Genomic DNA, 72,089 nt, shown 5'->3' on the forward strand with positions numbered 1-72,089 from the left:
ATACCTGCATCTGGGCCACTTTTGCTGTACCCTGCCAAATCTTATTATTTTAAAATTTAAATGTTTAAAATGTGCAGGTGCACATTGGACTTTGGGTCTCTCTTCTGCAATTAAAGACATAAATCAGTAAAGGTCTTACAAACGTTCTTTAGAATCTACTACACTACTACGTATTTTCCATTTTTAGGTTACTTCAAGATGTAATGAACACCAATTATCTTCAGCAGGTCTGGAACAACAGGGCAGTCTGATATCAGATTGACATCATAGATGATAACAATCTCTCTCCAAATAATGAAACCAACTAATATCACAACAAATTTTAAACATTACTGACTTATTTTCTTCAGAAAGCAGACTCTTACAAGAAAATGTTTGTGAACTTCTTGTTAATTCTTCATACAAAAGATTCCACGTAGTTCTTCATTTGAAGCCAGATACCCACCTAATCACAAAGAAAAAGTACTGAATGCATTCACTGGTATGCTGAGCTGGCTTTTTGCTATTTCAATAAAACATCTTTTGTGGAAGAAAATCTCTTCCAATAGGATTTTCATTGAGATCTTCTAGAACTGGAGAACAGAGTTCACTCTAAAAACTGAGGTATGATCTGTACACACTGTTGGTTCCAAACAGAGTAGAAGATGTGTGCGTGGTAGGAGCCCATGATGGGTGGGAATTGCTTCCTAGACGGGGAAACAGCTGCCAAGCAGATCAGTATACCTTAGCACATTGAACATTTTAAGTGGTGGCTTAATTTAGAGACTTTAATCTGCACACAAACAGCTGAAACACAGGTGAGTTGATTGGCTGAAAGCCATTGTTATTACTCTGCCATACTACAGCTGTTATGGTATGTAAAACAATTTTGGCAGCTCTAAATTGGTTCCCAATGTAAAATGTTACATTACAGGAACTACCGGTAGTGTTGCTCTGTTGACACCATGCTACTTCTTGGCAGTCACTTCAGAGAGATGAAAGAGGGGAGGTAAATTCAATATGTTTTTATTTTTATTTATTTATTTTTAGTCAAGAGGTGCTTAATCCTCCTGGTCAGGGCTGAGGAAAGCTGAAATGGGCATCTGGGAAATTCTGGTGACCTGGCATATTTCATAAGCTCACCTCTGAACTGACCATTGACTGAGTTTTTATGCTGCCCTCAGAGCCATCCTTTGATATACATTCTATGCCTGTCAAATTAATGAGTATTCTAATATTTTATTCCCATCTAATCTCTGCTGCAACTCTTTCTTTTTAACATGCAAAATGACTAATTTTCAGTGATACCTAAGCGTACAAAGATTGTAATGACACATATTTTAACTTATAACTTTATGCTGTAATTTCAAAATCATTGCTTTGCTTGCTATTCTTTCATAGCTCTTGTATTATTTGTACTATTATTGTGAAAGACTGACAATTTTCTGCTGAACATAATTATTAGTTAATGTTCATACACTATATAAGTGAAAACATTTAGTCCTACAGATTCTTATATAAATAAAGTATTTTCATTGCTACAGTAAGTTTTTAAGTTTTAAAATGGGACTTTTATTACATATGTGTGATTCAGTTACAGACTCAATCTGGTAAGAAGGAAGCTGATGGTGGCAAAGGGTAAAGAGTAAAGGTAGCCCCAGAAATTAAAGAAAGAAAATCCCAAACTCTTCAGCTTTGAAGCAAATTGGAAAACATAGCACACGGTACCACATGATGCTCAAGCAGATTGGATGCACCTGTGAGTGATACTGAGAACGATGTGTTTCTCTATTGACCAATGCTCTGCACCATTCCTGTTGAGAACTCTACCTTCAGACTCACACTATTCCTCTTAAACCTGGGATGTTAAACTCATTTGAGAGAGAGGGAGGTTAATTCCATTTTTATATTAGGCACCTGGGCTTTGAAACAGATATGCTTCGTATGCTATTTGTATTGATGCTGAAGTAAGGATAAAATATTTTATTTGTGGCTACAATTAAGTTATTTGCAACAAAGCACCAAGGAAAAGAATTCCTATGGATGACAACCACATTTACATGCCTTTTTATTTTCTTCCCTCGTTTTCCATTTTCCAACTTCTCTACTTCTTTTTTGGACTTATATGCCTCCCCTTTGTTTCTTTGTCATTTTCTCAAAAAATTTTCATCTTCTCCTACTTCCTAATCACTTACCTAACCATGAAAGCCTTGTTTATATTGTCAGTGTAAACGTAGTAGAGAGGGTTCATTTTGTCTAACTTTACATATGTTGGTGTAAATAAATTTATAAGAGTAAGATTTCTGCTTTTTCTACTTTTTCTACAATTTTGAAGACAAATTCCTTTATTGAATCAAATGTTATTGATGCAATGTTATCTTCCTGGTCTAGAGAATTGGAATTTTCTACTCAGAAAATTCCGATTATAATCAATAGATATAATCGGGCACTTTTAGGAAATTGCAGTTCAGTTGCCTGAACATAGGTGCCAGACTGATAGAAATACTGAGACCTGCATCCTTCTGTAGACACAACAGGGAAACTATGCATGAAAACTATGCCTAGACATTTGAATTAGCCCAATTCAATTCGTCAAAAATCCAAAATAAGACAGACACACTGTGCCTCAGGTATCTCCCACAAATGCCTGTGCATGAATTAATTGCCCAGGATACTTTAAGTGTCCATTGAAACCTAAGTCAATCTGTTCAGAACACTATGAGGAGCTAGCCAGCTCACCTTCAAGTAGGCATTTATGCTTGGACAGCCAAATTGCTCCAGAAACTCTCCAGGATGAAATAACTAGCCTGAAGATAACTATAATCTGACTTCAATTTGCTAAATTTAGGCATTTGAAATTGCTCATTTGCAGTACAGAGGGCTTGTCCAGCATTACACTTAACTAAATCTCACCCTTGGCATTAAGTGATTTCAGCCAGGAGAGATAAATCACACCCTACTCCATCGTGAGCAGCAATGAAGTCCAGGGAGATGCATAAAAGGTAAGAATATTCACATCTTTCAAAAAACTGAGTCAGTATTCTCCAAACCAGGAAGATAACATTGCATCAATAACATTTGATCCAATAAAGGAATTTGTCTTCAAAATCATAGAATCATAGAAAAGTCTGGGCTGGAAGGGATCTTAGAGATCATCTGGTTCCAAACTCCCTCCACCAAAAGCAGAGAGGCTGTGCTGTTTCTTTTGAAATGACAACATGTTTGGCAGTATTGTGACCCAGCCAGTGCATCATACACAAGGGCTTCCAAGGTCTAGGTGTGACTGAGCCTTGTCAACAACTAGCACTGTGCACTGTTTTATGATTGTCTAGGTAAGTCTGAAGAAGGTGTTGAATCACTGAAATTTAGAGATGGAAAGAAGTCCAAGGGGTTATCTTGCTCACCTTAAAGTGGGTGAAGTTATCCTTGGATGCTCCTAATTTATGTTTTTCTATTTTGACTTAAAAACCTCTAAAGGGAGGGATAAATGAAACTTCATAGGCAGCTTTGTCACAATAACAAGCTTTTTCCTAATATCCAGACTGATTTTTTTTTAATTAAGACTTTTTGCTCTACTTTTTCCCACAGTAAGGGAGAAGGTATCTTTATAACCATCTTTTATGTGGTAGAGTATGGCTGTCATGTTCTACTTCAGTCTCTTTTTTTTTCTAGACTAAATTAATTCTCTCAACCTTTTCTCACAGGTCATGTCTTCTAAACCTTATCTCATTTTTCATGCTCTCTTCTGGGTTTCTCCCATTTATCTTTCTTAAAGTGTGATGTTCAAAAGCAGACACAGAACTCCATCCTCACCAGGGTAGGCTGGACAGAATTGTGTTCTATATTTTATGTGTGACAACCCTGCTAATCCCCCACAAAATAAGAATACTTGGGGGTAAGAAAATTGTGCCATCAATTTACATTTATTTTTCAACTCATAATAAGCCCCACATTTTTGTCCTACTTCTGCATGGGCAGTCGTTCCTCACTTTATAAGTGCACATAAAATTTTAGATTAAAAAAAAAATGCTTCCAAATCTCCAGACTTCAACTGATTTCAGAAATGAGTGGGCAAACATCCCCACAGGGTGCAAAATTTGCAAGTTTTCATTAAGAAAAAATTTTTTTCCCTTTTCAGTAAGAAGAAGAAAGGACCAAAGATCAAAAGAAAAATTCCACTTACTACAACCTATTTTTCATCATGTAAAATTTTCCAGCATGCTAAGTTACTTTCAGACTTATAATTAGTTCTGGAAATAAAAGGTGGAGCAGAATGGATCATTTGACCAACTTAGGGACAACAAGTTTAAAGAATTGCTGTGGAGCATTCATTGAGAGATAAAAATGGTGTCTTCCACTTCATACTGTTTTTCATTTTTTTGGATATTGATCAAAATACAGCCTGCTATTCCAGAGCTCATCTGGACTGGCAAGTGGAGGATAAGAGCATTGGCTGATAACAGACCATGACCTTAATAATAATAATAAATTAGGTAAAAAGAACAACAATAGGAGGTAGTAATGGGAAAGACAATATTCTAGATCATCTACTTTCATTAAAGAAAATCACTGATGTCTGAATATGGAGTGAAATTTCCAGACACGCCCTTATTTTTCAGAATTCAGCATGTTTAACCATTAAAGAACCCTCTTAAGGTTCATTAGATATCCTGAGTGCACCAAAGTCAATGACATTTTTTCAACTGACTTGAGGAGAGATAAGATTTTACTTCCTGATCCACAGCCTTGAAGCAGCACAAGGTTTATTTCAATTACAGGAACTTTACTAGAATTATAATGGTCCCTGCCTTTCTGTTATGCTGACAGTTTCCTAAACTCTGTGAAATCCTCTCTCTTCCCATTCTTTCTTTCTCCTATCTTCTCCCTCTCAGCATCCTTCCTCCTTCCAACAGCCATCTTCTCAGAATGAAAAAGGTCAGATAGCTTTTGAAAACAAAAGGAAAACCAGGGAAAAGGGAAGGGGGGTTGGGGCGGGGGCGAGATGAGATAATTATTTTCCTGCTTTAACACCACACCCTTAATGTGCAGCATGTAGTCAATAAGTGGATGTCTGGGCTTTGATTTTGAAGCCCCTATCCTCTGAGACATCTAGATCAACTTAAATCAACAAAAGATTCCTTTGAAACAGCAGAATTCTCCTGTCCCAGGATGAAGGAATGAAAAGTCAGGCAGGGACTTCTAAGAAGGAGTAATTTTGTACTGGCATTTTAAAGTTATATTGTGACTCATTTTCCCAAAAGTTGAATACTACAAATTTCTCTCAAGTTGTGGATTTAGCTTGCTTATTTTAAATGCAGAGGACAAAGCTGAAGAGCAGGAGCAAGGACCTTTCCAGGCTTGACTGGCGCCGAATTGGGAAGAGCAGTGGGAAGCACAACACAGATCAGTTATCTCAGAGTTACTCCTCTGTGTTTTTAACCAGAAGGACCAGTCTCATGCCAGTGCTCCAAAGCTACTTCCACTGCCAGAATTAGCAGGTAGGCTGCCTCCTCTCCTGAATAGTCTGCAACACTAGCAGCTATTAAAAGAAATATGGAAATTAGCAGTTAAAGTCAATGAAGTTGATAGCTCCTACTTACCAAGTTGGTGCCTCAGTGATCAGCTCTAACGAGGAAAAGCTGTAGTCAACTCCTTATCAACAGCTTCAGACTTGGCAGAGCTGGATTTTGAAGTGAAACCAAAAATCATGAGAAAAGTGACACATAGTTTAGTGTGACTTTACTTGTACTTTAACCTGAATAGGGCTGAAAATAAGTTGATGATGCAGTCATATTGTGGTCCTCTTACTTCTTTCCCAAAGATGTTTTTTCAGTATAAAACACTGACAGGCTAGAGCCTAATACCAAGCTGCATTTAAAAATTGTTTCCTTGTATGTGTGTTTGTGCATGAGGGTTCACATGAATTTATTGTCATTCCATCATTCACAGTGACAGGCATTGTAACTTGCTGTCATGCCATGGCACCTTACAGTGATGTGAACTTTAATTTTTTATTAAGATAGTAAGTTACAGTCAGATAAAGATAAATGCCTTAGTTTAGTCAGAAATGAAATAAAGGCTGGCATGCCTGCAGTACTACCAGGTTAGCAGGGCTGATAACAGCCTTTTGGGGTAATTCTCCATTGTCACTGATACAGTTTCACTGGTGGAAGAGCTCTTGCCCTCCTGTTACCTTATCTAAAGCTAAGTGGTATTAAGGACATTAAGAATCAAGAAAAAAATGTTCATTATAAAGCAGGAATTCCACCCAGATTAATGCAGATGTTTCAAATTTAGATATCTAGGTCTGCTCTAGTCATATGCATCTGTCTTTTATAATGTCTTTCTGAATAACTACTGAAGAATAATGCATTACAATTACGAATATGCATAATAATTGTAGTGTAGAATGAATTGAGTACATTGCACACTGGAAATGCTTATTTTTCAGTTCAGCATAAAAGGGAATGAACCTATGTTGAATTCAGGCTTAAATGTCTATCTTTTGGAAAGCTTAGTAGGTGAATGCATTTTCATGCGTCTTAATAGAAGAATGCTCATTTTTTAAACCATTTTTTTCCCTCCATACCTCAAACTCTTGGATTCATAGTCCTTTATATTTAACTGTGACTAAGCAGATGATCTAGGGTAGAAAACAGATCCTTAGACCCCAGACACTCTCTAAAGGAAATTTATTTTGTACACAAGAAATTTATTCACTCAGTTTTTATTACATCCCAACTTATTTTTTTTTTCCTGTTTAAAAGCATTTTAGTTTCTCTAAATCCATGGTTCTTTACATTAGAAATACATTAGAAATAGGGTATGTAGCTATTTTTTACAAATGGTCCTAATGAAAAAATTCTAAAAAACTCAGGTTTCTAACTGAAATGCAAACTCAACATTTCAGCATTTCAGACAACAGCACCAGCATAAATACAAGCATGTGAACCAGAGGAAGAAAAAAAAAAAAAAAAGAAAAAAGAAAAAAAAGAAAACCCACTGAAAAACGAACTCCCTTTGCTATAAATCAACCTCAGATTCAATATGAATCATCAAATTTAATATTGCCATGATCAGTATTCATTGAAAATAAATGATGCCAAATATGCTTTAAGAAAAAAGAAATCTGTTTAAATGGTATTAATGGTAAGGCATACTACAGCAAGGTGAACAACACTGATAATATTAAATTAACCCAAGAGGCTCCCTAATCAGGATCCCTATGCAGAAATCTGCTTGCCAACTGTCGTTCTTTTTCCCATTGGTTTAGTTAAGGGTTGAAGTTCTTCTTGAAGTTTCTTTTTTAATCATTAGATCCCGACCTTACAGTTTTCTCTGACTACTTTCCTTCAGGCTGTCTTTGCTCCTGTCAATTTAGGATTTCCAGGGAATTATTCTTCTTTGAAATGCATATTCCAGGCTTGAAATACTGGCATATGTACACTGTAGAGTAATTGTGGAGGCCAAATGTTTAATTACACATGACAGCTGGAGCTGTAGGAGTCCGAGGCATGCTTGAAAACAACTTATGCCCTATGCAGTCTTAACGAAAAGGAACAAAATAATATATATTTAGGTTTTGTGCCACATGGTAGCCGCTGTTCTCTCTCTTTTCACAACTGAGGGTGGTTTGCAAGAAGTTCAGCTGCTTTCACTTCTGTGTACCGTCTCTCTGAATATATACTTTTTTTTTTTTTCTCCTTCATACAGTCTAGGCACAAACTTTTAGACCATGCAATTTTACAAGAAATGTTTGGAATTTTTGTTTCATTTTTTCCTGGGTGACAGAAAAAAGCTTTTCAGGAGGTTTTCTAATACAGTGTTGATACAATTTCATAAAACCACATTTGTAGAAGTGCCAGAATCAATTATAATTTTAATTATAAAAGATATAAGCAGCATTTTTTTTTACCCTTAATACATGTGATTTACTCAGAAATTAAGCAAAAGTAATTACCTGATTTCTAAGGCTTCTGAAAATATTTATTTCAACCAGCATAAGTATTTTCCACATTTGTAGACAGATAGATTTAAAGACACATGAAAACACTTATTGAATTTTGCTTTCAGAAATTTTCTGTTCTTAGTGAAACAGAAGCTAAAAGTTTTTTTCTATTATCAATATAACTGTTCTCAATGTTCAGCTCTTCATTTAACATAAATTGATCTAGTTCCAGTGAAACAATGCCTGTGTTGGTTTAAGGAAGTTGGGGGTTCTGACTCAATATTCGATACATCTTTTTTTATATATACACACATTTTAAATTATTATTACATTGAATGATTATTGTACTTACTGTGCAAAAATGACTAAAATTTGATTTTGAAATTTTGGCAAATAAGATTTTCTTTGCTCATTGTGTGACATGAGCACATCTTCATTAAATTATAACATATTATGAAAGGGATATCCTTTCTGTTTATTTTCTTACTCTATCCCTCCTTTATAGAAGACTGAGGTAAGATTTAATTTAGTGATGCTGGTCTTAGTGTTTGATGGCAAAATAACATGTTCATTTCTATGGTGAGTAAAATGTATCACCAGTGCCCAGCTGAAAAAGATATTTCCTTGCAAGGAGAAGTTAATAAATATCTATAGCACTTAGATGTGCAAACAAGCAAACAAAGAACATTACTATATTTTCCCAATGTCTTTTAAGTAAGAAGAGTAATGAGATTGAATTGAGAAATTGACTTTATAGGGATATTGTTTGGTGGTGTTTGGAATGAACTGTTCTTTATGGTAGGTTAAGAATGAGCAATGTTGTAACCGAGGAAGTGAAAATGAAATTCCCACCAGCAAACAAATGAGCACTTGACTTCATTGCCATGAAGCAGCAAGGAAACCAAACCTCTCTTTAAAATGTGAAGCAGAATTTCAGTTTTAAACTGCTTGATATTTCTTGAACAAAGAAGGCTTTCTTTGAGATGAGCCTGCTTGCTTAAAATGTGAACCGTTAAGCACAACATAAATTGTTTTTTGTTTGTTTGTTTTTTAATTATTTGTTTGTCCTCTGCAGTTCTTGTGCCCTTATTCTGAGAATTCAAAACAAAGACATTTTGTCAAATTATACTAAAATTATTTCAGGTTTTCATGATCTTTGAGTACATCTATGTTTAGAGAATGAGATAGGAGATTTGACTCTGAAATTCCCAACTTGATAAGGAGAAAATTAGAAATACAGCCAACAAACAGTGTCACACACAGTTTGAAAGTCCTAAAATGAGATATATAAAAATCAGATTGTAAAGCCTAAAAGTCAGCTGTGGGAGGGAGGAGACAGGAAAGGATACCAACATAAGCCAGAAAAATCATATTTCAAAAATGGTTGCTCCCAAACCTCTGCAAATGCAGGCACAGAGACATCCATCAGTCAGTAGTTTACATTTAGCAGGCAAAGCCATGGTCAGGCTCACCTGTACCTGCAGAACAGGAGACCTGCGTAGGTGAATATACACACTTGCTTATACTTGTAAATGCCTTGGCTTGTATGGTTTTAAGAATTGCTCAGTGAGCTGAGGTGCATCAAAGAGCACCAAAGTACACCTCAGAACATAACTGTGATGACTGATCTCTTAATGCTCCATACAAGAAGCACTGAAGATGAGTGATCTTACGTCTTGCCCTTTCTGCACCATTTCTATAAGTAAACCCTCCACTACTTATGCCTCAGAAACACCCATTTTACTAAGACTGCCCTTGTCCTACTTGCTGCAGTGTGACTATTTTATTTTGCTTATGTAGGAGGCTGAGTTACATGTTGGAGCTGTGTCTCGTATAGCTGAAAGATTTCAATCAAGATCAAACAAGAGTTTTTGGCATTTTCAGTCTGATGTACTAATACAGTAAGCTCACATAATACAGAATGCATGGTGTCAAACCAGAGTCTTTTCTCTCTTCAGGAAACTTGAAGCTAATTAGATACATTAAAAAGTAATAGTTCTTAGCTAGCTCTTTGTGCTCTTTTAAGTTTCAATAAAAAATAACATGAAGACAAAATGTTTTTATTAAGAAAAGGAAAAAATATCCAAGGCTGAAAACAAGGGAAATGGGAAATGCTACTTTCAAAGTTTGATGGAGGGAAAAATGCCTATATTGTTAGTGTTGAAGGGGAAGGGAAGATGCTGCATGTGATTGATGAACATATTTGTATCAATTGGTCTGATTTTAAATAGATATTTTATTTCACTGCAGTCTTCTAGACTTCATGAATAACACTCATTGCTTTGTAATACCCTTTTTACACTTTTGTAGATAGTTTGAATGCTATTTTAAGTTTCCTATTTTAAGAATCAAGAGGCACTTACAGATGTAAACAAAACTCCTTGGGAAATACATGACTACATAAAGACATTATGAAATGTTTTACTTCTAATAGGTAACATTATCTGGAGTTGGGGAGTGAGCAGCTCTGGACTGGCTTTTAATTTAAACCAGGCATAAGAGTACATGTGTTGACCTATGGGCTTTTCCAAAACCAAATAAGAGCAGAGGAAGTGATGACTAGAAAGTGAGCTCAAACACCTGTACAGGTCACTGTTGGTCCATCATGCTTAACTAATTTTCCCCTGCCCTCTGACCTAGTTTACCACAGTGCCATTGAGATTTATATCTTTCATCCTGAAAACCCTACAGCTGCCTGCAATTAATGAAACAAGCCTTAACTTTCTTATCTGATAAACTGGAGGAACAATTGTTTTATTATTGTATTGACAAATTATCCTATTAACGAGTGGCTACTGTGAAAATCAATTAAAATCTCAGCTGAAATACTTGAATATCACTGGAGAAGATACAAAGGGGAATTAACTACTGAGTCCATTAACTGTTGTACTATACAGTTCATAAATTAGGTGTGACCAGCACAAAATCTGTGATTTGTTTGATAATTAGAACACAAAATTACTGGATGAAATATAGTGTGGCATGATATGGATTTGATTTTTTATTTTATAGAGGCTATGCCTATGTGAGTTACTTGTAATATGTTTGAGATAAATTTCACTAGTTTCTCCTTCTTTCACTTTCTTGCAGATATTTTCATGCATTTTGGATGGAAATGACAGCCTCTCATCCTTCAGACTCTGTGAAAAAGCAGGAGTGGTATTTTGTACAGCCAGGATGGTCTGCCTGACTGTATACTAAACTGGGATCATCTTGTTACAGACTTCCTGCATGAACTGGGATTAAACAAACCTGCCTTTTTCAGAGATGTAAATTTTATTTTAAAAGGGGAGCTGGAAGATCAGACCAATGTCTGAAATAAGGTCATGCGATCGTGCATTACTTGTCTTAAAGGGTTAAAAGTCTGACCTGCAGGCTTGTTGGATTATTAGCAAGAGAGCTTGTCATTGTGTTAGAGTTAGTGGAGATATTTTGCAGAGAGCAACACAAGCTTCTTTTGATGCAAGCAGGGACTTGCTGTTATACCCAGGGAAAAAGATCCAACATCTTTTATTATAAGAAGAAGTAATACCTTTTGAAGCTCTCTGAGTTGATAATCACTTGTACAATGTCTTGGGATTTAGTTCTGCCCTCTTGGCACCCCTCAGAAAGTATAGTTTAAGAAAAAGTAAGTAAAATTTTATGTACTGTATAAAGTATACATTATACTTCAAATAATCTTAAACTACACCTTAAACTGTGCTTTGGGGAAACATAATCAGAAAAGGCAGCACCAGAGAATGAGAGACTTCTAAGGTAAATCTATACTTTTCTCAAGTATATTATACCTAATGGAGTTAAAGACCTCTAAAATCTTTAAGTGAAATCCTTGGAAAGAAAGGCTTTACTTTGTCACTGATCTACTGCACTTGAAGGTTGTGCAGGAAGGCATATATTTGGGTTATTTGGGGGAAGGAGAGAATGGGAGAGAGGTAAGAAAATCTCCTCAGGCAAATTTGGATAGCTGAGTTGTTTTTAAAGCTTGTCTCTCTTGGAGGGTAGCGCGGGTGGCAGAAGCTGGGATTTGCTACTCTATATGGAGCGAAAGAGAGAGTTAGATGCACACATAGATATATTTATTTGCATGTATACATATACACACACATGTACACACATTTTTCTATACATATAAATACACATGCAATGGTCTAAAGAAACATACTGAATAAATTTTGCCCTGTTCTCCTATCTCAATTAAACAACAAAGACTGTTTCCTTACGAAAAAAGGAACAAAGCAGTCCTGGCACTGGAATATCAGAAAATGAAAATGTTGAGAGACTGAAAACAGAAAGAGGAAATTAGAGCTATCGTGCACCAGTGAATCATTATAAGTCTCTCAGCTGCTCTTTGGCAATGGTTGCTGCAGGGAACTCTACATGAACATGCCTCATACACCACCAACAGCTTATGGGGGCTAACACTACAAAGAAAGCAAGGGAGATGGGTGGGTGGAAAAATCTGCTTACTGACAATGCTCACCGTGCATATGACAAACTTCTCCACCTAGAAGTGACAGCAGTCCGCAATGTCACAGGGCCATGGAGTATGGATAGCTGCAAACTATTTTATACTCAAATGTCTGCTATTCACAAGGTATTGTACTGTAATATGTTTTTAGACCTTTTATATACTACAGCTCTTATCATCACTTTATAAGTGTGATTACAACCAGAAACTCCAATTAAAACTGAATGCCACTGTGCTAGGTGGTATGAAAATGAACATAAAGTCCTTTTTCGAAGCTCTTGGAAAATTCTGCAGAGCAGATAGTATTTCTTTTAGGTTAAAGGTAATATGTGTAATTCATAAAAAAAGCAAGTCTTTCCCTTTTTTATCAAATACTTTTCCTAAGACTATTATTTGAAAACTCATATATAAAATCTGTGCTATATTGTAGTGATCTTTTCAGGCAAATGTAATCTGCAATGGCATGGAAAATTGGCAAAGTAATGTGTCCTGAAAATGAAGGAGTGAAAGAAACTTCTGAAGCTAATGCAGGGTAAGAAACATTTGAGCCTAGAGAACAACATGGGCAGAAAGTCAGCTGACATAAATCATGGTAGCTGCAGTCAGTTGCAATAATCCTCCGCATAAGGTCCTTCAGTTTGATCTCAGGAGCTTAGTAAAATCTCCTGACCAAACTAATGCAGTGCAGCTACTGTTAAATATACATATTTCACTGTGGTGCTGAGCCATACAGATTTGTAAAGAGCTGGTGTTATTTTATATGATATAAAGAAATATTGTCCTGTTGCAGAGGATTTTGTATGTTGGCATAGATGTGGAATGAACCTATGGACATTGCTTCTGTAGTTGATCAAGTGCTTGCCTTCCAGCAGCATTTTCTTTTTTTTTTTTATGTGCTTTTTAAGAATTTGTGAGAAAGTGGAAGTTCTTTTTCACAGAGTGAGGTGGAAGCCGTACACATCTTTCTCTGCAAAGTTATTGTTATTATTGACTGGTAGTAATAACAATGAACAGTTGAAATTGTAGAGAGCAGTTTTGTTTCTGTCGACATGTCTGAAGTCATTGGGAATATGCACAAGTCCCCAGTAAAGAACTGATTGGATGGTTACAGTCAGCGTTGCAGTTAGCTTGATATCCAAGTGGACCCCAGTGATGAATCACATTCCTCAGGGGTCAGTGTTGGGACCAACAGTGTTTAACAACTTTGTCAGCAGCACAGACATTGGGACTGAGTGCACCTGCAGCAGACTGGCTGGAGGGAAGGGATGCCATGCAGGTGTGGGGTGGGCCTCTATAAACCCCAACAAATTCAACAAGGCCAAGTGCCAGGTCCTGCACCTGGGGTGGGGCAATCCCAAATAAAATACAGGCCGGGTGAAGAAAGGGTTGAGAGCAGCCCTGAGGAGAAACTTGCGAGGGGTGGTTGATAAGAAGCTTGACAAGGCCCAGCAGTGTGCAGTCCAGAAAGCCAGCTGTGTCCTGGGCTGTATCCAAAACAGTGTGACCAGAACTGCAAGGGACGTGATATCATCCTTCTGCTCTGCTTTCATGACACCCCACCTGGAGCACTGTATCGAGCTCTGGGGGCTTCCAACATAGGAAGAATGTGGATGTGCTCCATCAGGTCTAAGGGGGATTGCCAAGCTGGAGCATCTCTGCCATGAAGACAGGTGGAAAAACCTAGAGTTGTTCATTCTGGAGAACAGAAGGCTCTGGAGAGATCATACAGCAGCATCTCAATGCCTAAAGGGGGCCTACTGGAAAGCCGGAGTGGAACCTTTCAAAAGAACATATAATGATAGGACACAGGGTAATGGCTTTAAACTGAAAGAGTACAGAGTTGGATTAGTTATGAGGAAGAAATTCTTTACCATAAGGATGGTGAAACACTGGAACAGGCTGCCCAGAGAAGTTGTGGTTATTCCATCACCAAAAGTGTTCAAGACAAGCTGGATGGGGCTTGGAGCAGCCAGGTCCAGTGAAAGGTGTCCTATGCCTTTGGCAGGTGGTTTGGAAGGAGATGATCTTTAAGGTCCTTTCCAACTCAAACTGTACTATAGTTGTGTAATTCTATGCTTATTTCTCTGATTTGAATGGACTGGCTAAGAACTTTTCATAATATCTTTGGAGGAAATGAACATTTTATTTTGCTGGTCCCTCTGCTTATTCTAAATGTGTTCCTCCATGGCTCTCCTTGTGTAGTCAGAGTGGAAAATATCATCATATTGATGCTAGAGGACATTTTATTCTTCATTACAATGCATTTAGGTTTTTTATGTTGGAGGCTGATCTAACCTTTCACTTTTCAGCCCTAATGAAAAAAATCTTCTTTCATCTCTTTAACCTAGCAGTAGTGTGGTGTTTTCATTGTTTAGTACACAGGAAATAACAAGAGATCTGCAACAGAGAAGAGCAGGCACTAATAATTAAAAATAACTTACATATACACTTGCAAATGCATGAAATGATTCTGCTTTATCTACTGTTTCATACTAGACATTTCACATTAGTATCCAGGCAACAGAAAGTTAATTCAAGAAAAACTTTACAGATCTCAAGATTCCTCCACCATGCTCATAAGCAGATGGACTAGAAGTGTGTCATTCATTGTTTTGCACAAGCTACTTAATTCTTATCATTCTCTTTTCTCTGTTTCCAAAAGGTATTTCCCCCAGTCAGAGAACCGACTAACTATTTGGAAGCCTAACGTGTTCCCAAACACAGAATTTAATGGAAAGAACGACTTGCAAATCCCTCCTAGATATTATTGGAGGATGCAATCCATTCTGTGATTGTAACTACAGTGAGGTTTTGAGGTTTTTGCATTAGCATTACACTGAAAAATGTACAGAGATACATTTGTGGATGCAACTAGGAAGTAACTAGTTTAAGTTTTGGCCTCATACTTTCTGAAAGCATATGCAAATATATCAAGAGAAATTTAAATTAACCATAAAAAAAATCAATGCAAATACTAAAAGTGCTGGAAAATGAATTTATACCTTTAATTAAACATTTTTGCAGGCTTCCTCAGTTGAGGTGTATTATTTATTAATTTCTTCTTTGTGCCCAGTGTGTGCATGAAGAATCACCCTATGGATGTATATTGGCCTCTAGATGTATTGCAAGTCAGATGACTTTGTCCAATATGAAGATCCAACTGCAATTTGTGGTTCAGGTCACTGGCGAGAAAAGAGACTTAGAAGTCTTGTGGTGGCATGTGCAGATACAATTTCATTTTTGCCAGAAAACAGTAACAAGACACAGCATAAATTCTTATCTCCTTGCAGTGTCCCTTTGCCATGTGGAAATTTGCTCTATTTGAGCAGTGTTGTCTCCAGAAATACATACTCATGCAAAATTTTAGGCCTTGTGTTTGACTAGTTTTCCTGGGTATTCCTTTTTTTTTTTTTTGTACTGACTCTCTTTTTAATCACTTTGATAGTACTTTTATAGCATGGATGTGTCTATGTTTGCTGACCTTTTAGTGCATCAATCATTTTATATACACAATTGTGAATTACATATGGCACTGTACAATGCATATTTAATTTTCCTATAGGCACCATCAGCACCATAAGTGAAATTTACATTTCACAGCTGAAATTGCCATTTCCTTCATATAACCAATCTGATAAAATATCAGAAGAACAATTATATACTTTGTCCACAGAAAGAAATTCTGCGCATTTTCTAAAACTTTGGGTAATAATGAGTTCAGGAATGTGTGGGCAATAAAACTCATACATTTTTCAGAACATTTTCCTCTGCAACTCCAGAAAATTAAGTGTAATAATAAAAACAAACACATTTTTGGAATTCCTTTGAGTTGCGATGATGCTGTGACTAAATCCACCGCCCCTTTGATGGGAACTCTTTATGTGGCTCAACTTAGCTCAGACCTCTTTGTCTTCTGTATTTGGAATTTTTCAGATTATATTATGTGGGATCCACACTAGTTTAGCATGCCAAAGAGTTTCACTCTTATCTTATTCAACCAGTCTGTCTGTCATACTTTACATTTATATAACACCTTTGTCCAGCAAATGCAACCTGCTTTGCAAACTTTAATAAAGTTAAGGTATCCACCATACCAGGGAAGCAGAGAAATACGATCTCTTTTTTGTACAGAGGGGGAAATTGAGAGAAATTATGGATGGGAGTCATCTTGCCTAACTTTAGATGGCTAAAATATATCCACTTAAGCTTTGGAAAATCGCCTTAGGCTCTCTTTAAAGTTGTAGGAAAGAATTCAAGCAGCATCTTTCATACACTGATTTTAGGATGAGAATAGTTGTCCTATGAGGACTTTTTTTTGTGGCAAGGAATGAAGTCCAGATGCCTTACTGTATACTTCAAAATCTAAGCTAGAGAAGATGACTCCTATCCAAAATGACCTGTCCAAAGTCAGTGAATTGTTTGAATGAAACCAGGTTCTGAGAGTATAACCCTTGAGCTCTGATTTTGGCAAAGAAGGAAGACAGAAAGAAGAAATATTTAGAAGAAATGTTTTAATAGTTAAGGCCATGGCCTTTCTGCTATAACAAGAAAAATCTAAAAGGGCTTTGTTCTTAATCATGGAAAAATACATTTTTACAATTGGTGAAATTCTTTTGAGAGGAAAAGAATTTCAAAAAGATTATTATTATTTTAATTGAAAGTGTTAAATATTATTTTTTGAATTGTCTGCTTTTCTGAACAACAAAATTATTTTTTATTCCCTCTCTCTCTTTCCTTATTCCTTATGTACTTTTGTATTTTCCAATTTCCTATTCTTACCTTTGTTTCCTAGTCCAAAAGTGAAAATACAAATAAAAATAAAAAGACCACAAAGAAAAAAAAGTAATAAAAGCAAGAAATATCTTTTTAAAAGTGACTTTGTAATTAAAGTTTATATATTGTTTTTTCACTATTTTGTTTTCTCCCTTTGCTTTAACTCTTATTCATGCTTTTCTTTCCTTGGAGATATTTACCCCGACTAGATCTTGTCTTGAAAATTGCTTCCAAACTTTCCATTCATCAGAGACTTGTTACAACATCTCTGGAAGGAAGCCCACAGCCCTTTTGCCTCCCTTTTCTATACACTAACATGGGACTGAATGAAAGGTTCATTCAGCCTCCTCCTGTTTGTGGCAGTGTGATTGTCCTCCAAGTCCAGCTTCTTCTAGGGTCATCCAAGGAGGAAAATGCTCCCTTTTCTGTGAAAAGCTGTGAAAGTTTATACCTAACAGTTAATTTTCATGATGATGCAAAAGCTTTTCCATTGTTTTTGCCCAAATATTTACCAGAGCTACCAGACTCAGCAAGGCAGGGCTGCCTCCAGAGCTCCCTAGGAATCTTTAAGATAAATGCCAAATGAGAAACAGGAGAAGCTGATGCACCATTTGGGGAAGGGAGGAAAAACTTTAAAAGTTTTTGATGAATAACAGGTTTTTTTGCATATCAGCCCTTACCTGAAGAAAGTGGCAGTGTTTAACTTAGGGAATATGCGTGTGGTAGCTTTTAATCACAATAGAATAAATAAATTTTATATAATATAAATAAATGCAGTATAAAATTTATGTTTTTACAAAGAATGAGGAAAATTAGGGATACAAGGTACCTCACAGTGCATTTTAAATTTCGCAATTGCAGTTCAATGGGAAGGGAGGACACAGGTAAGTCACCTCCTGCCCCCAGCTCCTGGTTTGCATTAATTTATGCCACTGGCAGAAGGTCCAGAAAGGGATGGTCTGGACATGGCAGAACACGGCCTTATTTCTGACATGCTTGTTCCTCAGCCTAAACAAATTGCTCCCAGTCATCTCCGTACAGATTTTAGGATGCAAATGGCATTGATGCTGTCTATAAAACTCTTCAAGCCCTGAACAGCAAAGGCTCATCTTTGCAGCAAGGGCCCTCTCAATCACCATGTTCCTTAAGCAGAAGATTATTTCCTCAAGTAACGGTTTCAAAGTGCTCTTGGAGCACTTTCCCAAAGTACCTTGGTACTAAAGAAGTGAAATTATCCCAGAGAAAACCAGAATTTTTTCCAGATATGAACTCAAAGAACTCAATATTAACTCCTTTCCTTTTTCATTTTTAGAAAATTCAGTATTGTTTAGCTTTTTGGTAAATTTTAGCTTTTTTAAAAATGTAAAGCCTCTGTCTGTCTTTCTCAAGTAAAAAAAAATGCAGTAGAAATAATAGTTGAATGTGCATTGTAACTGCATACAATATAATATCATACACTCCGATCATTAAAATTAAAGGAAAATAATTTTTATTATTATTTTAAATAGTTTTATTCATGAAATGTTTATAATATATGAAACAAATAATTATGACTTAGACATTATCTAATAAAGATGAAAAGGATGAAAATGCCTATGAATTTTTAATCTGAAAATAAAGAACATTAACAATCCTTAACTTTATCATCAAATATTTAAAATTGCCTCCCATAATAAATTCTATTTGTATTTAATATATTTATTTTTTAGGTATCTATAACATTTTTATGAGTATGTACATAAAATATTATCAGCAATTACAAGAGGCATCTTGAATTAATGCATTCAACATCTTGATCAAAATTTTAATTTCTTTTATTTTTAAGATAAATCAACATTTATAAATTATATAAAAATTATATTTTTCTGAGTGTAGTTGGATACATAATTAATAATATTACTAGTACAAAAAATAAATTGTGTTTGTTAGGCAAAAATGTCAGATAAGTCCAGATTTTCAGATCCCTTGTATTCCAAATGCTTGCATAGTTTCCTTGTTTCCAATTAATGGAATATGGTTCTGACTTTGATGTTTATTTTCCATACAATGATCCTCCTGTCACCTGAGAATACCACTGCTGAGTCTTCTGCTAAAACAGCTAGAAACCAAAACACCCCTATGGGCCTTCAAACCTGTTCCATCAACTCATTCTAAGACAAACTACCTGTTTAGTTTCAGTTATTGCAAAATAAATTGTTCAATCTTTTTGTGAAAATCAGACTCCCTAAAGGTCATAAAAAAATTTGGGCATGTAATTGGTACAAATTTTGATTACTTTGTAACTTAGAGATAATTTTACTAGATTGAATTAGAGAACACAATGAATGAATTTATTTAATCTCTGTAGCATGATTTCATGAGGAAATGAAAAAATCACAGTACTACCTTATTTCTTGTCTAGGTATAATACTAAGTCCTCCTCATGATCTTTCACATTAAAAAAAAAAATCTAGTACTGGACGGACAGCAGTGATTTGACTTTCCAAACTGCTGCATCTCTAAACATCTCACAATCTTCTACAGTGGCCTCTCTTATTTGTTGAAGATGTCAACAAATAAACATCACCCTAGACAGCCAAGGATGAAATCTCCTTTTACTACCACTGAATAATACAATGTTGTGGTTATACTGTTCTCATCTCCCAACAGGCAAATGTTACTATCTATTTAATATTATTTTTTCATTAAAATGAAAATGTAACTTTGAAAGTATGGTATAGCTATTCTGGGTGCAGCACCTTCTTTGCTCTATTTATATATTTTAAATGAATTTAATTTAAAATAACTTCATCTTTCTAAATATATGTAAGCTAAAAATAGAGAAGATGGGAATTTTCTGAAATTGGGCTGGCACTGAGGTTTAGTGTGATAACACCTTATCTCTGAGAATTGGGTCAGAACACAGCTTAAATTATACAACTTTGATTGCTGTTTAAGCAGCTGTTTTGTTGATCTTTCTCTGGTGTCACACAGAAGTCTCAGGCACAAATTGGTATCCTAAGGAAGAGGGGCTGACCAACAAGAACCCCACAGTTTCTGCCCCACACCAGCTGTTTAAATACACTGCAGGGTTGCATAATCTGTTGCAGTTCAGCTCTGCTGTGTGTGTGCCCCAGCACAACTTCCAAGTGTGTTAATGGGGGCAGGTTCCTTCAGAGCAGGTACCTCATCTGACAGACTTGCATGAGAAATAGCAGCTCTGTCTAATCAACTCCGTGCCTAGTTTTAGGCAATGCTATTACTCTCTGACTTTCATGAGCATCCCTGATAATTTATTAATTAAAAAATGGAAAACATACAATTTGTGAAGTTTAGAAAAAAGAAGTATATTAAAACATTGCTCCAGGCATGTTTTGCTGCGTGTAAATCTGATTTGTTGACATCCTATATAAGATACCAAACCAATGTACTTCAGCCCCATACTTTGCTGTCTTCTAGTATAATTAATTTCCAGTGATGTGTGTGCATCCAAACAAGAAAAAGAAAAGGATCAGAAGGAATGAGCTTGTCTGAGTGTATTCAGAGAGTATACATAAAAACCCATAAGCAGTAACCTTATGCTTCCGTGCTACCAAAAGTTCATCAAGATTAGTAACTTCAGCAGAGCTTAATTAACAGCTAGGGAAAATGTAACCTGGGGTGAGGGGAAGGCAAACTGATTAACAAAAACTTTTTGTTTCTTAATTATGCTTTGTATTATTCTCTTTTAGATCCTTCTCACCTATTGATGGGCAAACTGTCTGTAGTTTAGCATTCACATTTTGTTCAGATAAGTCTCAGGCATGCAGAAGCTTATTCCAAAACTGCCCTAACATTCCTACTTGGGCAAGACTGCAAACTATGTATAAGAAAATTCAATTTCCTTAACTGTTTTCGGTTTTGTGTGGATTGACAATTTAATTTCAGCTTTTTTTCCCTCTTTTCACGAGTCTTCCTCCATCTGAGTTAGATTCCAAGACCAAAGATGAAAAATGATAAAAACAGAAAAAAGCCATTTGAGATGTAAAAATGAGATATTTCAATTGAAAGTGAGGTAAGTACTCACTAAAGATTTAAGGTGACATAGCTTATTTAAACTCTTTCAGGCTATTATTCAGAGCTGATCTTCTGCTTCCTGCACCCCTGGGTGTGCTGCAGCACATGGTGAAATCAGCCACGCACAGAGGTGGCAGGCGTTCAGCTTTCTAGCTGTGGCTGGAAGAAGAAGCCAGGCAGAGTGACTTGCCTGTGGTGAATAAATGGAGATGGTGATAATGCTCTTCCACAGCAGGACCGAGATCTGAGCCAGCTCTAGGTCACTGCAGCTTTGTTTTGGGAACCATTAATTTACTGGAGCATCCCCAGGTGACACTGGACAATGCAGTGACAACACCATGAGCAAGAGTGGCAGCTGCTGCTGCTCCTCTTCCTGGCACCACAGGTTTAGTGAAATACTTGGAAAAGGATCTGTAAGAAAGGTGTGCTCTCCCCCTTCTTCATCAAGTTGTATCAGGAGAAGTTTAAATTGGATATTAGGAATAATTTCTTTATTTAAAGAGTTGTCAAACACTGGAACAGGCTTCCCAGGGAGGTGGCGGAGTCACCAAGCCTGGAGTTATTTATGAGACCAGTAGCTGAGGTGCTCAGGGATATGGCTGAGTGATGGGTAAACAGTTGGACTTGAGGTCTGAGAACACTTTTCCAGACTAAATGATTTTATAAGTCTATGATTCCATGGTTCCATTCTGATTAGTCGTGTATCTCATAGCTTTTGTTTGACAGCAGCTTTGCAGTCCATCCTGCCTATACATATGTGCACTTTAACAAAAAAGTATCCCAAATAATGTGGGGGAAAAAGGGATACATTTGTGAGTTTATCTCTCTCCCCCTTACCATGAGTACCTCACAAAACAATGCATCTGTCATGAAACAAAATATCTGTCTAAAAACTAACAGATTCCTGTCCCAGTCCTTCCACGTATGATGCACGGAGACCTTGCTCCTGCAAAATACAAACTCTTCTCTGGAGGAGTGTCATGACACATTTTATTATCTTTCCCAAAGTCAATACCAGCTGCCTTCTCTAAGAACATCCCAATGACAATAGAGAACAAAAAGAGCTCAGGGCTGAAGTGATTCACACTCAGCAGGTTTGAATAACTATTAGCTACATGAAAACCAACAACAACAAAACAGTCATAGTAAAAAAAGATCAACCCAGGATGTTCCTAGTCTGGTTTTGGAAAGGTGAAACCCTAAATTGACTGTGTAAATGAGGGTAATTGGCATTTGCTCATTTCAAAAAAGGAGGTGTGGTGGTGAGTCTGTGACAGCAGCATCTCTGGTTACATCTGGTGCATGCATCTACTTTCATCTTATACCCTGAAATCTGATAATCATTTACTGATTAGAAAATAGTCTGATGCTATGGCTGTGGGTTTTTATCATTAGATGTGGGGTTTTTTTCAAATGGAAATAACTCAAACTTTCCAAAAAGTCTGTTTATTTGCTTGTTTGTTGTTTAAAAATTAGAATTCTATTTTTAGACAAAAAAAGGGACCTTTAAATATACTCGATAGCTTATCTAACTAAGGTAACCAATTAGGTTTTCCATCCAAGTAACCAAACTTCTGTCTGGGAGCTGGAGCTTCCTAGGAGAGCAATGGAAGCTGTCTTTGCTGTATCAACTTAATTAAATGTCGGCAATGCTTTCACAAGAGCAAGACCAGGATGGCAGCAGAGGCAGGCAGAGAATTCTGGATTAAAAAAAGTCTCCACAGTTAATTAATGGGACCTGCCAAAAGCACTGAGCACTTAGCCTCTTGTCGCAGTAGAGTTGTAGCTTCTGTGAATGAAGGACTAAGCAAAATAAGGGACTAACTAAACCAATATTTAAAATTTGTGAAAAGTGTATTAATTATATTTAAGAAAATCCTAACACAGTGCAGAACGCTCCCTGATGCCATTGTAGGTCTCTGAATAGAATTATCAAGGTCTCAGTTATTAGCTTACCTCTGCTGGGATGCTTTTAACCCAGGAAGATGGAAGACATGTTTTTAGGATGCCTTGTAAATTCCCTGGTGAGCCTGCAGGTGGGGATGGAAGGGAGACACTCTCTATTAGAATTGCCAGAACTTTCCATTTTATGCATATATCTCTCAGCCTAGAGGAAGAAGGAACAGTTCAAACAAACTCTTCTCTGACTACTTTATTCCAGCACATTTGTGACCGAGATAAGATCATTATCTAACAGCTTGGAGTGAAGTTGAAGCTATGGAGTTGTTTTTAATAAGAAAAAATAGTTATAATTTAATGTAATCTATGTTTGGGAAATAGCTGTGATATATTTCTCAAACTCTGAGCCATAAGGCATAAAGGACACTTTCAAGCAAATTATTCAACAGGTCAGATAAAATGGCCATTTTAAATTGCACTGCTTGGGGAGTGGCATTGTTATAGAAGGAATTTTGGAATACTGAGAAGTGCTTATTTTGAAATGAGAATAATTAAGCAGCTTGCTTAGGGTAGTCATGCATTTTCTGTCAAGCAAAATTTTTAAATCAACATTGAATATTTTTTCTTGAGGACAGGTTGTAGGCCAAACAATTATGCCCTTGGTGCCAGGAGTCTCTGGTAAGAATGGTGGAAAAATGATTTTGTCTCTTTGTTTTTTTCCTTAAAATTCTCAAATAGATCAGGAGACAATGACAACTAAAGCTGAAAATTACAGCTAAGTGTCCCACAGGTACAATTCAGACTATTTTGTAGTCTAAAACCAGAAAACATCATCTTATCTCCATACTGAATGTAACCTTGGCTGTGTAGATCTTACCATTTTGTCAGTAATGCAATGGTGTTTTTCACCTTGCAAAACACTCTCCTCTTGTCAGGAAGCAGCACAAAATGGATAAGCCAGCAGAGCAGGCTAGATTCCAGAAAGGTCATGATAAGTGTAACTGTGTCCATGTCTGCATTATTTTCTCACAGCTCTCCATATATCTTGTGAGTCCCTCTGTATGAGAAGCCTCGACTGTGTCTCATGAAAACCCTTTCAGTGAGAGCTAGTACATGGGATGCAGAACAAAAAGAGAGAGAATGAGAATTTGGACAAAAATATCATCTTCCAGGTTCATGTCCTCCAGACTTTGGGACATTTATATTCTTACTTAATGGTGTGTCGCAGAAGTGATGGGAGATTGCACCAAACCCTAATCCCACCAAACCTAGCATAATGATTTATAGGTGGTTGCTTTTCTTCTTGTTTTCTTTCTCTGCAGTTTTTTTGCGCCTCAGGAGAGGAAAACATGGCCCTTGAACATGAAAACCATTGTATTCTTAGTTTTAGTGGACATTTTTTTGTTTTGGGTTAGTACACTACTCTGTATCACAATTGCAAGCTCTCATGCTCAGACCTGGTGCTGAAGCACTGAAGTTCTATATTTTTGAGTCTTTCATTTGGGATTTCCCTTCCAGGACTGAAGGGCTGCAAGTACTTAGTGCCCCCTGCTGTATTGTGGTCTCATACATTGATTTTCTTTACTTTGTGACCTTAGGGTTTGCTTTGACCTTTTGCCCTTTCATATGGGAACTTTTCTGCAGAAAGGGTTGTGACAGGAATGTGATTAGAAGGCAAAGCCAGTCACGCATTTTCTGGTTCAAGCTTCCTTTTTGGTGGCTTGCAGCTATATCTTGTCTCTATGGATTTGGATATATGAACATTGGAAGTGGTGGTGAGTGTCCATAGGCAGCTACCTGGATTATTGCTGGTTATGGGTTGTTCCACTGAAATGACTGTGAGTCAGAAGCACTGCTTTTGACTTCTTCAGTCATGAAAGACTGAAGAAAAAGAGAACATTGTCTGGCACCCCTCATTTCAGTTGGTAGTGATCTAAAATACTGTAGATGAAGTCCAGATGATGCCTGGTACAGGTTTTTTGCCTGCTTGTACAGATTAGAGAGCAGCACTATGGAACATCTATTTAAAAAATAAGCTTACATAAATATGTAAGCAAATGCTGCACTGTGTCAAGCCACACCCACCTCTCAGACACTGTCAAATGGTTTGGAGGGGACTGTTGGTTTTTGGGTTTTTTGAGAAACAATGCATTTGTCTTCCCACATAAATCACCTGCAGAGAAATTAAGAAAAAGGAAGAAAAGAAAAAAACACCTCTTAAACAAAGCAGTGTAAGCCCCATATTAGGCATCAGGCTGCCTAATTACTGCTGAAGTATTTCCCTATGATATATATATTTTGAGCAACCACCAGAAATATGAGGACTTAATAAGTAATGAGAAGAGAATTTATACAAAAAACAGACATAACAAGGCAAAGTTAATTCATCAAAACTTTCACATAAGCCTTTGTTGGGCAGTTGGCCAGGCCCATCACATTATCTGTTTGACTCAGTGAGTCACTCCAGCTAATAGAATTTTGCCCCGTGTTTGTTGTTGCCATGGCAATGCAATATTATCAGGCATGTCATGTTCACAGATCAGTAGCAGCGGCGCTGCTGCAGACACACAACAGCTTTCAGCCTTTGACCATAAACAGGAATTCACTCCACAGTCAGTCTGTCAAAAAGGAAGTCGGCTGTGGTGAAGAAGCACTAGTGCCAGTACTACTAGCCTTTTCCTTTTTCCTTTGTGAGACCGTTGCCATTATCATTAAAATAACCTTGAGTCGTCATGAATTCATTCATTCACAAACATTGTCAAAGAAGGTGCAATAGTTCAAGAGAATCCAGAGGGTCAAAGAGAGGACTAGTTTTAAATCTGTGCCTATTGAACCTGGAAATGACATAGTCTGTTAGATATAATCTTATTCTTACCATAGCAAATCAAGCTGTGTTGACTGGCACCAATGTCCAAGTCAATTCAGCACCATGAAAGGTTACTAGGAGTAAAGAGGTCATATCCTTTGTGGCATTGCTTTGAGAAATAAACTTAGGCATGTGTGGGAATATTTTACAAAGAATAGCTTTTTCAGCAAAAGTGAAAAACAAATCCTGTCAGGAATCTATAGAGACTGCAGGTATTTTCTGACACAGCCATATTTAGTGTTTAAACCAAAGATATAATTGCAAAGCTTTTTCAATATTTTAAATGTTTAATTGAGTCATAAATATTCCACCAGATATTTTAATTTCTTTCCAAAAAAAAAAAGTTAAAAATCTTTTTGAAACTGCATTTGAAGCTGAGAATGTATCCTGTCTTGGGGTTTATGAGGATTTTCATTTTCTTTGTAACAGACATATCAAATAATAACACAGAATACATGGGAAAGTGTACATAGATAGATGCACTGAATTTGATTTGTTTGATAGATTATGCAAAATTTACCCCCCAATGTAACTTCTTTGATATCAGCTGAGTTGTTCTGATTTACCCTGCTTTGAAAGGAGAATTAAGATTCTTGGATTTAAAGTACAGGAGAGAGTTTTTGAAAGGACATACTGTTTCTTAATGCCTCTGTTGAATGGAAAGACCTGTTTAAACATTTGTTGTCACATATGTCCCAAAATGTTGTTGACAAGCTATACTGGCATTGAGAGACCCTACACAAAGTTTAGGAATTCATTTGAAAATTATTATAAGCAATAAGGGGATGATTATGCTTTTCCTTCTGTGGCTTTAGAGTGGTATAACTCTATGTGTCATTTTAAAGCAGTTGCTGCTGAAATGCTGGGGGAAGTTGTTCCATTCTGGTAAGTGCTGTTCCACTTTACTGCAGCACTGATTCTTATGTTACACATCTGAGACCACCAAAGTGCTCACATTTACTCTGGTGTAGTCAAAACCACTGTTTGGTGCCTAATATTTAAAGCTGAACTTTGGGACCAGTCCTAGGCTATGCTTGATGAATACAGAGCAGAAGTCCTGAGAAATGAAGCTTTTGCCCACAAGCCCTTTCCTGCTGAACAGAATGTTTCCTCTCAATGGAATGGATTTATACTTGTTATGCATTGGCATGAATCTCCCTGTGCTCGCACCATGGCACAGATCCTGCAGCCTGGATTTTCTTGAAGTCATAAAATAGGCTGTCTCTCCCATGTTTACCAGAGAAACACTAAAATCTACTGACTATGTGGTGTATGACCAAGAGAAGTACCAATACTGGAGTTCATTAATAGCCATGCAATTAAATTAGCTCTCCTCTTGAGCCTGAGACTTGAAACAGTTTCTGATGATCAGGAAGGAGTTATGGTAGAATTAAATGTTTTCTCTCAACTCCTGACATGAAGGGGCAGGCACAGCTTGATAAAGTCCCATTACTCTCTTTTTACTCTGGGGAAGTAAAGATCAGAATGCAATGCAAGGAGGAGACAATTTCCCCTAGTTTTGGGGAAGAATGAACAGAAAGACTTTAGAAATCATGAAATGGAACATGACCAGTGAACAGATCTCTGTGCATCTGCATAGATGTTTCAGTCAGTCTGAAGCATACCCTGAACATGTAAGACAGAAGGAGAGAAAGGGAGGAGTAAGATACATCTGTATCTGTTTTGTCTATTCATAAAAGTGACAACATTAAACTTATGTTAGTTAAAAGCTATCTCAGTGAATTGCTGCAGCTCCTCTGCATGACCACCTTTTGATCAAATCCAGAACAGCAATTGTCAGCCTGGCTTGAAAGGGCCCTGAACGTCCCATGCAGACTCTGTACTAAGTAGTTAAACTGTGAAATGTCATCCAATTCAATAGCATAATTAAACAGGTGCAGTTTTAGTGTGTTGAGAAGGAACAAAATACACAGATTCTGCTCTAGTAGAATTTGTGGAATAAACTAGTTATGGTTTGGATCATTACATCTTAGAGTAATGGCTGTTCTGTTTACCCCAAGGGTCAGCAGATTTCTGCCATTCAGTGGCAATCTTCAAATGCATTATAGCTAATCATTCCAAACTGGCAAAGAAAAATAAGTCATTGACATTTAAAAAATGTGTTTTTAACACATAACTTTTTAAAAGACTGTATGAATAAAAAATTTGACTCTGTTTTCTAGTTTGCAAAGAAATACACATTTTCCCAGCACTTGACTGTACTGTAAACACATTCAATTTTATTTCTTGCATCTGCATGTCACTTCATGTTATTAGTCCTGTATTTTCAAAGAAAAATATTTTTTTAAACTTTTTTTTTTTAATTTGACTCTAACAGAAAAGAGTCTTTCTGAAAAAGTAAGTTTAGAAGTTCTACAAAGGAGGTGCACCTATTTAATGAATGAGATTATTGTTACACTTTATGAACAAAGACCTAGTGAAAAATATATGTGATATCCTATGGACATTACAATTTGCAATTGTATCATCCAGGTAGTGTGACATGTATTAAACATAATCACAACTACATGCTTTTATTACTAGGCAGAGCTGGGAGAAGCTTTTAGGAACATGCAGGCAGTGAATAATGATATTCCAAAGTCATCTGAAATGGTTCATAAGTTTGTCATGTTCATGACAAAAGATGTTGACTCTGAGGAAAAAAAAATATTCAGCAAGCACTGAGAAGTTTTTATGTAGATCTACTTATACATAATGACTCCTATCCAGCACCTCTCCTTCCCTTTAGTCTTATCTTGAAAGAGAAGTTTCTTGGAATTTCCTTGAAAATAAGAATTGCAAAACTTTTAATTTTGGCTACATCAAATGAACTTTTCCAAATACCTTTTGTTACCTTCTGGTAACAAAAGAAAAATGAGCTGAAAAATGGCTTTAAAGAAAATGATAATTTGGTGTTTGCAGCTAATCTCAATATTGATATTTTGTATAATTTTTGGAAACATTTGAGTATAAAGAGCCTTCTAGAACTGAAAAGGAAAAAAAATATTATTTATTTAAAGGCTTTTCCCTGAGGCTTGATGCTTTATGCACTTGAATTCTGACAGTAAGGTCATCTCTTAATAAGAAACCTAAATTTATGAAGGTAAAGAAAACTTCTTGAGACACTTCGAAGAAATGCAGAAAAATTCAGATCCAATTATCTTAAAAGATGAAACAATGTCTAATGAGTACCTGTGAAAGTACGAAAAGTCATCTCTTTGTCTTACTTAAGTAAAACAATGGTAAATTATCTGATTAATTGTTACTTGGAAACATTTTCTGTGCATGCATTTTGTCAGAGGTCAGTAAGAAAGCATCCTGAAAGGTGTAAGTGGTGCAACCTTAGGTTAAACTCCTACTTCATAAGTCTGGTTATGTGGAGATATTCAGATGTTTAGCGTATGGTATGAAGAAAATGACACATTTGTGATCTAGACTTCAAGGATCTTGACTGAAATCAAAATGGTTATCATACCAAGTGAAATCACAGTCTTATTAAAAACTATGGTGAAGTTCCCCTTAGCTCTAGTGATCCCACAGTTCTCAACCACGCATTTTAATCTTGAGAACCATGGTAATGCCTGCCCCACCTCAAGTTCCTTGTTTTTCTAGTTTGGTGTTCTTATGTTGAGAATAAACACTGCAAACCACCAAGAAATGAGAGCGGCAAATAGTAGGGAACGAAAAAGCATGGAAAATGATTGGAAGCAAAGGATTTGAGAGAGAGCACAGGATCCAAAATCTTTGTCAAAAAGGTTCATGAGAAAAGAATTATGAAATTTAAAAGGAGAGGTGTCACAAAAACCATAGAGAGAAGACTGAACCCTGGAAGAAGGAAAGAGGCTCTCAACAACCCTTGAAAGCAGGCAGGGATGGATGGATAGGAGGTAGCTGAGCATTCAGTTCTCGTGCTGTGTGTAGGGTGAGCATTTAAAAATTCTACCACTTTAGCAGGTAAAGCTATTAAACAATGTTAGTAAAGTTTATGTTCAACTGCTCTGAGCAGCTTTTTAACATTCACAGCAGCACATCTAAACAAATCATTGTGCTTTTAATGAAAATCACTGTGATGTCGATTTGTGCTTTGTTTCAAATGTTCTTGTTAGTTCCTCAATCAATGTACAAGGCAACGTTTTCAAGTATGTTAAAATGATGGTTACATCAGTTTACCACTGTTGTAATAATGATGGCTCTGTAATGCCTAACAAATATTTATCCATTTTATATTGGTTGTCACAGTTACATTTCTAAAAATGTTTCTAGCAATTTTATTAAGCGCCTTGTATTTATTGTATGCCATCTCCTTCAAATTTTTCCTTTAAGTCTAAACTGGGGCCCAACTATTGCTCAATTTGAACTGAGGTATGTTTTTTAAGGTTATGTGTATGTGTTGTCATTGAACAGTTTAACCTCATTTTATATCAGAATTTCACAAGAAGACGCAGCTGATTCTATAGAAATAATGAACTGCAAGCTTCACAGGACGTGTAATACAAGATTTTGACAGCAGCACAGAAGAATTCATACTGATCAACCAAATCATTAGTCCTTTCATTTTATTTGCACTGAATTGAAAGTAAGAGAGATATTTGGTATCAGGCATGAGATACTAGGAGGAAATACACATGTGGACAGCATCTTCATAAATCACAGCATCTTCATCTCCCCAAATTACTGTCGTCTTAACCCACACATTTTGTGCCTAATTTATCTGCTCTTGAAGAATATATTGGGGAAATTAGTGAGGTCTGAGGTCTAAGAGAATGATCTATTTTAAACAGAATTTATTTTTTTCCTCAATTGCTCTGTTTTGTAGCATCCTTCATTCCAATGTCTGTAGAAAATAGTCCATTAGGAAAAGAAACAAAACTGCATTTACAATGTCATCAAGTATTATATCAGTTAAGTCAACACAATTATGGTTATAACATGGTGAACTGCCAGAGAAAAGTAGTCTACTTATTTACTACTAAATTTGTTGATTCAGTGAATGCTGAAGCTGTTCATTAATTGTTCCGCATAATATTTGTTGTGTACTCTGGAATATGACTGACAGAAGGGAAAGACAGGAAAGAAATAACAAAGCTGAAATAGCTGCTTCTCCAAAACATTTTAATCCTAAATAGTATTTTTCACTGGAAACCAGGTACAAGTGAAAGTTGTGTTTTTTACGTTATTTGCCTACAAAGAAATGATTTCTCATAATTTTATCTGAGGTCAGATGTTCTTCTATATATTTTATTATTCATTCTATACCTTACTTTTCAAAACCCCCATGATTCATCTATCAATAATAATTCAAAATTTCCTAACCTCTCTTCCACAATCAACTGACTTAAAAAGATCCACCAATCTTTTCCAAAGTTCTTTTTGTTCTCCAAAACAAACGGATTAAGGGTTGGATTAAAGAAAGCCTTGGGCAGTAGATGTTCCGTCCTTGACTGTGATTTCATGTGGGTTGTTCCATGACTATGACCTGTCCTGAGCTGGGTCAGCACTCCCCTGCCACATGCACTTTACCATTGTATCTCTAGATATCTCCAGGCCATTCTCCAGAGCCTCATTTCAGCCCACGAGTGATAGCAGGGCTGCAGTCCCAGGCGGGTGAGCACACTGCTGCAGTGTTTCACCAGTACCCTTGGTACTCAGAGGTGGAGTTTATCATGCTCTGTCTGAACAGAGTCACTGTTTCCAGGCAAAAGCAGCACCCTCCAGCAGAGCCTGAGCCCCCAGCAGCTTAGTCTAGGCTGATGCTCTGGCCAGGAAATCAGAGACCACGCATTCCTTTCCTAATCCTACAAGCTGGATAGTCCCCTTACCAAAGAGGTGTTTAGAACAATACTTACACACCAGGGTGATTTTGTCTGTTTTGAAACATTCATAAATTCCCTGAACTTTCTCTATTTTGTAAAATATCCCTGAGTGTAGTTTAGTGTACATTGATTTTAATAAGCATTCTCTACAGACCAATATGTATAATGTTGGAAATGGTATAATACAATTTTCCTCCACTGAAATGCTACAGAAAATTGCTCATTTTATACCGACATGTGCCACATCAATAATACAGTTTTTATATCTTATTTGTAACTATTGATCTCAACAACATAATGAAAAATTGATTGCAATGAAGTGCACTACTTCTTAAGTGTAAATTTCAATGTCAAATTATTTTTATCTATGCTTCCCAATTATAGATGAAACTTATACATTTATATATGTTTGCTTTTACAAAACTCTGGATCAGTAAATTAGATATGACAAGAATCTACTAGTTCAATAGAAACCTTGTTGCTCTCACTAAAATATGATTCCAAAATTAAATACACAAGTTCCCTTTCTTCATTATAGAAAGAATTAAAGTTTCTGTATGTGGTATCACCTTGCCTGGCAATTTAACGATTTGAAATAGGGTCCTAAATCTTAAGGGGATATGGGCACACAAAGTATTTTATTGTGTGGGAAAAAACTGAAATTCATGCTCTCACTCTGGAACCTACATGGCAAAGTAAAAAAGGAGCAGCATATTCTTTTGTTATCTCTTGAGACCTTATTATTTTTGAAGAAAATGTTTGTGTTTGGGAAAACTTTATGTTATTAGAACTGACAAAAAATGTGAATGGCTTCCATACTGGGCAGAGGGAAGGCATTGGACTCTATTTTCTGCACAATAAAGACAGTGTAACTCTATTTCTGCACCTCCTTCCTTCCCCTTTGGGAAGATCAGACTGAGAAATTCAGACTTTTCTTCTACTGGGTCGCAAGCAGAGGTGAAAAATCCCTCCAGAGAAAAATCGCTTACTCATTCTGCTTTTTGGGGACTGGGGCACTTAGGACAAAATTACCTCTTCTTATAGGACTGCTTAGAAAAATAGCAAACCCATTGTTGAATTAATTAAAAGCACTGCATATTTCATAGTAAACCAAAGAGTTAGGTGTCCATCTAAGCCAATGTGCCTGCTTTCTTCCACTCTGTGAATAGGCTTGGTAACTCCTGAGAAAATTAAAACTCATCTCTTCCTAAGGTGATGAGATTGAATCACCTCTCAGTGTCTGTCCCTTTGCATTGATGACACAGGGAGCAGAGTGATTCCTCCAGACTATGGGGCTTCTGGGGCCTGTGGCTGGACAGGATGGATCTCAGTGTAACAGCTGTATAAACTGGCAAGTAAATGTTGGCTTGCAATGACTCCATAGCATTTTCCAAGCACTGTAACATAATTAATAAGTTCATATATCTTACTGGCATGAAGGTAGATTTTGGAAATGTTTGTAGGACTTCAGGTGCAAAAGGGAGATGAGTGGTTTTGAGCGTTTTTTGGGATATCACTAAATAGTGTCCCAGTTCTTCAGTTTCTCCATACAGAAAAAGTGCCTTCTCAAGATGGCTGTAGATGTAATGCTGAGTGGGGAATGGAGAGGGCAGATAATTTACAGCAATCTGCCTTTTTTTAGTGCTGACAATAAAAGGAACTTGACCAATACCTGGAGATCATGTCACTCATAATCTAGTTTTCAGCATCCTTTTTTTATGTCCCTACAAAACAACATCCTCTGTCTTCTTCCATATCTGTTCCTCTCAGAGGTTTGCCTTCCTCAAAACAGGGTAGTTGGTTACCTTTGTTGTGGCCAGTTGCTGAAAAGGTAGGACTAAAAAGCCATTTTACATGCCACAGTACGGAGAAGACTACTTTGTACCTCTGTACCTGTGCTTTGTACCTCTCCAAACAAAATGTTTTACAGTTAGGATGCCAACAGCACTTCTATCCTATAAAGAATATTTTCATAAAGGTTGAATTCATGCTGAAGTTTGTTTTATAGTGGTAGTATTTATAAGGTCTCCTCCTGTTCAGCTACCTATGTTCATGACATTTGTTGACATTTGATCCAATCCATCTTTCAAATTTGGTTTGTATCTGTCATGGGTTCAAAATTGATTGGAAATCAAGTTGAAATTATTACTTTAACATGGTGGCTATTGTTTGCAGGAAGGGCCTGCATAAATATCTGGTCTGAGATGATGAGAGCTGTTTTCCCCCTTCACTGCACAAGGCGAATTTTGTTACAAGCTGACACTGATGAAGTGACCATGCTCTCCCATGCTAGACAGGTATTCACTTTGACCCTGTCCTCGGGCAGGCAGGCAGTTGGTCCACAACTGTAGGATGTGCTGACAAAGAAAATGTCAAGCATTATTTCAATAAAGGATGGCTTTTATTGTTTCCATGCATTTGTTTGAGAATGGAGTTTTACAACTTTGCAAACTCACTTCAAGACATACTGAAGAAAAGGTACTGAGAATTTGCATATTTCATCGCTGATTTTTAAATACAGCCCACATAAGAACTTAAAAGCTATGCACATCTTTAAAGAGAAAATGATACTCTTACCAATTAGATAATTATTGTTATTATAGTTATGGACTAGCAATCAATGAAGGCTTCAGTATCAGCTGGACTACATGAAGAATGCAGCAGCATAGCCACGTAGAAAGAGAACTTTTTCATGCTACTTAGAGTCCTGTTCTTCTTCATTTAATTCCAGGGCATGAATATTCTTTATGCACCTAAAAATCTTCCCAGGAAGTTAATCTGAGCTGTTATCACCACCTACAAACACATCAGCCAACAAGGAAAACTCAAAATAAATCACAATAATCATATAGTGAAAGCTAAGATAATTTTCACATGACTCTTTGAAACCTAAGTGTGTCATACTGAAACCAAACTGAACAGTATTTTCATCACCCTAATTAACTTACTGATGTTTCAAAGCAAAGGGCATGTCAACACAGCTGTACAAGGGATGAGCACGCATGAGTAGTTGAAAGAACTATAAATATTAAAACTGAATAAACTGAGGTGGAAACTGGAAAGCTCCAGAAAGAGTCCAAGGAAAACTACTAGACTTAACTGGGAAGGTGCCTTTTGCTCTATTGACAGAGGCAGGCCTAGAAATTATTTAAAGCAAAATAAAAGCAAACCATCAAATAGTGAAATAACTGTTGAGATAACAGATTTGATAAAATCATGTTTATAAGAAGGTAGTTATTTAAATGGATGTTCCTCAATACAGGAAGTCTAAAAACAGATGTAGTTTATTATTTATTATTTATTACTTAATGCAATTTACTCTCAAACTGAATCTTTCAAGAGAGCTATCATTGTTGTCCTGAATTGCTTGACCAATTAAGATCAACCGAAGCCCAGCCACAAGGCCAGCAGATGAAGCATTCAGGTCCTCTGAGAAGACTCTTGCCCATGTGAGAGAAAAAGAAATAAGGAAAAATATCCAAACTCTGTTAAATTAATGGTAAACGCTGTCAAAGAGAAAACATCAGCTAATTTATGATTCGGAGATAGGGTCTCATTTTAACTTCCTTAGTCTTTTTCTAAGATAATAAGAATGGTAGTATGTTACATTTCTCCTCAAACTTTCTATTGTAGCCAGAGGCTAGTGACATAAAGTGACCTGCCAGAAGGAGTGCAGAAGGTGCTGCCTTACACATCATCAGATTATTTAGAGTTTGGGTTCAGTTCTCAATTAACACAGAAAAAATATGCAGATAATTACTCTGACTATTTCATCCACAGAAAAATATATTTGGTATACCCTATCAAACACCAAAGAATTCAACTCCCTTTTCTCAGATCCTTCCTTAATGGAAAAAAAAAAAAAAAGTAACCTAATTCCTACTAGACAAAAAAAAATGTTTTGTTGGTGCTTTTATTCCATGGATAACTGGGAGTAGTAGTGAGAAGTCTAAAGACATTGTTTTAGCCTTTAAGAAAGAGCTGGGACAAGTTCACCAGAGAGGTTTTGGAGTCTCCTTCCCTAGAGATATTCAAAAGTTGTCTGGACACGAGCTTATGCAACATACTCTAGGGCATCCTGCTTGAGCAGAAAGGTTGGATGAGATGATCTCCAGTGGTCCCTTCCTAACTTAGCGCTCTGTGATTCTGTGTGATTCTGTGTAATCAGAGTACTCTCAGTGTCCGATGGAGCAGGAAGGAGAAGGAATAACTGTATTGTTAACTGTGATTTGATTCCAACTTCTGAGCTGGACATTTACATTAGTTGCTTTTTCATTCTTTCCATTAATATTTTTCAGTCTCTAAGGTGCATATTTACAACAATAAATTAAAAAATCAGTCAGAAGGAGTGTACCAGCCAGCAGTGATGAGTGACGACTAGACCAGCATTTTGCACAATTAGGCAGACTGTACATTGCTAATAGAGTGGTTTATTGCAACATTTTAAACAGATAACCACAGGACCTGGCTGAAATGTTCTGAATGTAGCCATGTTTCCTTCTGCTTTTGTAATAGAAGCAGTTAATCCATCCGTGAACTGATACAGCTCAAGCCAAGGCAGTGGCATAGGAAGACTGAGAAAATTATGTTGTACTCAGTGAAGAGTCTGAATGATTCTTTACCCAATTGAGATAACCAGTAGTTACAGCAGAGTTGGCCTACACCAAATTTTAGCAACCTGTATAGCCAAGGGATGGAAAGTTTTAAAAATTATCCTATTGGTCACAAAGAGTTCTTGATAGATATTTGAGACTAGACACCTCATGATACCTATGCTTTTAGAAGCTGCATGCAAGCTTTAAATAAAGGGTGTTAATAGCCTTGATTTGAGATATGCATGACATTTCTAGGTTGCAAAATAGAAGTAAAATGTTATTTTTCACTGGCCTTGCCTTAGACATTCACTGATGTTATCTATACACCATGAATAGAGCTCTGCTATGTTCTCCGCTGTTTTGACGGTACCAAGGAAACACTTTGGCATCACTGATTCCCACTGACTTGGTAAGTCATTCTGCAACTCTTTTGCTGCTTGTCTTTCCACATCAACCTAAGTAGCAGGATAAGAGAAATGTAGCAAGTTTCCAGTTTTAGGTTTTACATATGGGACTTGTTGAAAATTATTTCTGTTCTCTCTTGCTCCAAACATTCTTTAGAAGAGGGTTGACTGTGTTGCTTTGTAGGACAGTGTGCAGCTGTAGAAGGAAGCATTCAATGATTTTATAGTTGCATATCTGACCAAAGATATCTTATCCTTAATCTGTCAAACAGGACTAAAATGTCTTCTTGCTTCACAGCATGCTACAAACACTAATCCATATTTTACAGAACTTTTAGCTGAACTTCCTACTTTTACTTCTAGAATTTCAGATCTCTCTTCACTTGTCCATTAACTGTCTTGGTGTCATATGTTTTGATGAGCAAATGCCATGCAGGGAAAAGAAAATGGATATTTTATTAAGGTAGCCAAGAATTGTGACCTAGTATGCATTGGGACAACACCTGGGAGTCTCTGAGTCCTCTTGCAACTCAAAAGAACTTTTTCCTCCCCTTGGAAAATCTCTTTAGCACCATTTTGTTTAGTCCATAGAAGTTCAAGTTTCATCAAAGTAGTATTTATTTGTATAAAACTGCATACCAGATGTTTGTGACCACAAAGCCTATAAAGTATTTTGTTGCCAATGTGAACCTGATGGTTTCAACAATTATAAACTGAAGCAGGTCTGTTTACACAAGGCTTTAGTGTTAAACTATATGCAAACATAACTATGTGGACTCAGTCCCTAAGACAGACACATCCAGTTTCACAAATATTCCAGCAAATGAAATCTTGGAACTTGTAATCTACTAAGTATAGCACAAAGAACATGAAAATCACGATGCAGTAGTACTTAGCACTTATATATAGCACTTTACATCTTCAAAGTACTGTGCTAACAATATCTAATTAATCCTCCTCAACTAATTAATCCTTTCCAGATCAGGAAGCTGAGACACATTAATTACAATTATTATTTATGTACTTATATAGCACCATAGGTGTGCATGCCACTGTGCAGACTTATAGACCAGTCCCTCACTATTATAAGCAACTAAAATTTGTCTTTAATACTAGTAGGAGAAACTTTGTGGCATGAAATATTTGGAGGCAAGACTTTCCCTGGAAAAATTTACTGCTGTGCACCAGATTAGGCCATCAGATATTTTTATAAGAAAAAGTGGTAAAAACAGGTGGATATAAGCAGCTATGTTGCCATTTTGCTTTTTTGTCCTTTTAAAAGTTGTTTTTTACAAAAAAAACCCCTGTCATGTATGAATTTGTTTTCAAGGAGTTCACAACACATCCAAGCCTCTCAACTCATGAATTATCAACAGCATCAACTACTACCAGTTGTATGTATGATGTTAGATTCTTATGTTGTGTGTCTTATCCATTCTGAAGGATGGAGAAGATCCTAAAATGATGAATGTCTCCATTTTGTGGACAAAATATCTAAATGCTTATATTTGCAATTCCTTTTTAAAAGATAGTCTCAATTGTCTCAGATTTTGGGTTATTAGAATAAAGGCCTAGTTTTATTCATAGTGGATAATTTCCCAGTGCAATATAAAACAGAGTTTATAAAAGAGATTATTAATCATTATGTTAAAAATTACTTAATCTCTAGCACTAGTTCTTTAGTAGGAGTAAGTCTAAAATTAATGATACCCTAGTTCGTAGCCCTTAGAAGAAAGAATATTATGAGGAAAATAGAGAATACTTTAATAATGATCAGAGTGTGACCTATATCCCAATTCAGCTTTTATCATATCCAGACAGTCCTTGTTAATAGCAGGACACCATGCCAAGAAATTCAAGGCCTTTATCAGGAATAAGCTCCAGTAGCCAAAACTTTTTCAGGAACAATAATTGTTAGCAACCTGCAAGCTAGTTCAAATCTGAGCAGATTGCTTCTTATAGAGCAATAGGTTGCTCCATTAAACGTAGACACACGTAGGAAACTCTCCCTTCAATGTATTATGGATAGTCTAGAAATATCTTCAGAAACAGACAGAAAAATGCATGTAATGGAAAGTATTTTTCAGTCTGAATATGTGTGCTTTTATCATATCCTATGATACTTGCTGCATTTTAATCTCAGACTTCAAGTCTGTATTTGATGTTGTTCTATGAAATTCTTCATATCAAGTGGATGGAATAAATCTTCTCTTTAAGAATTTTCTAGACTGAGGGCCTTAGAAAGTATAGGGCTCAGTCCTCAGAGAATAAGTTGTAGCAAAAAAATAATTTGGATTCTTATGTTTGTGTACTGTATATTCACAATTCAAAAATATTCACAGCAGTTCGTCTTCTGAAAAAACATTCAGAAACCACATATTTTGAATATAGAGAAATGGGATCCAACTTCTGAGCCAGTTTGCTTAGCTGTGACAAGATATAGCGCTTCTATGTTATATCTCTTGACCAAAAGTGAAGAACATATTTTGTCTGTTTTTCTTCCTCACAGATGAAACTGTAAGAGTTTTTTAGGTAAGAAGAATGTAATTTCCTGAATTGGCATTTGTCCAATACATATGGATTGACCTCCCTCTAATGAAGGTTTGTTTATTTAAAGTAGCAGGCCACAATCAAAGACCGAGTGTATTTTCAGAGAAGGAGGTGAGGAAGTAAAAACAGGGAGCAACAGTAAAGAATTCTAATCAGGAATAAAACACCTAAAAGTGTATTGAAACAGTGTTCTGCAGTGCTTCAATTAAGCCCAGGCTGTTTTACCTCATGCAACTGGTACTTACAAGATAAATAATATGAGCTGACGCCAACCAGTCCCATGTTTTCATTAGGATAAGCCATTATTATAGAGTGCTTCACTTGTATTGAGTGACAGTGAACTTTCTACTCTCAGGGCATAGTGGTGCAGAGCTCAGTCTTTCCATAGGCTCGGGCACCCAGGCTTAAGCTTTGCTCTAGGTTTGTGCAGAATGTCCACCAGTCCAGTGGGGTAGAAATGAGTAGCAGTTTACTGAGGCTGGGATTAAGTGTTGCTACTTCTTTTCTATGTATGTCACTGTCTAAAATTGGAATGCCTTAAGTATTGGAAGTGCAATTGGCAACTTAGAAATGGACTGAAGTTGACCTCTTCTAAAGCACCCAATCTGGGAGAAAAAACCTCAATGCCTGTGTTTTTGCAACCACTGCTTTAAATCCCAATGTTTCAACAGCCTCAGGTGAACCCTAACTTCCTCTGGCTTTTCATGGACCTAATTCAAAGCTCAGGGATGCTTTTACTTTCATGAACTTTCTGAAAGACTGAAAAAGCCAATGCCAAGGAATGCACAAATACTCCATCCCCACTCTGCTCCCAGGAGCTCAACATACAAATAAGTTTCTTCATCATCTGAAATGAAAGTCCTTATTATTTCCTTGAGTAAACAGTGTATTCCCACTATTGCGTGCACTATTAGATGTATTATACCACTATTGCAAACCATTACTGATAATATTTCAGTGTAAGAATTCTCACTATTCCTCATCATTGATCAGATTAATCTAGCTGTGAAGTAATTATTGCTATGTTATTAAAATCTTCTGTAAGCAACCACCTACAGCAGGATGAATTTCTCTGCAAAAATCTGAATAAACTGAAGCAGACAGAAGGAAATGTTGGATATGGATCAGTGCAGGAACTGAGAGACAGCTTTACCATAGTCACTGACTATAGCCAGTTATCTATCATGAATTTGGGGCAGTGTATCTAATGAAATGTGGAACTGGAAGATATGTATGGAGCATGACAGGAATTTGTAGGGGTCTAGGGGCCAAAGGAATGTGCAAAATCAGATATTGCACTGATTAAGGTGGCTGGCTGGTGGATGGATGCAGAAGACTGGGAGATGGGAAGAACATGTGACCAATTTAGAATTGTAAGGAAGAGGAAAGCCACTACCAATATGTAAAATTAAAGGGGACTGGGGAACCATCAGAGAAGGAAGAAGTCCCTAGCCATATGTTTAGGGTTATGTAAGATGGATGGAATGAAAGGAAAAGGGCAAAAAGACAGATCAGCTATAGCTTGTTTTTTAGACCAGCACAGTGTTATGTTTCAAGAGAAAATACCTAAAAGTGGACCTCTCTTGCCTCAAGTCAAATGTCTGAATGAAGGCAATGCATTCATTTCAGAGAAGGATTTTATATCAATGAAAAAGGAGAAATTATGAAAGAAAAGGAATTTCTGAGGATTGGATCAATTTTCTGAGAATCTGCTTCTTTTTTCAGCTGTCAGTCATGAGCTGTATATGAGAATTTTAAGAATATAAGGGCAAGATGACCCTCTGAAGATGTCAAGTGGAAGCTGGGGTTTAAGTGGTTGCTTTCTGCTTCCTTTCCTCCCCTCTCTCTTCATCTCCATTCTTCATTTTCTCCCCCTTCCTACCTCTTCTCTTCTTGTCTTCCTTGCTTCCTTTCTCTTCCTTTCACTGTAGGTTCACACCATGGAGTTTTTGAACAGCATGGCAACATATCATCAAAAGCAGCAAGCTCAGAGACAGCGCTCAGGTCATTCTCCCAACCTGCACCATGAAACCAGCTAGTTCCTGTGCACTGCTTGCTGACAGTAGCTGATTCTTTGTTGATAAAGAAGGTCAACATATATAATCAGATTTGTGCTATTCCTTCCCATGATCAAAAGGAGGAGGTTCCGTCTTCCCTCATTTGAAATCTTTGCTGAAGTACACAGTCAGCAAACCTCCCTACTAAGTGCCTCAACAATTATTATAGGTTTGCAGATTTTTTCTTTCCTCACTCACCTCTGGCACCCTTGATAAAAACAGAAACTGTGGGTTTCTATCAAAGCCTATGAGGGAATGAAGCTAAAAGGAAGAATCTTTCTCTGCATAATTCCAGTATTGATGAATTAAGGCCTAAAGTGCCTTTTTGTATTTCAAAAAACACTCAGAGTCTATGCTTAAAATTGAGATTAGCTCCGTCAAGAAGCAGTAAATTCAGCAATAAGATTTAATCTCTGTGACACTCAAAAGACAAGATTCAATTATATTCTGTGATCTTAATTGAATTACAAAACCCCCCTAAAAATAATGACATTATTTTATATTTTCCCCAAGCCCGGTTTACTTGGATTGAAAAGAATTAAATAAGCCATGGTTTGAGAAAAATATGTTTGTTTTTACTGCCTAATAATTCACAGCTTTGAGGAGAAGCTAATATCCCTTAAGTAAAAGACTAATGTCTATCTCTGGAAGTGCTTTTTTTGACCCATCTGGTTTGTCAGAAAAGTCTCCTACCTCTGATATTTATACAATATCATGCAAATGTCAAAATCTGAATGTCATCTTCAAAGACCCTTTTATGTCAGGCAACCCCTTTATAGGGAAAAAATAAACAATTTTATGTATGCATGCTTGATGCCAGTCCAATTAATAAAAGCCTTTTTTGCTATGCTTGGCTACAAGCAAGTTTCTCTTTTGAAAATGAACAGAGGGAGAATGAGATAAAAGGTCTGTATTGTTTCCTTGCAAATTTTACAGTTTCATTTTTAATTTGTGTTTGGATGTGAGGATCTTGGTGCAGATGGTGTGATAGTCCACAGTATGTTCTGAGAACCTGAAATGATAACAAAGATATGCAAATTGAGAGGGTGCTTTGGATGAAAGCCAGGATATCCAATTTCACAATAGCTGAAAACAAATTGATGTGCCCAGCAAACTACATAGAGTACCACTAGGAAATGTAACAGTGCCAAAACAAATTATATTAATGACCTGAGCAGTTTGTTGAACTCTATTGGCTAGCTTAATGTTGGTTACATTTGTCTGCGTTGGCACTTCATTTACTGCACAAAACAACTTTTGTAAATGAAAAAATAAAAAAAAAACTAACAACAAAAAAGCACTTAATGAAAAATCAATCTTGGTAATTGCAAAATAAAGTTATAGAGGAATTATTTTTGCATCTGAGAAATGTCCACCATATTTCATATGAAACAAATTTAAAAACTAGACACTCTTGAATATCAGAAATAAGATTTAAAATTATTTCTATGAGGCAACACAAATCTCATCCTATTTAATTTTTCAATCTAGATTAACATTACATTTAATATTAACAAAACAAATTATAGCATTTGTATTATTTGATAGAGGAACATAAAGGAATTGCTTTTAAAGAAAATATATCAGTGTAAAGACACTGTCTGAAGTAATTCTGAAACAGAAACATTATTCACATTTTTGCCAATGTTAAAATGAGAACCTGAGCCCTTGGCTGTCATTTCTGTCTTCCCCTCCTCCTTTCTTTAAATGAAAGATTCCTGTTTCCAAGTGAATCACATTAAACAGACTTTAAAAAATTGTTCTTCCTCTAAACTATGCTTAAATAGATGAGAAAAAAATTCTGCCATGAATATTTGTAGATTGACTATCCCTTAACAGTTCATATATTTTTACATGAATATCTTTCTTCCATTTCGAATAGAAAGTCAAAGACACTTTCAGCTTTCATAAAATCATACATTCACAGTGCAGTGAATTGAATGCAGCTTTTATATATTTCAGTACTCCATATTGAATAACATATTTGAACTACCCAGTTCCATAATCTGAATCTTTTTAAAAGTGAATTTCAAATTTAAGTCTAAAGAGAAGGAAAATTTTTATTTACAAATACTAGAACAAAGTTGGGCCTGGTAGTGGATAAAATAAACTCAGTTTTGATGAGCTGCTCCTGCAGTCAATAGGCTGACTCCCCAGCTGGCATAAGAATACTAGAGTTTCAATAGAGAGACCCCAGCCTAAGACACTCAGACAGCAGTGAACTGCATATTTTGTTTTAATTTCCAGAAACACCAATAAGCCTTTCTCCATCTAAAAAAAACTAAGGACATTTTATAACATATTAAATTTTAAAAAAAAAAAAAAAAACCAAAAAAAACCCAAAACCAAACAGTGGTAAATGCACATCACATTTCCTCTACTTTGTGTATAACTGTAATTTAGAGATTTTATAAATTGGGGTCACATATTAAAATGAGAAACTGTTACTTATTGCTTGTAACTTTCTTTTAAGCTATTACAAGAATGAAAACAAATACTGGCAGGGAAATCATTGAACATTCAGTATGAAGAAAATATGCCTCAAGCCTTAAATGTCACCTATTGTAGCTATGCTTAAATTTGTCCTGCTGCCACAGAAGCATTATTGTGGAAAACACTTGCAGTTATATTTTGCACTTTTGTTGACTTTAGCCTGCCCTGTAACAAAAAAGTAGGTAGTTCAAGATAATGCCAATACCCTAATTTCAGCTATTGCAATTTCATAGATAAACACAAAACAGACCTGCAATAAAACAAACCCATAAGCAAACAAAACCCCACAATCTTCCACCCCTCAAAAAAAAAAAAAAAGTCCCAACATCCCAAACCCCTTTGCTACAAGTGTTTTCGTCTCGTACTTTGTTTCTTCTTGAAAGAGCTTGAAGTTGAATCCAGAAGGATCCTTCTCCACAAATGAATTTATTTGCCCTGGCTATCAGAGAGCAATGTTTCACTAAGTCCTGCAGCACCACTCCTGCTCTGGTCCTGAGCCTAGAGGTGTTTCCCAGGAGCAATTTGTCATGGGAGAAAATTGATGCAGAGTTATAGCAATTTGGAGGGAACTGAGGTGGACTGGGTAAAGAGAACAAAGAAAAAGGGAGAAGGACAAGTAATATTCTCCTTGGTCCTGAGGGACTTCGAAAACATAGCCCACATGTACAGCTTCTAGATTGACCCTTTGGGGAGTCTGTGGTTGAAGCTGATAGTCACATGTTGGATGCCACTATTTACACAAATAAACAACATGTTTAAAAGGCTTCATGACCTCCCCCTCAGAAAACAAACCCCATGCCTGTGACAGGGTAGCAATCACATAAGATCTTCAAAAAAATGTGTGGGAAAGACCCAAACCGTTCCTTAAGCCTTCTCCTCTGCTTGTGATAACAGGAGGAGGTGATCTGGCTCTGTGGTTTTTACCTCATCCAGCATTCAGAATGATTCATTGAGTGAACACGGAAGATTTTAAAGGTAGGATAAAGGTTTCTTCACTTGGTGCTATTCACTACATGAATGTAGAAGTTTACTCAGCTGTTTGGATTGAGGGAGATAACACAGGTCAGCCTGGAAAGTACCTACAGGCTCACATGACTGTACTGGAGGGATGGAAGATAAATTAGGGGTTTGGGTTTTTTTGGAAACTACCTCAAGAAAAATGTCCATATGCTATCTAGAATTTTTTTTGTTTGTTTGTTTTTTAAGGCCCATGTCTCCATTTATTTTGCTTTTATCACATCAAGAGCCTGGGTTCTTATGAGTATATATGTGCAAAGGAAAAAGTGGAATAAAGGGAATAGAGAGGTAGAGACTTGTGGACTAAGCTTTAATATTGTTCACCAATTTTTTAAAAACTTGTGGGTTTTACTCAAGAAACTTCCAAAACACAAATTTACTCCTTGCTTACAAAGGTGCTGGGGTTACCTGGCAGTGGCACCATTGCAGAGAGTTCCACGTGCTGCTCCAGGACTGGGTTGGAGAAGCACGGCTGCCCTGGAGGTGCAGGCACTGCCTGGAGGGCAGCTCTGCAAGACCTCCCCGTGCAGCAGGTTACATCCAAGTGCTACTGGGACCTGCCCCAGTTGCAGAAGGTGCACATCAAAGGGCAGGTCCCACCTCAGCTAGTGCAAAAATGTCTACTCCCCACCACAGGCATGAAATTAGGTCAGAGAGTGACAGCCCCAGCTGAGACAGTCTTTGCTCTGCTACAGCAGGTTGCAAAACCAAGAGTTTCAGTCTTCAGTGGAATACTGGGAGCAGCTCCTTCTTGCATGAAATGTGTAATGTCTCTTTTTAGCCGTGTGCTCTCAAGCTTGAGGTGCTTGTTCCAAACACTCTCATCTCCCACTGACTTCATTCCTCTGCGTTACTCCCACACTCCCCTCAGTAGGTGTGCAGTGCTGTGCCATTTATATGTCGCACACAATGTGTCTGAGAGAAGTTTAGCTTTTCTAATTAGGCACGGTGCTATTTTAAAAACCTTTTTTTAATAGCAAGCTGAAGGTGTAAGTGCAAATTTGACACACATTTGTCAAAGGAAATAATAATAATAACAATAATAAAATCCTCACAAAGAAATTAATAGTTCTTATTAACTGATGTATCTATGTAACAGCAAAGTATAGGTTTTAGATGAGCCTGAAAAATGACCCTTGGTAAAGAGCTTGCTAAAAGGAATACCTTAGAGCTGTCCATCAGTTGCACAGACGCACACAAATCCTGAGCAGCGAGGCAATGTACTCTCTGTCTTCATGCATAATACATACAAAATAGGTGAAGTGGTATGTAAAGTGAATTTTAATTGGTTATAATTGTCATTTCATTTAGTAAAGTATTGTCTGGAGACCAGGATATCAATTAGCACTCTATGGACTCTGTTACTTATGAAAATATGCATATATAGACATGATGTGCTCTAGCAGCAGATATACTTTAATTAAGAAAGTGGTACAGTAAATTAAAGACCTTTAAAGTATTAATTAATTGGTGTATAGATCAGTTCCGAGTTTCAACTTGGTAAAGTAAGATCACGGTTAGTGATTTAAATGAGATAGGAAATAAATGTGCATTCTCTGTTGTTACTAGCTTTCTAAAGGTGTTCATTGCCACAACCATGTTAGCTTACAGGTGAAATAAATATACTGCTTCCTGATACAGCACTTAAGTTTGTATCATAAACTGGAGCTGCTTAAAGTTATCATTTTTTCATACTAAAATATCAACCAGAATTGTTTTGTCAGGAGTCTTTATCCTGCTCTTTGTGTCTATGTCCTTCATATCCCTTGGCATTAATAAACATCCCCAGCATTAATAAGCTAAAGAGAAGTGACTGATGTATTCTACACTATTATTAAATTGTTGGTAACCAAGGCAGGTATGTTGGCTAGGTTTTTTTACCACCTTCTTCTTCTTTTCCATGGGGGATGAAGAGGGACCTGTCCCTTTTTAACCACTTGCTCTGAATGACTTTTATACCCAATATAAGTGAGAAAAGAGGATGAATGTCACCTCTCTTCTCTTTCTCCTCCTGTCGATGCATACTCCTTCTTTTGATTGACAGCTACTAATAACCTTCCTGCCCTAAGTGCCATGGAGACACTTTATTAGGACAAACAGCCAAGGAAATCTAGGAATGAAGCCAAGCCTGCAGTGAGTTATTATCGGGCTTGTATTTATCTCAGCTTTGTAATTTTTTTCAGTGATATGCAAATCCTGAAATAGATCTTCTTCTGTTGAAGGACAGGTCCCTCTGTTAATTGATCCACTGAGATTCAGCCTAACCTCTTTTAGCTATCAGCCAGGGAAACAGGCTACATAAAAGAGTCTCAGTGCTGTATACAGTTCACATAAATTCACTGTGCATTCTACAAGGAAAATTTCTGCACAGAAAATGCATTTTTAGTTCCTGAACATATTTTACATATCAGTGTTATCTGCATAACAGATCAAACTGATTTGTTTATTTGTTTATTAGATATGTATGAGGATACACTCTTATAATCAAATGCGATTTTAGATGGAGCTTGCTTTCTTTCTGGAATGATACACCACAAACATGTATTGTAAAAACACATTAAATGAAATTCAGACATAATGAAAATGCATTTGTTCAAAATCACCATTAAAAAAAAAGCTACATTACAGAAACACTTTATTACTGAGCAATTTGACTGTTTGGGAATTAGAAACACAGGTGCATCTCCCACATGCCTTAAGATTCTGCTAACATTTTTTGTTTCTGTGTAGAGATTTGCAGCAAACAGGTAACACTGATTCAAATAGGTTTTTAATAGCATATTAATAGCAGTAGGATGGATTTACTTCTGTTTTGCCTTTCTGCAGAGATAGGTCCACTTAGTAACCAATCTGTTTGACAGAGAATAGAACTGGTAACAAAGGGAAATTTTAATGGAAACACCAATAATAGCAATAACCATTAATATCATAATAACATCAAAGAGTCCAGAATGAAAAGGGTTCAAGACCAAAAGTGGCATTATTTTTAGATTTAAATAGCATCTCTCATGGGTAAGGGTCCTGAAGATCCTCATCAACCACTAAGGTAGTGGCATCAGTGCAAGTATGGCCATTGCTGAGACAGGGAAGACAGCCGAACGAGGGGTAAATTTGGAGCTGAGTTCAAACCCTGCTGAAGAGTGAACAGGCATCAATAATGCTCACCCAGCGTGGACCAGCTTTCATTCTGACACCTCATCTAAACACACCAACATGAAGTACATGGGAAATCTATTACCAAAACCTTCCTGGTTTCACAACATGAGAGACAGAAGGATGTGCAGTAATGAGGTGTGAGGCATGAAAGCCTGCGCTCTAATCCCAGTCCTGCCCGCCAAATTATGTCATGGCCTTGAGCAAGTCATTTCACCTCTACTGCTTTAAAATGAGGATGATAAGCCTTACAAGGCTCAGTCTATGATTCTAACTCAGTACGTGTTTGTAAAATGATTTAAATATTTGAAATACTTATGCAGGTATGAATAATTTTTGTGAGTACAACAATAGTACCTGGAGTGAGGAGCTCCTGAAGAGGCAGCATTATTAGTGTTGGCAAGGATGCAGGAGAATCTAAACTTCTACTTATATTAGAACACAGACATCTCCTTACACTGAACATTATAATTTCCATAGAAAAATTTCATGCCTTGTTCCTATGTTCTCAGTAAGGTAATGGCAGAACCAATACAGAAATACTTTTACATGTTTGAGAGCTGAGATCTAGAATTAATGTGAAACTACTTCACTTTTGGACATGTTTGATTCCTACTAATTTTAGTCACATTATGACCCATGCTTATAGCTGATGTATTTAGGGCTGACAGTGGTGGAGAACACCAAAATCAAAATTTAACTTCTAAATAACTGGGCTGTTTTGTGGGTTTCAGATGTGATGTACCTTTGAACTTTAATGTGTGGTTGAACAGCTAGTTTTTCTGAATGAGGTGATTTATAGACAGATTTTACAAGCTGAACTAACTTGTGCTCAAGTTCTGTATTCGTTCTATCTGTCCTCAAAGATTTTCACATCAGTTATTGTGTAGAAGTAAATTCACCAGGCAAACCTTTTGCTTGTAAAGCTCAGTTGCACGTAGCTCATGCATCTGGTGGTGCCTCAGCAGTTCTAGATAAAATATCTGTGCTACATTAAACAAAGCACTACAGCTTGAGAAATGTTAAATAAAAATGAATCCTGCAGATGACTACCAAACTGACATTGCAGGAGTTTACTCCTTTGTACTTTTTTGACTGAGGTCATTCGTGAGTAATGAAGATGTGAAATAAAATTATTGCTCAGCCCTCTTCAGATTTCTTCATCTTTTTCTGGTCTGCAATTTTATCCTTCCTTTTCCTCTCTGGTCATTTGCACACTGGTGTGTTAATGGTTTGAAGGAAACATCCAGCAAATGACATCACTTCAGGGGCTGCTGCTCTGCAGAGGAGCAAATGCATCAACAGGAGATTTCACAAGATTTAAAAGAAAGGGTAGAGGGGGGTTATTTCAGTAAAAATGTTCTTGTGGCATTAATCACCACGGCTAAGGATTTAAGAGAGTTTCTCTTCAAGAAAAAAACAGGAGTCTTGAAAGTAGATTTTCAATCTACTGGTTTTGACAGAAAAATTAACTCTAGAGAAGAAAGAGCACAGCATTTCTGTGAAGAAGTGTGTTTTGAAAACAAACTTTTCTTTCTGTGATTTCTGTTGTGTTTGAGTGAAATTTATCCAGCTGAAATTAGCTATGTTTTTGTGCCTAAACCCAGAAATTTCACAGAATTTTTTGGAAGCAATTCTTTCTCAAGCATGAGATGACAGTAAAAGGCAAGCATCTCACATTCCAAAGAATTTATAATTTAACTGGAGGTTTTTGTACAGATACATGAGGACAAGCGAATAAGATTTCAACTAAAAAAGGGTATGCAAGTAGAAAGTCAGCAGCTTAGTATACAGAAACATTATAGTGCATGTACTACAGCAGCCCTAAAAGGGTTATGTAGGAATGTATACTTTGTTACCTTAGATGCTATAAAAACATGCAAATAATTAGTAGAGTTTACTTACCTGCTTCTCTGGGAAAGGTGATTTTTGTACAGAATCCTTGAGAGAGAGAGTAGGGCTTACTGGTCTATTTCTGTTTTTAGTATTTGATTTGTTGTAAACTAACTCAGATAATCTGTGATAGTTTTAAAAGACATACAGTAATTTTCTCCCTCCCTCTCTGTTCTATATATAAAATGACCTTCTCTATATATACATATACACTTATACATGCATTTATTTGTATATAAACAGACATATTTGTGCAGACTATATTTACTAGCTTATTGCCAATATAAAATGGGAAACATATTCAGTCTTTAATAATACAGTGGGGTTTTCTTGAAAACAATTGGCAAGGTTCTCTTACTTCTCTGCGATCACAATTAAGCCAGTGATAAGTGTTTTGGGAACAGCTTCTTAAAAGTGAATAAATGAAAGAATATTATGACAAAACTGTGCTGTCTTTAGAAACCTACTAATAAATAAGACATGATAATTTTGATTAATTGGGTCAGTTAGAAGCTATAAGTATAACAATTTTTAGGAGAGATTAAAATCTGAAAAATCTTTTTTCCTGGAAATGATAAGCCTCACTAATTTTACATTTATTTTAGTTGACACATAGAGAGCTGGGCAGGGATGAATCATAACACCATCTGAACAGGCCTGTGAGGGTAGTTTTATTGGTCTTGATTTCAAACCCAAGGCAGTGCTAAAAGGTAGCACAATTTAATCCAACCAAAGCAAAACATAGAGGGCTTTTTTTTTCCTTGTTTCTTTGATACTGCCTTTTATTCCTTATCTACCTACAATAATCTGAGAACAAAGAAACTGACCAAAAAAAAAAAAAAAAAAGGGCTCTTTTAAAACCCAGGGCATCAAAATAAGGCTAGTCAGCTTTCCTTAGTGGACAAAGTGAAAGAGAAATGTTCTATTCCTTAAAGTGTAAGGAAGTAAAGGTTTCTCAAAGTCAGGGTAATACAGCAGGTGACAGAGAGCACATAGCCTACAGGCACGTCTACAGGCCATTCACGTTTCCCTTACACAGGCTGTTAAAAGGATGTTTTATCCTGAGGCAAAGTTACACTGAAAGAGTTAAAAACCACTTTAGAACATCATGTGCCATGTCACAGCACTTCAGAAAAACTGCTGAAGTGTTGCAATGCATATAATGGTTTTTCTTCATTTCACTTATTTTACCTAAGAAATTGTGCTTAAGCATGATCCAAAGCTTGATCAATTCTTAACAATTTGCCTTGTTGTATTTATTTTTTTTAGTATTATTTTCTTTTAGCACTTATATCAACAAACTGCAGACTAAACCAATAAAATTTAGTATCCCAAACTGAAAAACTGAAAATATTAAAATTGCCTCCCAGATCAAGAATAACTTTAGCCAGTTATCTAATAGCTGAAGATTGGCTTAGGTCCATGAAACCAATAGTACTACACTGATTTACTTCATTAGAGATGCTGTCAAAAGATATTTGGGATCCCCCAAGAAAGAAAAACTAAAGAAAGAAAAAACTAAACCCAAAAAATAAGCATATAAAGCAAAGCTAAAATGGCCAGTACTTTCACAAAATTTAGAATTTATAAAGACAGATTCTCTTCATTTGAATCAGCAGGGAAATTATAAACATTAACGTTCCAGCTGCTATATCTGGTGACAGTACTAAAAAAAGAATGTGAACAAAAAGTATTGTTTATATCAGGATAGTATGACTCAAGACCTTTCTCTGGCCTTTGAAAGCATCTTTGTATGAGCAGCTAGTCAGGAGTCTAACTGAAAGGCCTGAGGAAACAGGCTGCTGGTACAAACCATCTCTCACAAATAGGCAGGAACAAGTTTTGGATCTAAAATACAATAGAATCTGTCAGAGGGGAAACTAAAAAAAAACATTTATTCTCTGTTTGCACTTACATTTTACAATCTCATGCAAGATGGCAAAGAAAAAAGTAGTGTTCTAACTGTCTGAGGCTGGAAGGAGGCTAAGGGGGAGTTGCTTTTGCAAGGAAAAGGCAGCACTGAGTGTTGTCACCATCCACCATCCGAGAACAGAGGAAATCAGGTTGCTAGTCCAAGATGATAGGCTGTGTAGGAAAGGCAACTTGAAGTAACTGCTGTTGTTTAGACTTGACCCCTGAACAAATTACAACTATTTCCGGGCTGACTGACTGATTCCTGACCCTAAAGATTTTTACTGATGTACTCCAGGACTTGTAGATATGTATAGAACGCACTGTCACACACACTTAGCAAATCACAGTGGTCAAGCCAAGCCCTCTTGAGCAAAGAGCCTCTCTGATTGGTACCTCATGGCTTTTGCCACACAGCTTCCAGCCTGGAGAGGAGAAAGGAGGGACAGCCAGCCAGCTGCGTGGCCTTTGGAGTCATGGAATCACTCAGGGTAGAAAAGGCCTATAAGAGCATTGAGCTGAACTCTAAACCTATCAATGTATGGGCATTCACCATAGGTTAGCTAATATTTCCACTTTAGACCTTGCGGACAGGTCCTCTAGCTGTCTATATACGGACAGAAAATGAGCATAAAGGTCTTTGAAAATATTTGAAGGCAGTCTAACTTAGATAAATATTGGTATCTTTGCTGACACCACCAACACAGTTAATGTCAGCTCTAAAAGCCCTATTTAATGTGAACATCTGGCCCATTATGCAGACGTTAACTGGAGTGAAACCATCATGCATGTTCTGTATAAACAGCCTACCATGTCACCTAGTAACAGCATTTGACTCTTAACAGTGTGCTTTCAAGCTGACCCTTATCTCAGAACTTTTTCCCAGATATTAACAATCCCTTTGGCTTCTAGAGTTCCCAAGAGTATCTCTTTTGTATGGTATATAGCTTGTTTAGTTTAAGTTGTTTCACTCTACACAGCAATCTTAAATTGCTTTCTCCTCTGCCGCTAGACCCATCTTGTTCATCTCAGTAGCCAGAAACAACATAAACTGGAATAAAAGTGTGTTTCTATAGAAAAGTAAGAATCCCTCTGGCTAATCTGACATGTTTCATGTTGGATCATCCTAGCTTCATATACTGAAACTGTCAGAAATTACAGTTACAGCTCAAATATATACAACTTCTCCTATGCTGGACCCCCTATCAAACCATGATTACTGTCATGACTTAGATGAGTAATAGAAAAGAGGAAGGGTTGTTGGGTTTTGTTACAAATAACATACCTGTCAGTGAAGTGAAAGGCATGCCACATCCAAAAATGCAGTGTATAACATGCTTTTCACTTCACCAAGAGGGATAGAGGAACAAATAAACTACATGTTTCAAATGTGTCATCTTCCACTCACAATTTGTCTAAGCAATTTCCTTGTTATTGTTTTCCACTAGGTGCTCCAATCAACAAAGAAATAGTATTTTAGTCTATTTAAAAAATGCAATGTTTTGTCTGATGTGCAGTTCTCACCTTTGAAAAATACAAGTGAGTAAAAGCTGATATAAACAAATGCAAACTCTTGTCAATGGAGTCTACAATGAAGTCCAACCCTAAAGCTCAGCGCTGCAAATCTGCATGAGGAACCTGGAATTTTTGGAAGATTGAAGCATGGTTGGACATTACAAACACTGCAGGCAACAGAAAAACATCTCTCAGTTCTCTGGTAAGAAATCTGTGTTGTCTCAAGGGCTGCTACATGTATGGAGAGTTTCATCACAACTAACCATGTCCCCTTATTTTTCACCTCAATTTTTATCCACATATTCCTTAACACAGTTTAGATTGTTTTCTTTTAACTGCTGCTATAATTCTATGAAAAGCAATTTGATCATCTTCAGTGCCTTAGGTGTGTTACTAACTTCTGGAAAATATTCTGTACAATTATGTTCATAATTAAATAATCTAGGTTTCACTTGAGGTGACCAGAAACAGGTGGTTTGATTTTAAACCTCCCTCCCCAAAATACAAAAGCTGCTGTGGAAAGAAAGCCATGATTCAGAAGCTGCAGAAGCCCAGCTCTTATCCCTGGTTTGTGTGCTCTCTTGGGTAACTGTCTTGCTGTTTGCTGCAGCATATTATTTCTGAAAGTGATAAAGTGCTTTCAAGTCAAAGGAAGTTAGAAAATGATCCGGAAATGTAGCAGCTCAATAACGCCTCCATACTAAATGTTTCACACTGGATTCCATTATAAGTGTCATATCCAGTCTTATGGCTTTGCACAGGAACAAATTTCATGATTACTGCCAGGGTATGAGGAAAAAAATTTCTGGCAAATATGCAGGCCATTTATCACAGCATAGTCAAAGAATGGAAGACTAAAAAATTATGTCACAACACTGGACTGCTAATTATGAGAAAAGGTTTAAAAGCAAACAATGAAAAAAAATGAATAAAAAAAAATTTAGAAGTATTATCCTTATAGGTAGCTTTTCCTAGATGATTACTTTTATCATCCATCAACCCTGACATGCCTTTTTTAATGGGGGAATTTATTTAATGGAGCACTATAGAAGTTCAACATAGGCTCTCTTTAGGCACATCACAAAGAACAAGGAATCCAAGATATGCAATTCATCTAGTCCCAAGGCAGACATCTATAACAGGTCAGAGGACTCACCACACCCATCTGTAGTCTGGGTAGCCAGATCAATCCAACAGGGATTTCTGCCCCAGTTGATTAACAGGTGAGCACATTTGGTGTGCATGGCCATGGAGAACTGCCATGTCCATGGGGGCTTTCCTCACCACTGTGCAAATCAGCCTACAATACAGATAATAACCTCAACATTTTTCTCCCTTCATCACTGTACAGTTTCTATGTACCTGCACTTCAAACGTCTAATCATCATTTATGGTCAAACATCCTCAGTGCAACAGGTACCAGGAGAACCTTGTACATGAAGTTTCCAATAGACAGCTAAAAGGGGAAGGACCTTATATGAGGTATAAGGAATCTGCTGCCTTGGGAGCAATCATTACTAGAAAGTTTGAAGTTACCAGATCTGTGTCTTTTATTTCCTTTCTTACACCCACAGGCTAGGAAATAACTAGTAATGTTGGCAACACTCCTGAAAACTGCTGGCTGACCAGTGCTTTCAGTGTCTTAAGCATCAGTTTCTGCTTCATGAGTGCCCAGTTACTTTAGTCACATCTGGTAACTATGTGACAATGTATTCAACCAGAGTGGATTAAATCTCCTGCTTTAGATAAATGCATCCTAAGAGTTTCAGGTAGGATTCATATGCCCATCTGTAGCCATCTAGAGTGTACACAGACTGAATGTGTACACTCCTCCTCCATCTATAAAGAGACTTTTAGTACTTGATTTGTTGTCCTAGAAAACCACCTTGATATGGGATAAATTGCCTTCATGTCATTGACAGTAAAAGGGGCTTGGATAGTCACTTCAGCTGGTGCCTGCAGCTGGCCACAAATCAGAGGCCCAAGTCAGAGAGGATGAATTCCACTGCAGGAATGCTGATGACCTCTCAAAAATCTTAGGAAGACAAAGGATTCCCATAGAAAATGATACTGCCCCTTGGAGCTATTTTCTCATTTAAAATGAAGCACCATGTGCTGAAAAAAGGTTTTTTTTTTACCCTAATGTGTACAAACCTGGTCATTTTCATTAAAATAACCTGATCAAGGTTATTATTAACCTGTGTAACACATGTAAGTAGTGGCCACAGAAGTTAGCTTAACCTAATGATCTCAAGAAGGATCTAGTGGCCATTGCATTTCTTCATAATTCTCAGTTTTTATGCTCTTCTCATTTGTAGTATTTTTACATTTTATTTTGTCATTGTCTCTCTTGCATTTTCTCTCTTCCATGCAAAAGAGAAGTGCCTCATTTACAAGCTGGCATCTGTGGGTTTGAGTAGCACCTCTTAACATAGGTTATATGAATAAGATGTGCTGCATGATTTTTCAGTGTACCTCACTCAATAATTGGTCTCACATAGATTATCAGTTATTAATGGCCCCTTGCCTTATAAAAGGTCCTAAAGAGACAGTCACAATCTCAAAGCGTATTATTCTGCCCTAAACACATCTATTCAGTACCTTTCACAAGTTATTGGCCATTTTCTTTCTCAGAATTAAGTATTATAGAAGCCTGTGCAATGAGAACTTTGTTCATAACTCAACTTCTTACTTGCCTATGCAATGAAGGATTATAATGAGCAGACAGTTGCTTCAAAGGACTTATGACTTCACTACCTGTACAAAGGGGAGGACAAAGACAAGTCAAGAGGAAGGAAAACATTTAAAACACAATGAGAAGGTAAATCAACTCACATTTTCTGCAAATAGGTTGATGGAAAATACCACTAATGTTCCCTTCTAGCTGTGAAGATGAAGTGCTTTTATTGGTCCTTTTTAAAGTATAATACAGAACTTTATGTGGTGTTTTTGATTAGGTTGATGAGCCCAGACTTTGCATACCTCTATCTCTGGGCAAATGTTAGAAATTGGAAAATAAAAATAGCATAGGGAATGAACCTCACGTGAATTTCTCCTAGAGCTGCAGGAGTCTCCACCACTAGAAACTTAGTTTGGAGCTTGAAAAACTGTGCAGACCATCTGCTAATGTACTTGGAGTTATGCACACCACAGTTTTGTATCCTAATTCCTTAATGGGAGAGAGGAAACAATACCAACTTTCTATGGGCATATCCAGGGTGGCAAATGAGGTGTGAAGCAATAGCCTACATTCTGGAATCATCCCTGTCTGGTCAAAAATCATGTTGGTGTTGCCGTCAGAACATTTCTGAGATCTCCCAGCTGAAAAAAGGATGAGAAATTGTAGTGTATATTGATATGTTCTGGAGCTAACACTCAGTGTGCTTACTAATTTCATTCCATTTACTCCCTTGTGTTTGTGGGCTTTTTCATCCTGGGCTTCAGTAGAGTTCTTTGAGATCTGCAAAAGGAGCAAGAACTGCTAATTATTATTGTTACTGATGGAAGATTGCAAATAAGCTTTAGCAGTTTTTGGATCAAGGCTTGAATTACTGAGCATACTTTAAAGTTTTTTTCTCACTCTGTCTCCGTTTAGAAGTATATGCATGCATGCATAAACAACTCCACAAAGGTATGAACTGAAGCCTGAGCAAAACTAGCAACTTCTGTTGTGTGTGTCTCATATCCTTGGCTTTTTTTTTGTTTAAATGACCCTTGTGTGGTAGGATAAGAAAGAATAATATATGATTAATTTCTATTCTGAAGCCTTGTTTGAAAGGTGCTTTATTTGCATTAGCATTCATAATTACTTAATGACAAATCAGATATGGTTCATTGCTAGTAAGTGTAGAAACATGTTGTCTGAAGGATGTAGTTTAATTAGTATACTCCTAAAAACATGTCCCTCATGACCATTGGATGTAATCATTATTTTATGTATTTAACTGTGAAATTTATGTTTACTCAGCAGGCTAGAACCCATCCTTTTATTTTTTTCCCCTCCAAGCTATTTAATGCAATACATTTAGACTCTGAGGAAACCCACAAAATTTCCCCAACAGCAGGTACCAAATAACAAAAAAAAAAAATTAAAACAACTATTATTGCAATGAAGCTGATATATTATTTTTTTTTAAATATAACCCACATAATATTGCATCCATAAAACATAGCAGGAGGAGTAAATATGCAGGGAAGCTCATTTTAATTCCTCAGTTAATAACTTAGATGGAGGAGATGCAGACTCCACTAGATCAATGAGACAATTTGGGCATTCTTTTGTTGTTGATTAGTGAATGTGAAAATGACCTCATTTCAAGGGCATCAAGTGATTTCTTTTTCTCTGCACTGGTATAACACAAGTGAATACTGTAAACTTTTTCTACCCGGGCTGCTGTAAATGCACTTTTTCTCTGTGACACACAGTGACATCAATCAAAAATCATCAGGGTGTGAAGAGGGCTCTAAAAGTTACATAGACTCTTTAACAATAATCTCATTTTTCCTTAAGACTCGCCCTGGAAATGGGAGACCTTGTTCATTGAATCTTTCCAGTGGGCTGCAGGAAAGCCCTCAGGGAGTCAGATGTTACTCAAGCCAGAATCAGTCTTGTTTTCACCTGCAAAGAGACTACAGTTAAAAGACAGAATAATTTTCCTCCACTCCCATACAATGAGTATTTCTAGAATATTCATATTACTATAATTTAAGGATTGTAGCATACAACTCTTCATATTTTAAAATACTTATTGCCTAATACACTTTCTACTTTATTATTTCTGCTCCTGATTATTCATTGACTTGAGGCTAGGACTGGTGACTTTGAGATAGAGGCCTTTTGCCCCTATAAGTACCAAAGCAGTAGGTTCTAAAGTCCTTTACATTTATTAGGGTTTGCCTGTAAGACTAGGCACAGACTGTAACAGGGCTAAGGGTGTCTCTGTGCTTCTGCTTCCCAACTGCAGCACTCACAGCTTCTGGCAGTGATTGCATTGCCTGCAGTAACCTTCACATTGTTATTTTCACTTGCCCAGGGAGAGCATGTGGGCTAGGCAGGGGCGAGAGGCAAGTGCTTTCTGCCTGAACATCCCCACAGCTGGAATAACTGTGTGCCCCTTGAGAAGTCACGGGATATGAAAAGAGGAGAAACATGGCTCCTCTTGCAGATTGTCACTGGGTCAGGGCTGCACTTGGAATTAGCAAGAGCAGCTCATGGCATTGCATTAAGAAGCAAGTAATAAATGGGCCCATTAAGCTTGGGTGGTAATGAAGAAAACAGGAAGCTTTTGAAGCAATAATGCTGTAAACTCAACGGGATGTTTCAGTACTTCCTTGGTCCATGTTGACTTGCTTCTCTAGGGTTTGTTGGGGGAAGATGAATGTTCTCCCCTGTTCTCCATGCAGGCCCTGCACCCATCTGTGCTCTCCCAGAGGATATAGATGTTCTCCCAGAGGATATAGATGTTCTTCCAGACTACATCAGTAATTTAGACCAAAGCAGTAATGCACGTGTGTTCTAATGCCAGCAAACAACAAATATGATAAATGAAACAAAAATGAAAACTAATGTAAGGATTCCTTCAAAATCTCTCCAACTGAAAAATGTAAAGCACAGTCATAATCCAAAATGAAAGGTGGCCTGTTTTTTTTTCTTTTCCTTTGTAATGCTCAGGAAATGTGTCCTTTTGCTTTGCTTTTTACAATATGTACCTGAAGTACTCTGTAGCAAAGTAGGGAATCTTAAACAAAATCTCCACAAAGAAAATTCTGTTGGGAATGACACCGGGGCATTTTTCTGAGGGACATTTCTTTTTCTGATGAAAACAGAATTTAAAATGCAAGAAAGAGCATTTCCCTTACTGAAAAACAGATTGAATAGCTGAAGCAGGGGGGTGTGGATGAAGACTGTAGCTAGGAATGTACAGAGAGCCTGTTGAAGGGGTGGAGGGCAGGTGGTACAGATTGGCAAGACTGTTGGATGTGGGCTGGTAGAAATGTGTATTGGGAGTAGTCATGAGGGAGACAAGAAGTGTTGCTCACACCAGAAAAAACTTTTTGAGGTACAGGATGAATATCATGAAGATTCAGAGAAATATTTTGCCATAAAACTTTGCGCTTTCATCTCAGTACTTAGGACATTTTCATATTCATTCATTCCTTTTTTTCTTTTCGCTTACTAAAATAAAACCAAAAAAGTAAACTTTAACAAGTCCTCTTTTTTCTTAGGAGAAAAATTAGAAAAAATAGAAGTGTGCTGAAAGGCACCTAACCTTGAGACTTCCTTTTGTTGCTACATGCTTTTTCTTTTTTGTTTTTTTTTTTAGCTCTGAAATACAGAAGCAGGGATCATCCCACACAACAGGAAATGTACATAGAAACTTAAATGAGTCTGTATGTCATATGAGTTCAACAAGTCCAAATCCTTAATGACAAAGCATCAGCTGCCTTGCCATGGAAAATTGCCTGTTGTTGGAACTGCAGGTTGCTTTTTGTTATTTAAAGAAAAACATTTTGTTTTCGAACTTCTCATATGTCACTAACAATAAGGGAAATATTTTAAAGACAACAACCAAAACCAAATTAACACAATAACACAGCTTTATGCCACTCATGCATTCACAGCAGAGTGAAAAACATATTTCAAACAAATAAAAATTCAGAACTCAGTATTAATACTGCATTATCTGTTCAGAATAATGTGATTGTATTGAAGAGAATAAACTAGTTTAGATCAAGAACTGTATTTAATATTATATTGAATATGAAATGGAAAATTTCTGAGACAAATTACTGGACAATGAAGGCATTACATAAATTGCAAAGTTTTTATCAATATTGGTGAACACTAAACACCCTGTCAAATTAACCCAAAGCCGTCGTATGACTGAAAACATTTGCAAAAGAAACTAAGGTAATTATAGTCAGTCCATCTTTTATTGAATGAAAACCTCAAATCCTCCATAATCTATCAATAGGATATTCTGTTTAGCTTCATCTGAGGTGCCTGTTCTAAAGATGATATCCCTGAAACTGAAAATCATGCACAAACTTCACAGATTTATCCTCTGTCAACAGTCAAAGATAGCAAGGCCGTCTATGCACAAAGCAAATGTGGCTCTTGGTTGCCAGCAATGGTCCTGATGCTGGCATGTAATGACACGGACCTCAGGGACATAAAGGAATTGTATTTTTTCTACTCCTGCTGAAACAATCAGCATACACTGATGCAAAAACCACACAAAAGAAGAGATTCAGGGTTGCTGGTTACATGAAAATTCTGTGTTGTCTAGCCTTGGCTGGTGGCCAATAGCAGATCCAACAGGAAAATTCAGCAAATGATACTTCTGCTCCTAAATCTTCACACATACAGCAGCTTGTGTTATGGGCATCTCCTGTCTGAGAGATTACATTTGCAACCTGTGTTTAATGGCTCCACACAGACTTTTCCACCATTAAATCAAATTCTATTTGTATCCCTTTGATGCTATTACCTGTAACAAAAACAGCATTACACACTATGTGCTCTTGGTTGTGGCCACCTCAGGCAACCTGTCCACCCATTCTTGTTGCCTCCTGTCCATCAGTAAAGCCAACCAGGTAATTATCTACAGAATGTTGTGGGACCCAGATGGGATCCAGTGCCTTCTAGGATTGTTTTTCTTTCAAATCAGGGATTTAGGTGGAAAACATGAAGGGAAGGCCTTTTATAGTTGAACAGTTCCCAGTAAAATGATAGCAAGTACCATAAACAGCTTCTGGCCCTGATTACATTCTCCCCTGGTTTGCAAAAGCTCGTATCCCTTACCAGCTTGTTCTACCTAGTTCCACTGCAGATGCTATTTTTATTAACATAATTGCTTTATCTTTCCTGAAACTTTCCAAGCAGCCCTCAATTATTATTCAATAATAACATACAGTGGTCGGTTCAACAGGCTAATTATAAGAAGCAATGCCATAAAAAGTATTTCATTTTATCACTTCTACATTTGTTGCCTTTTCCTTTCACTTAATGCCCTCTGTGTCTTACTGTAGAAGAGAGTAGTGAGGACTACTCACTGCTTTTCTCTGTACCACTCATTATTATATATGTCATCTCCTATTCTTTTTGCTTCACACTAAATAATCTTTTCAATTTCTTTTCATATGAATACTCCCTATCCAACTAATATGTATTTTCTGCCCTTTTTCAGACCTTTCTTCTTCTACTGTATCATTCTGAAATGTGACTGAAACGCAGTAGAGTATTCAACATGAGTATGAAACCTCCATTTATAGAATGACATTATAATAATTCCTGTATTAGTCTCCATCCCCTTTTAATATAGTCTAACATCTGAGAACCTTATCAAAAAGTGAAATGTGAAGCAATTAAATCTACAATATGTAAATCTGAACCTGACAGGCCTATAAGAAAGATTTCTTTTATGTATAAAAAATAAAACTCACTCTGAATTAAGGGAACAAACAAAAGATGATGCATGGCGAGTGTTAAAGAGGATTAATAACAAGAAATGGCTGCAAGACCTTCATCACAAAATCCATGAGCTAAATTCTGCTCCCCATTACAACCTCAATGGATACTATGAACATTAGTAACCTGCAATTATGTTGTATAAAGGCTGCTGAGTCGCATTGTAATTAACATCCTTTAGGGTGACCACAGTAATTTTAAATGTTATCGTTGAATATACAAATGAAAGTGGAAGGTGTTGAATATTCTATAGCAAAGTTGAAGTGGATGTCAGTTTTATATATATTTCTTTTTCATATCATATTGTGATGAGCAGGCACCCACAGAAGAATCTCTCCCTCGCAGAAGTGCACTGAACCACAACTTGAAAATTGTCCAAATTTTTTTCAGTCTTGTCCAGATTTATTAAATAACACCAGCTATAGATTTTGAAATTAAGATGGCAGTGATAAAAAGTGTTATAATTACCCCTGGTTACACTATTGAAGTGGGACACATCTTCCCTAAGGAAAGCCTCCAGGCTGATGTTAAACTACATCTTCTAGTGCTGTCTGCTGGCAGGGGTTACCAGAAGAGTTGCTGGAGTGGATTTAGAGAAGAGAGATTGTAGTTGACCTGTACTACCTTTCCTCTCTGCAGGGATTCATGATTCTGGACAAAATTCCTGCTGATCATTTGGAGGCAACAGTTTCCCTTTGTGGTCATCCAATATTTAAAGCAAAACCTATAAAAGCACATTGTGAGAGTAAGAAGTGCATCACTGGTGAGTTACATGGTTGCAGTTCCAAGCTTTGACTAACCGTTTCAGTGGCTGAAATAAGAAAAGCAACTAAAAATTGCAGTAAATGAGGAAGTTTAATATAGGTATGAGGTTTAGCTAATTCTTTGTACTTCATCCAGTAACATTTATAGTCCCAGATGTCCATGAATATTTGACTTTTGGTGCTGGCATTGAATGTTTAGAGAGCCAGAGAAGATTGTTTGAACTTATGTAAGGCTTTTCCAGTCATGTGAGTGCTGTAGTTTTCTTACAAGGACACCAGCAATATAAAAAAAAAAATCTCATTAAAAACTCAATATATATGTCTAGTAGACTAATGCTGCCTAAAACACAAAAAAAACCTTCACAGTTTTCCCTACAGTAATCTGAGAAGCTGCAGATAAATTTTCACTTTTTAAAAAAATTTATTTAATTTTTTTTTTAACATTGTTGGTCTTTTTATTTCCCTTCTGCTTATCTGTACTTTTCTTGTTTCTCTCATGAGAACTTTGGAATTGGTACTGTCTAAAGTTTCCAAACTTGTGAGAAGTTCCATAGGACTTATAAACTCTTCAGGCCATCAAAATGGTCTCTTCCCTACAATTTTTCCAAACATGAAAGCTCCTTTGGCAGACTAAAGATTTCCCAGATGGAGATGAAATAAACCTTTTATCTGAAAAAAGTCCTTAAACATGTGCTCAGCTTAAGTATGTTAGCAGGTTATTTAAAGCAGGATGTTTCATAGGGAACTGTGGTGAACGACTGGAGTTCTAGACTATAGGTAACTCTGCTTCTGCCTTTTTCAGGTAATAGAAAAAAATCTAATACATCCAGTATCATTTGATATCATAAAAAAAAAAATAGGACAAAATTCCAAAGTAAAAATAAAGGAAAGTACCTTACATGCAGCCCTTGAGTAAAACTGCTGACGTTTTGGATTGATAACTTTTTAAATTAATGATACATTTAAATAAATACTTAAATTGCAATGGAATTTCATGTTATATCTACATTAATAATACAAAATGAATTAGTCATGATTAATGTTATAAAAAATATCAAATGAATTAATAATGATATGCCCCTTATTGCAAAATGGGCAACACTTTATAGTAAGTGGCAAATCATTCTTACTTCCTTTGGTATTTCTTGCAATAATTTTAATCATGATGAATTCTTTTGGTATTCAGGCATATATAATGCAAGATTCTATAGGAAGAACATTGTAATTTAGCATAGTTTTAATAAAAGCATTAATTTTTAAGTCTACCACTATATTTCGGGCCAGATCCAGGCTGAATTTAGGCACTTAGAGGTTTTTCCATCTGGCACAATGTATCTGTCATGGGATGTCTCTCAGAATTGTGGATACTGGTGAAGAAGTGGGTAGATGAATAAGTCTTGCGAGTGACTGAGCCAACCTGTTTATGATAATTAAGCTTCTGATTAAAAATCACCTTGTTATGAAGGTATTAGCTTTAAAATTATATTTATAAATTAATAATACTAAAAATTTATTTCAGTCTTAAGGTCATATCTAATATATGTTTAGAGTTTTGTAATGTCAATTCTCATGTTGGGGAGCTCTGTTTCCTGGGATTCCTTGATCTTCCGATAGAAAACCTCACTGCTATGAGTTGATTTTTTGGTCTGTGGTCTTGATCCTGTGGTGGGTAGGCACATCACAAGGCCAGCAAAACAATGCTTGAGTGGACTTAAAGGAGATGAAGACTTGGTAAACTTAAAGAATGTTTTATTTTTGGCAACAGACCGGAAAAGAAGAAAGTGTGAGCAAAACTAGAGGTGACTGTATGCTAGACATGCCCTAAGTCTGCATGTACGCACAAACGTGTCCACCAACATCATACTCCAGGGAAATTTTTCTACTAGAGGTGTTTGTGGTGCTTTTAAAAAATACAAATAAAGCAACTAAGCTATCAGATCCACATGTACATATAGCTGTCATGTAGGAAAAGTCAAGAATGTCTCCTTGGTGGATAGTTTGGTTTGTTTTGAGGCTGTGGGCACCCAACATGGGCAATGCCTAGAGCTGGGAGCCTTTCTCTGATCTACAAACAGGTGGTAAAAGGTTCCAGCAGAGCATGGATTTCCCTTCATATGCCATGCAAACTATCAATTGTTTCAAGCATTTGGTGTTTTATTTGTTTGTTTGCTTGAGTTGCACTTCTTTTATTATTTTATTTGTTAAAAATATCATTTCAGTACTTTCAAATGCACATTCTTTCTGAGTTTATAAGAAAAAGGGTTGCTGTCAGTCACCCTCTGAGTACAGCTGAACATTGTCTCTATGGTAATACCTCCCAAATGGTATATCATAGAAAATACCTCTTCTGTCATGGGAAATGTTTTCTTTATTTCTATATTTCCTGAGTTTGGACTTATCTGGTTAATTAACCCTGTTCCCATCTGTGATGGGTTAACCTTGGCTGGATGCCAGGTGCCCACCATCCACCAAGTGCCACCAAGCCACTCCATCACTTCCCTGCCCAGCTGAACAGGGAAGGGAAAATAAGATGGGAAGGACTCATAGGTTGAGATAAGCCAGTTTACTAAAGGAAACATGAACACTTGCATGTGCACAAGCAAAGAAAAAAAAAGGTTTATTGTATACTTCCCATTGGCAAGCAATGGCAGCCACTTCCTGGGAAGAAGAGTTTTGGCAGGCATAGCAGCTGCTCTGGAAAGCAAACATTGGCAATAAAAATGCCCCCCTCTTCCTTCTCCTTCACTTAGCTTTTATATCTGAGCTGACATCATTTAGTATGGAATATCCCTTTGGTTAATTTGGGGCTGAAGTCCGAGTTGTGTATCCCGTATCTTGTCCTCTCCCAGTCCCTTGATGGGGAGGATATTAGAGACACAATGCTGATCCTGTGACAGTTCTGCTCAGAAGAAGCCAAAACACTGATGTGCTTCCAACACCCTTCCAGCTACCAGGGCACAGCACAGCACTGTGAGGGCTGCTGTGGTGAAAACGAACTCCAGCTCACTCCTATACACCTTTACAGTTTCCATCTTTCTCAAATGCATCTTAAAATTAATATCTTGAGCAGCTCTACAACTTCTTGCTACTGGGCTGCTTTTCTTCCATTTTGGCTTTGCATAGACTGAAAATTGCATTAAGATCAGCATTCTTAGTGGACAGATTTTAAATGTCCTGTATGTCTCAGAAAGCTGTATTGCTGGCTTTGGTTTCCTTCCATTTACTTTGGTCAGTTGGATGAAACCACAAATAACTTCAATCCTTATTTGGCCACTCAAGAGCCCCATCCGAACATGTGGGGTTCTTTTCTGGATGAAGGAATGGAGTGCATTGGAGACAAAAGCTGAACCGAAAGTGAATCCCTCAAATTTAACAGCGGATGAGATGAAGCCTTTTGAGATTTTCTTAACCAGTAAACCTATAATTTCCTTAGAGGAATTTTGATCTCTGCTTTTCCCAAGGGATAAATTGCCTCCAAACTCTGTCATAACATATTTGAGTTGAAGGCTTAATGGGTTTTGCAGGTAAGTCAATAGTTTGTTCTTAAAATTCCTTAGAAGCAAAAGGAAGGGGAGGGGAGGAAAAGGGAATGAAGTGGATGTGAGACAAGGCAAGGGAAATAAAGACAAGGGACCACCAATGCAAACCATCCTTTTTTCTCTCTTTATTTTTGACACTGATACTGTAATCAGGTTTGCATTTATTGTGGGAATTTTTATTATTGGGATTCAAGAAGTGACCCTATAGAAAATTCTGTTTTCCTTACCAAAATTTTATGTTAAACTATAAAAGATATGCATGACATCATGATACTAGTAAATTCAGTCATTATATATAGATTTCTTAGAGAGTATATAAAAAATAGGTATAAATGCTCCCAAATTTTGTGTTACATATATGAAAGTAAAAAAATCCAAATATTCCTATATTGTTTAAGCTCTTGTATTTTCATCCACAAGGCAAAAATCAGAGGTAAGTACAGATCAGCAGCCAGGTGTATGACTGTTTATCCACATTTTATGCATACAATAGTAATCACTCAACATGAATAAAAATCACATTAATTCTTATACAAATGACATTTCCTAAAGACAGACTATTTTTAAACAGATACCTAAATAAAAATGTGTGCACCTGCAAGCTTAAAAGGCCACTGGAACCTATCAGCATGGAAAGCATCAACTACAAACAGACTGTTTAAAACAAGGACTGCATTTAACATCTGTAACATATTTAATTTTGCATTTTTGTTGTTTTACTTTTTTTCTAGCAGTTGCATGTAGCTTTTTTCTTTAAATGACTATTTCCATATTATATATGGAAATATTTGTATGCATTTACTTAGGTTGATCTAGTCCAGCAGAAAAAGTCAATCAAAGCAATTATTTGATATCTGAAATAAACAATTTCTGCTAAAAGAAATCTTGAAGATGATGAGATACAGACAAACATACAAGTTTGGCTGGCATTTTTAAATCAGGTTAAACTCTTTCATTCTTATAACCAAGGTATTTCTGCCTTTCCCTGGCACTGATGAAGTTTAACCATGTGCCAAAATGGTATCTGCTTGTCCGGTTCATACTGCATTGAGAGAGAGATATTTGCATAAAATGCATTTAACCCATTTCACATTTTTACTTTCAGATTAAAGAAATTAATCAGGCTACTACATAATCATTTTAAGGAACATTAATTTGTTTTTTTAGTCAAAACACAATAGCAAGATAAAGCATAAACCCCACTAATGGTATGATCAAGTTCTGCCTTAACAGATATCATGGCTCTTTTTAAGAATTTTGTAAGTTTAATTTTTTAAATAGATTAGAAATCAATATTTCTCAGACCAAGAGGACTAGTTACTTGATAGTATTTAAATTAGGATTGCACCTGTTTCTTTAAAATATAGGCCAAGAATTTTTAAACTCTCTTCAATTCACCACAATATTCCAAGGAGTTTTAAAATACAGATGCTTTGCCTGCAGTCGTGTAGTACTTATTTTGATATATTTTTTCTGCCTAGATTGTTTCATTTATTATGAAAAGGGTTTTGTTTGATTTTATTTTTTTTACACTGAACATTACAGAAAATTTCTTTTTTCCACCCTAACTTTTTAGAGTCCAGCTGAAGGCTAAAAACTGGGGATTTGTTCCTCTGCATAACTTAAGCAAAAATGTGTCCTGCTTCAATGGAACATAGATGATCTGACAGGGCTGCAGAATAATTTAGCATGCAGATTTTAGAAAGTAAATTCTGAAAGGGAATATACCCAGAAACTCTGAAAATGTTAATAAAACGTTCTTCACTCTAAACCACTGGTGACATTTGAGGGCAAAACCTTTTGCATTTTGATCTGCCAAGGTCAGGAAATACAGACACACTTCCATATATTTCTCCCATATCTGGAAGGAGAGTCTAAGAAATTAAAGTGCTCTTGTAGATATATCCTTTTCTATTCAATATTATTGCAATTCTTATGACAAAAAGAATCTTTACTAATAATTAACTTTGTCTGGACCTGTGAAACCAACTTGTAATATCCTGCTATTATTCTGTAGCCTGAAAAACCTTTTCATCTGTATGCTTTTATATTTATTGTCCAATGGTGATTGGGGTCATTCATTAGGAGAAGTATCTCTATTACTTTGACAAAAAAGGTGATAACCTTGCCTCATTCTGGCCCAGGTATTTATTAATAACTCCCGGATACCATTTTCCAGTACTATGCACAGCAGTATTTTAATATGATGGTACAAATTGGATAATACAAATGTCCTCATTCCATTCTTACAACTCCCAGTGATGGTGATGACAATGCCCACAATGATCTGTTAGATTGTTTTTGATGACTGCTCCAGCCAGCATGCTTCATCTGGAGCCACATTTGCAGGTGTTTCACGGTCTCTGGACTCCTTCAGTCAAGCTGTGTTTCTTCCTGAGGGGATGCATTGTCACACAGCCCCCTAAAGCTTTCCTGTCCTGCACAGGATTTATATGCAGGAGATTGATTCCTGACTTCATAGATCTTTATCTGAGTGACCCAGGTTGGCTCAGCCAGGTGGCATCCCAGAATATCTGTTCCAAACATAGGCAATATCATCTGCGGCAGCCCAGGTTCAAGAAAGGTTAGATAAGAAATTAGGAGCTTCAGATGCTTCAGTTAAAGGCCTAAAATGTTGTCACCAGGTGGGCAGCGGTCCTTTGCACAGTGTTGGTTATCTAGCTTGCCTAAATGACTGTGAATGGTCCCCATCTCCATTGGTGCCAGCTCCAGCTGTGTTTTTCCCATTGCCTTATGCATAAAAAGCAAGGCCCTGTTATTCTGTCCTTTGTTCAAATTTTTGAAGATCTCTTGTCAACTACCATTAGCTCCTAGAAGCTTCACGTCACTCCTCAGGTCACTTCATAGCTTGTGTGAACAGTTCACTCGAGTAAAGTACCAGGAAATTCTACATTTCCAGTATAAGATTCTTTTGGATCATTAATGAAGAGCAACTGAACTAGTAAAAAAGTGATAGGAAAATGATATGAGAAAAGGTGCAAGACCTGGGGAGGCTGGGAAGCCTGGGTTCAGAGGTAGTAAGTGTAGCTGCTAAAACATTACATACATTCTTCCAAAGATGCCATTCAATCACAGAACTTAAGATGGGAATTCATGCATATCTTCCCTAGTTATGTGTTAAAATCATGCTTTGCTGCACTCTTCTCCAATCTGAAATAACAAATTTCCTGAATGCTTGTTTCGATGGGAATCTTGAATCTGTTAAAAATGTTGATGCTGCTTTACTCCCTGAGATTTTTTCCTTTAAAATATTTGGTGCTAGCTTAAGAATACAGTTGTGAGGAGTTAGCTTTCCCTAGATGGCAGGAAGCTGTATCTGCACTTAGCTAGTACTTTCTTTTCAATTACACTATATATACATTTTTTTCAAGACAGACTGGGGCTTTGGTGATAGATCTCTGTCACTGAAATCAGCCTTAGAAAGCACCATCATTATATAAAAACTTGACCATAATGGGTATAAATATTAAAAACAAAAAGCTAAATGAAAGAAAAATGAAGAGTTAGATCTGAACATGCAAACTGTACCAATGCTGTTTCTTTCTCTTTTTCTGTGTCATGGTTTCTTGGGGTAGGAATCACTTGCACATGCTACTGACATATCCTTACCGATATTGTATGAAATTAATGAGGTATTTTTGAAAATTAAAAAAAAAAAAGTTATTTCTTCAATAAGATTGTATTTTTCAATTCTTTTTTTGTTGTGGTAGTATCAGAGAAAAAACCCACATTATATTCTTTGTTTTCAAAATCAGCCAATCCTGTTTTTCTTTTTTTTTTCCCCAATTGAATCAAAGGAAGATTTAAATATACTGGAGAATATGTTGATGAGAATCTTACTGCCCACAATGCATTAAGAAGTTAATGGTTTCTTACAAATAAAGGATCCTAATAGGCCAATTAGTCTTGATAATAAAGACTGAAATCTTTTGTAAAGCTTCCTTATACACTTTACCTATACCCCTGTTCAAGATGTTCAGATTCAGATTCACATAAAGATGTTTAATCTAGAAGGCTTGTAAAAAGTTTGAAATTTCTTGCTTCTCATAGCACTTATTAAAAATGAAAGAAGGGAATTTATGTCCTGTGGGGTGATATCAATCTATAGGATCTAGTTCTCAGAATTCATCATTACAGAATGTACTACAATAGTACAAGATAAAACACAATGAAATAACTGTTATTTTATTGATACATAATCTAAAGATTTTTATAGCGAGTTTTCACTCCAGTTTCAGACACCAAAACATATTCTCTAAATGTATTTTTCACATTGGTCCTAGATGTCTAAGCTACAATTACAGTCACTGGAAATATATAGTTTGACTTAGCTATCCACTTATAAACATCCAGTAGCATCATGTTTTCCTCACCCAGCCTGTCTGTGAGTAGAAATAGAAATTTGACAAATAGTTCTAAAATTATGTTTAACTGCATCTCTTTGATGTCAGGTCAATTTTAAGAATATGTGTTGTTTTTCGTTTGGATATTTTAAAAATTTGTTTCTATATTAACAGAAAAGCCTCAGTATTTAGAAAATATGGTTTTTTTCTGCATATTTTGTCTACCTTAAGGTAAATGCAAAATTTGAAACTATATTTTTTATTCATCTGATATGCTCAGAGTGCAGAAGGAAAAAGAGCACATGTATAAGCACAAATAGTTTTTTATTGAAAGAGATAGTCACTGAATCCCTCTTGGCAGAATTTTGAGAGTTAAAATATTTAGATAATTTTAAGCACCTGTGAAGTAAACAGAAGCAATGATGTCACATCTCTCCCCGCTCTATGACAAAAATAGTCTTTTGACAGCCCTTTGGCATCAACAGAGATGATCAGAATCACATGAGCTCCAGTGCAAAAAACAACCTCAAGACATTTATTTTCTGTCCCAATGGTATACTTTCATATGAACTCTGTCTCCCTTATATTTATTCATCTCTTTGGGCCACTGAAATTGAATATTGAATACCCAAGTCATGTCTCTTTGTGCACCAGGAAGGTCAGACAACTTGATTACACCAGCTATAATCAAAGAGTATTCATTTTTTTCATGTCTGCTCACCATTTCTGCAAGAACAGAACTTTGCCAGAAATAGCAGGATGGATGAACAAATCTTTGGAAAAGAGTAGTTCAGCACTGGGTATATGCAGCATTTAAAAAAAAAATTCTCTACTACTTAAAAAAACAACAACTCAAAAAAATGAAGCAAAAAAACCCCAAAAAGATTAAAGTGTGTGTGGATATGTTTATTAACTATAAAATAAATGAATTTTTACCCTGTGCAGAAACAAAGTGAGAAAGCTAGTGCAGAGGCAGGTCATCATGTGTGAAAAAAAGTTAAAGCTCATACCAAGCAAAGCTGAGCTTTCTTGTCGGTTTTCATTCAGCTGCACTCATCTATAAAAGAGCTATTAAAAACATCCATTAGCTGTTAATTTAGAATACTTCAGACAGTGATCCCTAAACCTTCATTGATATCTTTCCAACAACCTCCTAATCTCTGAAAATTGTTGGCAAGAGCTTCACTGAATCAGCCAATCATCAATCCTGGCTTTCATTATTTGAGTTAACACAGATGCACGACCTGCAAACACTTAGAAGAAATACAGATCTTCCTTTTGCTTGAAAGGCATGCTTACAAGCAGAATTTGATTTCATGAATGGAATTGCTTCTCTTATCTACTTCATCTCAAATTAATGTCAGAAAAGCAGCACATAATGGCAGTAAAGCCAAAAACCATCCATGTTCAGTTTACAAAAATAAAGACAGGAACTATTGTTAAAACACTGCTAAAATCTATGATTTGCCTTCTGTGATTTTGCTACTCACAAAAGCAAGCAAAAAAAAAAAAAAACAAAACAACAAAAAAACCCCAAAAAATAAAAGCAAAGCAAAAAACTCTCTGATGAATTTAGTAAAATT

Source organism: Ammospiza caudacuta, chromosome 2 (assembly GCF_027887145.1).
Source record: "Ammospiza caudacuta isolate bAmmCau1 chromosome 2, bAmmCau1.pri, whole genome shotgun sequence".
NCBI lineage: Eukaryota > Metazoa > Chordata > Aves > Passeriformes > Passerellidae > Ammospiza > Ammospiza caudacuta.